This window comes from Mustela nivalis (genome assembly GCF_964662115.1).
Source record: "Mustela nivalis genome assembly, chromosome: 7".
NCBI classification, from domain to species: Eukaryota; Metazoa; Chordata; class Mammalia; order Carnivora; family Mustelidae; genus Mustela; species Mustela nivalis.
In genome coordinates, this window is record NC_139026.1 from 52,960,693 (window position 1) to 53,032,781 (window position 72,089).

Sequence of the window (72,089 nt, forward strand, 5' to 3'; positions counted from 1 at the left end):
TAGAAAAGAGGGAATGAGAGGGGGAAGATCAGAGGGAGAAGCAGACTCTGTGTTGAGCAGGGAGCCTGAAGTAGGACTCGATCCCAAGACCCTAGGATCGTGATCTGAGCAGAAGGTAGTCACTTAACCAACTGAGCCACCCAGACACACTATTCATCCCATTTTTATCAAGACTTGATACAGTTTGTTTTAAAACCGTTCTAATAGGACGGTCCTGATTCAAGACAGTGACATAGGAACCCTCTGATATCACCTTCTCCACAGAACACACAAAAATACACCCATTAATAGAACAATTCCTCTTGAAGAACTGAAGGCCGACTAAACAACTACTGAACAACCACAGATAGACAGAATGGCAATGGAACAGCAAGAAAGATGGAGACACTGTAACAGAGGGAAACTCCATGCCTGAGGCTGCAAACACTTATAGGGAGGGACAGCCTGGGAACAGATCCCTCTGTCTTTGGGTATGGAAAAAAAAAAAAAAAAAATCTCTGTTTAAAAGAACATATAAATAGAAAACACTAGAAGTCTGCCAGGTTGTGGAGTAACTGAGGGGATACTCTCCCAGTATGAGGGACTGGAGAATATACTGTTTATGTTCTCACCCCACCTTAAAAGCCTAGATCAGAGCAGGATATGGACACCATAATGGGCAGGTCTGGTTGCATCAGTGAGCTCATGGCCCACATGCCCCAGCTGAGTTGATTCCACAAGCCCTAGTTGTGCTGCAGTACAAAAAAAGAATCTGGGGTTTAAAAGGGCTAAGGAGCTATGGGAAAGCTCTCTTCTTATCATCTATCTTAAAAGCCTAGACTGGAGCAGGGTCTGAATATCAGAAGGGATGGGTTGGAATGCCATAATTAGTGGCTCTTAACGCCATAACTGCTGGGTCAGGCTGGCACAGAAATGTATGATCTCAGCCAGCCTAGCGTCCCCAAGACCATACTAGTCCTAGGTGCACTGGGACACAGAAAAACCATGCTTAGAAGGGACCAGGAACTCAAGGAACTTTTTCTCCCCTTTCTCCTTAAAGCACAGACTGGAGCAGGGTCTGTCTCAGAGCGTTTGTGGTCTCAGAGGATACAATTTCCACAAGCCCACACCAGCTATCCTGTGGTACTAGGGCATGGAAGACAAAGCGTGATATTAGTGTGGGTGTGAGTGTGTATTTTAATTTTAATTTTAATTTTTTTTAATTTTTGAAATACGTGAATGACAATTTTTTTCCAGTGTTTGTCTTATCTTTGTCTTTTATGTCCTCACACATTCTTTTTTCAAAGACAGAAGCCCTTAATTTTCATCAGCTCAAATTTTTCATTTATTTTTTATTTCATGGAACACACTTTTGGTGTTGTAAATAGGAAATCTTTGCCTAAGCCAAAATCATAAAGATGTTCTCCTTTTATTCTTCATGAAGTTTTATAGTTTTAAGTTTTATATTTAGGTCTATGTTCCACATTTTTGTTGTTCATTATTTTCTGTGGTACGAAATATGGATAAAAATCTTTTTTTTAATTTATTTTTTATTTATTTTCAGCATAACAGTATTCATTATTTTTACACCACACACAGTGCTCCATGCAATCTGTGCCCTCTATAATACCCACCACCTGGTAACCCAACCTCCCACCCCGCCCCCGCCACTTCAAACCCCTCAGATTGTTTTTCAGAGTCCATAGTCTCTCATGGTTCACCTCCCCTTCCAATTTCCCCCAACTCCCTTCTCTTTTTTCATAATAATATCCAACTTTTGAAATGAGAATGCTTTCTTCACTGAACTGCCTTTGTATCTTGGTAAAAATAATCAACTGATCAAAAATATATGGATCTATTATGGGCTTCAATATTTTTCACTGACCTGTTTAATCTAGAGCAACAATAATATCACACTGTCTTACATATGGTTGCTTTATAAGAAGTCTTAGGTAGAGTAAGTTTTCCAAGTTGTCTTTCTTTTTCAGTGTGTTTTTCAATACATTTCACTGTGTTTTGACTTGTCATTTGTTCTGTAGATGCCCATCAGGTCAAGACTACTGTATACAGTAGTAGTGATTTTTTGTCAAATCATGTGGCTCATTTCAAAGGAAGCATAGCAACCTGTTAAATTTAATTGCCTCTGTCACAGATTATTTTGTTAAAATAGTTCTCAAATGTCAAATATTTGAATGAGAGCAGGATGCAGGGGATAGGTTGAATCAGAAAGTACACAGTAGCGTCACTTAAGGATATGTTTCCAATAAAATGTCCATGTTTAAAAGTTATTCATTATGTAATAACATTTGTATTTTTACAAACCTACATTAATTATTTAAATGTAATTTGACTTTGTACAGCTTTCTATATACAGAAATAAGACATATATAAAAAATCTATGTCCATACTTCACTGCAGAAAGTAAAATATACTAATCAATGGGTTTTAAATTGAGAGAAGCGTCAATAGTAAAGAAATCAGTTGGGACAGGGCCTGAATGAAGGCAAATTATGAAATTGGAGAGAGAACCTTAATTAATAGCCATGAATACATACTACATGAACAACCACAAATAAGAAGTTATTATTATTTTCATTTTTTCAGAATAATATATGTACACATTTAAATGAAATAGTTCAGAAAAGCTTATTAGTCAATAAAAACATCTCTCCTCAAATGATTGTCTTGCTCCTTAGAGGCAATTTTTTTTCAATTCTTTGTTTTTATTTCTTATGATGATCATCTTTATATCATTAAATAGTTTATGCTACTCCATATGGATTTATCAACTTCAGAAATTATCTGTTGCCTTTCTGTTTTGATAGATGATTTAAAGCCATTGTCTCTCTTTCTTTCCCTCACCTCCTAATGTAAACCTTTACTTCTAATCTAGAAAATACTAGATCTAGATCTCTAATCTAGATCTCTAATCTAGAGATACACAGAGTGTATCTCTAATTTCTCCAGCACATAGGAGGTGTACATTGGTATTATCACCCTTCCTTCTATTTCTCCTGCCCTCCACTCTTCTCTTCTCATTTTGCTCTTTCTTAACCCCTTTCATTTGATTTTTTACTGTTATACTGCTAATACTGAAGTGTGCTTATGTTCCATAGTCATAAATATTGCATGATTTTATCATTGGTTGATTTTAAATTTTAAATTTTAAACCATTGGTTTAATTTTAAAAATGCATTTATTTACCCTATTATGCTTGGATGATGATGAATTCCATTGTAATAATTAGAAATCTCTCTCTACATCTCCAACATGCCACTCAAATCTCAGTATTCTCAGCATAAGGTTCAAATGGAATTTTCTAATTTTGCCTTATTAATTGTTCAAGTCATCCCAAACTTGCATTTGCTCCACATTTGGACATAGTTATCCTACCAAGTTATTTGTTTTTGTCTTTGGTTTTCTAATTCTTTCTTCTTTCCTTGAATTATGTATAAGATATCCTCCAGATTTTATATTCTTTGCCATATTGTACTTTCTGTGGTGTGTCCTTTCCTCTCAGAGTCATCTTTTCCTGTGTCTCCAGTCCTGATAATCCATTCTGGACTAAAATTATACAAGGGCTGTTACAATGTTCATCCTGGACATTTTGTCACTGCTCTCCTGAGTATTGTTAGCCAGGTCCTACATCTGTCAGTTTTTGGCTTTCTGTCTTCATTTGCTGAATTGTTATTATTTTTTCAGCTGGTGCTTTGTGATTTGGTCAGTGTGGGTATAAGCATTGATGAAAGGCTCTGATTCAGGGTTTCAGAATAAAGTCTTACTGGTAGTGAAACAAATCCAAGAAGTTTATGTGAATCAAGTTACTGGGATTAGCCTGGTGGGTCCAGAGATAGAGAAATGAATTAATTTCTTTTCAAATAAGATGAGGACACAGTATTTAACATATTTCTTTCCTTGGTTAGATTTAGATTTGACAAGGGATCAAGTTTGGCCCACAAGTTGAAAAGAAAGAACATATTACAAGGAAACTAGAAAAAAAGGGGAAATTCAAAAATCCTGAAAACCCTGAAATTGAAGGAGCAAATAATTCACTTCAAAAAATTATTCTGACTCATGATTTCAATAACTAAAACAGATGTAAATATTAAGGCATTAAATTAGCATATTTTTGTACAACGATTTTTTTAAATTTATTTTTTATTTATTTTCAGCATAACAGTATTCATTATTTTTGCACCACACCCAGTGCTCCATGCAATCCGTGCCCTCTATAATACCCACCACCTGGTACCCCAACCGACCCTACCACTTCAAACCCCTCAGATTGTTTTTCAGAGTCCATAGTCTTTCATGGTTCACCTTCCAATTTCCCCCAACTCAACGATATTTTTGCTGTTACTATTCTCTGTGCCAAATGACACCTTCACAGAGGCCTTCCAGGATTAATCTGTTTAACATACAAGCCTCCTCTCCTTCCTCTGCCACCCTATTTTTCCCTGCCTTTTTTTTTTTTTTAAGATTTTTATTTATTTATTTGACAGGCAGACATTACAAGTAGGCAGAGAGGCAGGCAGAGAGAGAGAGGGGGAAGCAGGCTCACTTCCAAGCAGAGAGCCCAATGTGGGGCTCGATCCCAGAATCCTGGGATCATAACCCAAGCCGAAGGCAGAGGCTTAACCCACTGAGCCACCCAGGCCCCCCTGCTTTTCCCTGCTTTATTTCTATGCATAGGACCATTGCATTGTATGCGTTACATTGTATTACTTATCCATGAATAAATAACATAAAACGTTAACATATATGTACAAACAAATATATGAATTGTAGAATGTAAACTACATAAAGGAAGAAAATGTGCCTGTCATATCCTTTGGAATAATGTATACTATATAGTTAATCCTTGATTAATTTGTTGAATAAAGAAATGAATACATAAATAAGTTAATGTTCCTGAACTTCTAAGCAAAAATATTCATTTTATTTTTCGAATAGGCAGAATCCACCTATGAAATGAATTGTACTGCACTTATATTTATGGGGACAAGGTATATTATGATCAGACTGGGGTGGGGTGAAAATAAGAACATGTGAGAAGAAATCTGAGCCTTGAAGATTTAGGAGATACATTACTACTTAAGGTTTCAGAAGGAAGATTAGAAGAGTGAATGATTCTGGCCCCCACCCCCCACCAGGGAGTTCCTTACTAATAAGAGCACGTTTATGAGGATAGAAGAAATATCTGTTACTCCAGAGCAATTAAAATCAGTGAAAATTCTGAGCTTCATGGTGGAAGTCTTTAGTCTTTCTCATCTCTTCAAGGTTTACATATCAGAACGTGGTTTTCCTAAAAAAATATGTATATTGTCTTTCTCAATACCACATTAAATATTCTTGATTTTTATCTTTGTAGTATTGTGATTTAACCCCATTTTTTCTAGACTCTGTGCCTACTGCACAATGTCTCAGTTGTTCTTAAATGTCAATAAAGGTGTTCTTATTAATAAAGTATTTAACAGGTGCTTTTCACTGAGCAATACTATGATTATTTCTGCATGAGTTAGTAACTTATGCATTTAAAGATACTGACTAAATATGTGGTACGCATTTGAAACTATGCTAGATATTCAAGATGCAGAGTATGTTCTCTATGGACTAATCTTTGCTGGACTATGACCAAGGCACTTGAGCTCCCTGAACTTTATAACTCCTCAGTCTGTAGAACAGGTTAATGCACACATACACCCTACGTTCCTCCCAAATTCAAGTTCTTAGAATTCAGATCCTATCCTGACATATACACTCTAAATAAAGAACTTCCACTTCTAAAATATATCTCCCTTCTTTTCAGGGGCTGTTCTGTGTGGAAGGTAGGGGTGAGAAGGGGAAAAAATCTCTATTTAATGTAGCTCAAATGTAGCTTTTCCTGCTCTTTCTCTGAGTATCACTCTTCGATTTTGTAATGCTCTATTAGTATATTTCCTTTTTTAAAAAAATTATTTATCTATCTTAGAGAGAAAGAGAGTTGGGGGAGGGCCAGAGGGAGAGAATCCCAAGCAGACATCCCACCCCCAACACACAACAGCTGAGCAGGAAGCCTGACACTGGGCTTGATCTCATGAAACTGACTGTGCCACCCAGGTGCCCCAGTATTCTTCTTTTAACTTCTAAAGACTTTTTTTCAATCCACAAAAATAGGAAGGAAAAAGAAAGGGAACAATATTTTGGTGAGAACTAACTCAGTTGTGGTTTTCTGGGAGTTAGTAGTGAGTTAAGTGTTTTCGATTACAACACTGTTGTCACAGGCACATGCTGATTAACAACTTTATGTACGCAGAAATGGTGATATTTTCATTTGTATTTTTTTTCCACAGGGCCTTCTTAAGTCGAGAGGTCACTGCCATTTTCCACAAATTTAAAAAAAAAATAAAAAAGAATGTTTATATTTAAAATCCACATTTTTCTCTCAGGACCATTTCTTCAACTTGGTGTTTACTGGAGGAAGTTAAGAAAAGAAAGATAAGAGATGTGTGCGGAGGTGAGAATAAAGCAATTCTGAAATTCTCAGTGGCTCAGTTCTGTTTTCTGACACTATATTTTTGCTTGGTTTTTACAAAGGTAGATCATTGAACTTAGTTACCACATGCATAGATCATGCCACAGGAGCAGCTTCTGTGAAGTTCAGTGAGACATGCACCACCCCCAGTGACCAACAGTGCTGTATTTGTTCAGTATGCCTGAAGAAGTGACTTATGCTACTCTCAAATTTCCAAATGCTTCCCAGGTGAAGACATCCCAGGAGAGCTACAGTCTCAAGAGAGCAGGTAAGAGCCTCCACGTAGGATTAGACATACCAGAAAAGAGAGCTATTTAACTACACTGGTGAGTTCTCCTCGCCTTCAACTCAAGGCTGAGGATTTTGATGACAGAGTGCCAGTCCATAGGGAAGTTGCTATGCCAGAGCTTAGTTTTGTCTGTCTTATTTAGCTTGTAAGATCATAGTTGGTGAAAAACAAAAACAAAACAAAACAAAACAAACATGGTGGTCTAAGCCGCTGGAAATCCAGATCTCTGGTGTCACGAAAATAACATTTCTTATGATTTTAGACAATTTTCAGATGATCTGACATACAAGCTATTATGGGAAGGAAAAACAGTAATAGTATGAACATAACTACCTAGGATTTTTATTTAACTGCTGAAAGATATAATATAGACATATGCTATGAGATTTAAAGGACCCTGGGATCCTAGTCAGTCATGGTGTGCTAAACATTTGCTTTTTTCTATGAAGGAGTAAGACTGAAGGTGTCTTATCTCTATATTATATCCTTCCAAGCCATATAATTCCAGTCTGCTTTTTCCAGGAATGCAATTCCTAGAAACTTAGAAGTAACAGTGAAACAGTAAAATGATGTTTTGGGGGAACATCAAAATTGTATTTATTGAAATGTTTGTATTGCTACAGGATACATGGTTTCTTGTGCCATCCCGGGGATTATGTTTTATTATTTATATTTTATTATTTATATTATTTTTATTCCTTTGTATTTGTTTTCAGTCTTTTTGATCTTACTATAAAATTATATCATCTATCTATATATATATATGTATGTGTATGTATGAAGTACATATAATACACATGGAATGTACATTCCATATATATGTGTGTGTATATGTGTACATATATATAGTACACATACATATAGACACACACACATATATATGTGTACATCTATATATGTAGGCAGAGAGGCAGGCAGAGAGAGAGGGGGAAGCAGGTTCCCCATTGCACAGAGATCCTGATGTGGGGCTCGACCCCAGGACCCTGAGATCATTACCTGAGCTGAAGGCAGAGGTTTACCCCACTGAGCCACCCAGGCATCTCAACATATGGAATTTTTACTTTATAAATTTACCCCAAAGTATTTTATATTCAAATGAGGAAGAAAAATCACTTCTAGTAACATGTCTCTGCTTATGTAATTTGAGGCATCAGGTTAGTGGATAATGTTTTAGGGACCAGTTCCCCTAAATAGGGTCCTCTTCTCTGTGTCTACAATATTGACAAAGGCATTGTATGTACTGGGGAGAAGTATTACATACTTGCCGTCCATGGGCAACTGACTTAGAGTGCTTATAAACTGGGAGATCCAATTTACATTCTGTTGTATATTCTCCAATACATGTTTCCATATAAAACGATTTAATCTTTTTTTACACAGCAGGGTAGGTTGTTTGAATTTTATTTTAGTAAAAGATCACACAGTGTCTGTCAATTAATTAATTAATTAATTATGAGAGAGGGAGGGAGAGAGAGAAAGCATGTGAGCATGGAGGTGGAAGGGAAAGGGAGAGAGAGAATCTTAAGGAGGCTCTGTGCCCAGCAAAGAGCCCCACAGGGGGATTGATCTCACCATCCTGAGATCATGACCTGAGTTGAAATCAAGAGTCCAACACTTATCCAACTGACCCACCCAGGTGCCCCAGGGTTTGTCTATTTAAAATATCTACCATCAGAATCAGCATCAGACCAGGAACACTGGTATTATCTAGATAGAGAGTAAAGAATAGAGAAAACTGACTTTTTTTAAAAAACACTTTTTTTTTTTTTTTTTTAAAGACAATCATGACGTTCCTGAAATGGAAATGGATGGTGAAACTGAAAATCGAGCAGGGGGAGTTGAGAGCATACCTGAGATGGCAGAGAGCAGAGCTGTGGCAGGTAAGCCCTACGCGAATAAATGTGGCCACTGGAGAAAGTTAAGAAGAGCATTTGGGAGACACCGGGACATAACAATTAGAGTTATTTTTAAAGATAAAGATGGAAAACTTTTGAGAAGGGAAATAAGGAGGATAAACAAAAGGTGATGAAAAGTCATATCCTTTACTTATGGGAAAACATCTTCTTTTTATTTTCTTTCTCCATCCCCAGCGTTTCTGTCTTTTTCTAGATTTTTCCTATTTTACAATATTATTTCCTTCCACTTTCCTTTTCTTTATTAAAGATTTATCTCTTTTGGAAAGAGAGAGAGAGAGAGAGAGAGAAATGTGGGACAGAGGGAGAAGGAGAGAGAAATATCAGCAGACGCCGTGCTGAAAATGGAGCCCAGTACGGGCCTTGATCTCAGGCCCCTCTGATTACTACCTGAGGCAAAATGAAGAGTAGGTTGCTTAATTGTCTGTATCATGTTGGGGCTCTGTATTTCCTCCCATTTTTCATCATTTCATCACTCTGTTCAATTTCATGGATGGTTTTCTTTTCTTTTCTTTTCTTTTCTTCTTCTTTTTTTAAATATTCTTTTATTTATTTGTCAGAGAGAGAGAGATTATGAGCAGGGAGAAAGGGTAGAGGGATAAACAGACTCCCCAGTAAACAGGGACCTTCCCTCTTCACAACCCTGCAACGTGGGACTCGATTCCAGGACGCTGGGATTATGACCTGAGCCAAAGGCAGATGCTTAACCAACTAAGCCACCCAGTTACCCTCATGGATGATTTTTTAAAATTATATTTTAATTTACGTAGTACAAACATGTTCCTCGTATCATTTCATTTTCAATGAACTCTTTTTTTTCCCCTCGAGTCTTCTAATATAACATTCCAGTTTCAGACATAGATACAAAATTGTATCTTACTTTTTTTTTAAAGATTTTATTTATTTATTTATTTGCCAGAAAGAGAGAGAGAGAAAACACACAAGCAGGCAGAGAGGCAGGCAGAGGCAGAGAGACAGGCAGGCTCCCTGCTGAGCAAGGAACCAGATGTGGCACTCGATTCCAGGATCCTTGGATCATGACCTGAGTCAAAGGCAACGGTTTAAGCCACTGAGCCACCTACACAACCCTGTATCTTACTTTTTTTTTTTTAAGATTTTATTTATTTATCTGACAGACAGAGATCACAAGTAGGCAGAGAGGCAGGCAGAGAGAGAGGAGGAAGCAAGCTCCCTGCTGAGCAGAGAGCCCGATGCAGGACTCGATCCCAAGACCCTGAGATCATGACCTGAGCCGAAGGCAGAGGCTTAACCCTCTGAGCCACGCAGGCGCCCCACTGTATCTTACTTTTGAAAAATTTCATTTCAAGTCAACTTTATTGAAGTATAACTTAAATACAAAAGAATACACCCTAAACCTTAAGTGTATAGTTTATTGTACTTAATAAATATAAACCTCTGTAACCAAAATCAAGATACACAATATTTTTGTCACCCCAAAAAGTATTTTGTGTCTTTTAATCAAAAAGACAGTACCTGCTTTCTCTAACCACCTCTCTCTTTCAACCTTCACTCCCTGTTTTTACATCATGTTTTATCCTTTGGAAAGAATAAGGCTATGATGTAGCAAATATTATCATGTTTCCTGTGTGTCTGTTGTTACAAATGTATTTGGGGATATTGGATGCGTTCATTTTCTATAATAAAATTTCTTAATCAGTATTCCCAAAAAGTAAAAACAAAATACAAAAAATTTCCCCTCTAAGTTATCTCCACCACCAATTTTAGACCGAGGTAACCACTGATCTACTTTCTGTCACCCTACATTATTATGTCTGCTCTCAGATCTTATATAAATGGATTCAAATGGCATGCAGTCTTCTATGACTGGCTTCTTTCATTAAGCATAATGTTATTAAGATGAAAAAATGTTCATCATCTCTAGCCATCAGGGAGATTCAAATTAAAACCACATTGGGATATCACATTACGCCAGTTAGAATGGCCAAAATTAGCAAGACAGGAAACAACATGTGTTGGAGGGGATGTGGAGAAAGGGGAACCCTCTTACACTGTTGGTGGGAATGCAAGTTGGTGCAGCCTCTTTGGAGAACAGTGTGGAGATTCCTCAAGAAATTAAAAATAGAACTTCCTATGACCCTGCCATTGCACTACTGGGTATTTACCCCAAAGATACAGATGTAGTGAAAAGAAGGGCCATCTCTACCCCAATGTTTATAGCAGCAATGGCCACGGTCGCCAAACTGTGGAAAGAACCAAGATGCCCTTCAACAGGCCAAGGGATAAGGAAGATGTGGTCCATATATACTATGGAGTATTATGCTTCCATCAGAAAGGATGAATACCCAACTTTTGTAGCAACATGTATGGGACTGGAAGAGATTTTGCTGAGTGAAATAAGTCAAGCAGAGAGAGTCAATTATCATATGGTTTCACTTATTTGTGGAGCATAACAAATAGCATGGAGGACATGGGGAGTTAGAGAGGAGAAGGGAGTTGGTGGAAATTGGAAGGGGAGGTGAACCATGAGAGACTATGGACTCTGATAAACAATCTGAGGGGTTTGAAGTGGCGGGGGGTGGGGCGTGGGAGGTTGGGGGAACCAGGTGGTGGGTATTAGAGAGGGCATGGATTACATGGAGCACTGGGTGTGGTGCAAAAATAATGAATACTGTTATACTGAAAATAAATAAAAAATAAATTAAAACAACAACAACAACAACAACAACAACAAAAGATTAATTCATATTGTATGTTTTCAATAGTTAATTCCTTTTCATTGCTGAGTAGTATTCCATACTATGAATACACAAAATGTTTATCCATTCACTTGTAGATGGACATTTCAGTGGCTTCCTGATTGGCACTAGTGTAAATAAATCTGCTATGGTGTACATGTCTTTGTGTAGACATATTTTTTAAAAATCTTATTGGGTCGGGGTGCCTGGATGGCTCAGTCGGTTGAATGTCCAACTCCTTATCTGAGCTCAGGTCTTGGTCCCAGGGTTGTGTGGAACCTACTTTAAAATAAAAAAAAAATCTTTTTTTTGTTTGTTTTAAATATTTTATTTATTTATTTGACACAGAAAGAGAGATTGCAAGGAGGTAGAGGCAGGCAGAGAGAGAGGGGGGAAGCAGGTTCCCTGCTAGGCAGAAAGCCCAATTTAGGGCTTAATTGTAGGACCCTGAGATCATGACCTGAGTCGAAGGCAGAGGCTTAACCCACTGAGCTACCCAGGCACCCCTAAAATAAAAAAAATCTTATCAGGTTAATACATAGGAGTAGAATTCTGGGTTAGATGGGTATGTTTACTTTATAAGAAACTGAAAATTATTTTCCATTTTTACATTTCCAGTAGAAATGTAAAAGATCTTAGTTTATTTACAGAACTTTTTAAGTGTTCTCACTGCTTTCATTTTGTCTTTTTTTTTTTTTTTTTTTTTCTCAGTCTTTCATGTTGGCAGCTTTCTTCGAATATCTGGTGATATTTGGTTGCTTGTAATCATTTAAGAGTGAGATGCCAAAGGTACCTGGGTGGCTTAGTCAGTTAAACATCTGTCTTCCGCTCAGGTCATGATCTCAGGGACCAAGGATCAAGCCCCATATTGGGGTCCCTGTTCAGCAGGGAGCCTGTCTTTCCCTCTTCCACCTCCCCTACTTGTAATCTCTCTCTCTGTCAAATAAATAAATAATATATATATATATATGTATATATACATATATATATATATATATATATTTTAAAAAAGAGTATGATGAGAGGGGTCTCGTTTTTATATGAGAGTGTATGTGTAGGCTTAATGTACTTGGGTGATTCTCTGAGAAACCCAATTGTCAATATTTGTATGTGTTTGTTTGTTTGAATTTCCCCTCTTAGGTCAGTTGGTTGCTCTGGAGAGGATTCCTCCAATACTCTGTCCCAGACAGTTTTCTCTCAGAATGACTATGAGAGGGTATTAAGGGAAACCTCAGTTTCCACTTGTTGTAGGAAAAAAGAAAAAAAAAAATTTCTTCTCTACCGTGAGATTTTTCCCTACAATTTCTCCTTTACTATTCACACAGAACAGTTCATTTTTGATACTTATGTCATCAAATGCATGGAAATTTTTCCCACATCAAGCAATTCTCTGTGACAGCAGCTGCCATGTCCTACAATTCAGCTCAGTTTTATTACTATCTACCTGGAGATAATGTCAAGTTCTATAGGGTAAAATCTCAGTCTCAAAAGACTGCTCCCACCCTACTTATTTTCTTAAAAGATTTTATTTGATTTTTTTGACAGACAGAGATCACAAGCAGGCAGAGAGGCAGGCATAGAGGGTGGGGGGGAAGCAGGCTCCCCACTGAGCAGAGAACCTGCTGGGGGCTCAATCCCAGGACCCTGGGATTATGAACCTGAGCCAAAAGCAGAAGACTCAACCCACTGAGCCACCCAGGTGCCCCACCCCCTACTTAAAATGACAATTGCAAGAAGTAGGTCACCAGATTACCCACAACTTCATTCAGATTTGGCTATAAAACAGAGTTTTCCATAATCCCCTCTTGAGGTACACTTAATTTGCCCCAGCAGGTCATAAAACTCAGAGAACCATTTAACATTTAAAGACTTTATTAAAGAATATGATAAAGGATAGAGATAAGCAGCCAGATAAAGGATACATAAGGTGAGATTTGGGAGGGTCCTAAGCAGGGGTGGGTCACCCTCCTGATATTATGTTCACCAGCCTGGAAGCTCTCTGAACCTCATACTTTTGGGATTTTTATGGAAGTTTCCTTACATAGGCATGATTGATGGAGTTAATGACTCCATTTTCAGACTTTTTCCCTGCTCAAGAGAAGTGGGGGTTGGGGGACTGAAAATTCCAAGCTTCCTGTCATGGCTTGGTCTTTCCTGTGACCACCTCTCCTCCAGGAGCCCATCCACATGCCCACTCAGACTCACTTCATTAGAACAAAAGATGCTCCTGGGGCCCTGGGTGGCTCAGTTGCTGCAGTGTCTGACTCTTGGTTTCAGCTCAGGTCATGATTTCAGGGTCCTAGAATGAAGCCCCTTCCCAGGATCTTCCCTCAGTGGGGAGTCTGCTTAAAGATTCTCTCTCTCTACCCCTCCCACCACTCGTGTGTGCGTTCTCTTTCTCTCTCTCATAAATAAATAAATCTTAAAAAAAATAATAATAAGAGCAAAGATTCTCCTTATCACTTAGGATTGTATAAGGGTTTAGGATCATTGTGTGAGGAGCAGGGTCAAGGATCAAATATTAGAAGAAGAGATGCTCCTAGTGTTCTTACCACTTAAGAAAATGTCAAGGTTTTAGAAGCTCTGTGACAGGAAGCCGAGCAGATAGATATTCATATAGATACAGATACAGTATAGATATATATCCTATTATCTCACAGAGGGTAACTCATTGTAACTCATTGTAGGGGGGGGAGAAAATATGGGGTTAGGAGTCCATCTGAATCATATGTAAACTTTCAGATACTTTCTCAGTTTTCAGGCTTCCCTACACCTCCACTTGAGATGATAAAGTAGGAGGTTATCACCAACTTACAGAACTTCTGAGTTTTTTTTTTTTTTTTTTACTTATTTGAGAGACAGAATATTTTTGTTGGTTAACTGAGCATAATAAAAAACAAATGAAATGAGTGAAACATTAAAAAAAAGATTTTATTTATTTATTCAAGAGACAGAGTGAGCAAGTACAAGAGAGAGAGTGTGCAAGTAGAAGAAGAGGGAGAAGGAGAAAAGACTCCATCCACACTGAGCAAAAGCCCAATGCAGGACTTGATCCCAGGACCCTGAGATCATGACCTTAGCTGAAGGTAAATGCTTAACTAACTGAGCCACCAAAATGCAACTTTTGGGATTCTTAAATGAGAATTTTGACTTTGGTTCACTTTTCCAAGGTCCACGAGGTTACTAGCAACTTTTGTTCTCTACCTTCCAAATGCCATTATGTAGTTTCGTTTCTCATTATTTTGAATCTTGAATCTATGCATTTTTTATTCTCTATTTCTATTTTATCAGAATTTTTAGGGAGAAAAAAGGTAAAGGAATGAGCTCTATCTCTAAGATTAATTCCAGGCTGATTTTTAATCAACATTTCAGTCAGCCCAAATGCAATTTTATTCTGCCTTCCTTCCCATTTCCTACCAGTAAGTGCCTCTCCTAAAAGAAACTAGAAGAGATAGGAAAGACATAGGAAGTATGTCTATACCAAAATTCTTATGGGGTTCCAATGAAGGGAAGAGGTGATGCACTTGTTTGCCTCCATGTTACTTAAGAATGTGGAAATTCACAGGGAAAAAAAAGAATAAGAATTGCTTAGGAGAAGATTTAAGCCTCTTTCATCCTTGGAAAGGTCCTAGTCTCTTGAGATTATTGAACTCCATAGCAGAAATATTATACCAACCTTCTTGTGTGGTCTTACAAGGATTTGCTTGCTTATCTTTCTGGTCTTAGACCATTCATTTGCAAACTTAACAGACAGGCAAAAAAGGTCTTCCGTAATTCTAAATCAAAGAAAGTACTAGACTTTATATTCAAGAAGACACTGGACCAAGTTTGTCCCATTTTATGGAACATAGAATTAATTAACAGCTTGTCACCTGGCATGCCATTGACATATGATGGAAGAAACAACTGTGCTTTCCATTAAACATAGGTGTGATGCTTCTCAAAGTATTCCAAATCTTGATCTCAAACACCAGAGTAAATAAAACTAAGGGAAAACAAAAATAGCTGTTGATTTTAGGGGATCCGGAGGCCAAAGGAGAAAAAAACCAAAAGTCCCAAATAGGTAACTGTCAGTAATATTGAATGCCTAAAAGGGACAGATAACCAAATTAAACAACCAGCATAATAAGATTTTTTTAAGACATTAAATTATGGAATCAAAAAATTTTTAATTGAAACATGACTTTGACAGCAATAACTTCAGCAGATGAGTTAAAAGAAAGAGCAAAGATCATTAAGACCCAACAGGATATTCTGGAAGATCAGACAGAAGAAATTATTCAAAGTTATAAAGGTAATAAAAATCATAATAGGCTTGGATAAGATATCCAAGTAATCTAATATGTAAAAAATATTTTATAAAGAGGAAAAGGGACAGATATAAAAAAGGATATAAATTATGAATAATTATATATCCTCTAGAACTGGATATATATGGAGGGGAAAAAACTGCTATTCTCCCATCTTTAATTCAGAAAAGATATAAATCATCCATCCCAACAAAATAAAAATTTACCATGTACTCTTTCTAAGAAAAATACTCAAGAAAATTTCCAGACATACAAGGAATTAATCAGACCTCAGTGTAAGGGAAAATTTAGAGGTGAGTCAAAAAGTAATAGCTGATGATGGAATAAATATAATGGTAATTGTGATAATGAAAGTGCTAAATCATTTTTGCTATAAAATAGATACACTGCAAGAGAAAGTCATTAATAGTCTAGGACAAATTTTACTAAACTGTCACAGTAAAACCCAGCATTAAGAGAGAGGAGGAAAGGGAATAAAAGTACTATATTATTCACAATAAAACTGGGGGAAGGAAGAGAGATTTTTCCACACACTTCCTGCCCCCCCAACATGCACAGCTTCTCCCATTATCAACATCCTCCACCAGAATGGTACATTTAATTAAGACTTTTTATTATTCACAATAAAACTGGGGGAAGGAACAGAGATTTTCCACACACTTCCTGCCCCCCCCCCAACATGCACAGCTTCTCCCATTAGGGAATAAAAGTACTATAAAAGTCTAGGTTGGAGAGTCTAAATTTAGCTATTCCAAAATTACAGATATTAAGAATATAATGCAAAGGAAAACATTTCCTTTTGGAAACAGCTAAAACTTTCATCCCAGGGGCGCCTGGGTGGCTCAGTGGGTTAAAGCCTCTGCTTTCAGCTCAGGTCATGATCCCAGGGTTCTGGGATCAAGCCCTGCATTGGGTTCTCTGCTCAGCAGGGAGCCTACTTCCTCCTCTCTCTGTCTCTGCTTATCTCTGCCTACTTGTCTGTCAAATAAGTAAATAAAATCTTTAAAAAAAAATTTTCTTCCCAATTTTTCATAGTCAAAGGAGAAAGAATATAATAACCCATCTTAATATAAAAATAATAAAATCACAAAAGAATTTAAGAGAATTGATAAATTTAAAAGCTTAAATCAATAAATAGGAAGGTTTTGAAGAGAAAAGTTAATCTGAGACTGGTTTTATTTTTAAAAAAATCTAATAGTCACAAATGGCAAGATTTTATTTCTTTTGATGGATGGAACTAGAGCGTATCATGCTTAGCGAAATAAGTCAAGCAGAGAAAGACAACTATCATATGATCTCCCTAATATGAGGAAGTGGTGATGCAACATGGAGGCTTAAGTGGGTAGGAGAAGAATAAATGAAACAAGATGGGATTGGGAGGGAGACAAACCATAAGTGACTCTTAATCTCACAAAACAAACTGAGGGTTGCTGGGGGGAGGGGGTTTGGGAGAAGGGGGTGGGATTATGGACATTGGGGAGGGTGTGTGCTTTGGTGAGTGCTGTGAAGTGTGTAAACCTGATGATTCACAGACCTGTACCCCTGGGGATAAAAATATATGTTTATAAAAAATAAAAAATTATAAAAAAAAAAATCTAATAGTCAAATTAAGGAAAAATGGAAAAAGCAAAAGTATCAGATATCAAGTTAGGGACACCTGGTTGGCTCAGTTGGTTAAGTGTCTGACTCTTGGTTTCAGCTCAGATTGTGATCTCAGGGTCCTAGTTCAAGTCTCATGTTGGGCTCCCCACTCAGTGGGGAGTCTGCTTGTGATTCTTTCTCTCTCTGTCTCCCTCTGTCTCCCTTTCCCCATGTTCTCTCTCTGCTCTAAAATAATAAATAAATCTTTTTTAAAAAGGAATATGCTTAAATAAGTAACTAAAATGGGAAAGAATAGGGGAAGCTGGGTAGCTCAGTGGGTTAAGGCCTCTGTCTTTGGCTCAGGTCATGATCCCAGGACCCTGGAATCTAGCCCCACATCAGGCCCTTTGCTCAGCAGGGAGCCTGATCCCACCCCCAACACCTCCCCCACCCCCCCACCGCCTGCAACTCTCCTTACTTGTGATGTCTGTCAAATAAATAAATAAAATCTTTATAAAAAAAAATGAAGCACACCCCAGAAATCCCATATCCACTTCCACTCATTTAATAAATGAATAAATAAATAAATAAAATGGGAGAGAATAAATATGTGTAAAGCTCCAACCTCTGTAACTTCATGGCAATAAATTTGATAGTCTAAAGGAAGTAGATGATTTCCTAATAATATATCCAAGAGAAAACCTGAAAGGGCAATCATCAGAATGGATTGTAAATCATATTAAATAATAGATCTCAATATTAGCCTAGAAAACTTAGGAAAGAACATCTATCAGGTGGCCAACACTGATTTCCTGGAGATGGGAAGAATGAGGAAACAGCAAGATGGGGAAGGTGGGAGGGAAAAAACAATGCTAAAAAATGAACAAGAGAGTGTCAATGAAAGTATCCAAAATATGTCCTATGATCACATTTACTTAGAACTATTTGCTTTCAGTGTTAATTGTGAATGTAAAGATGTAGTTAATGAGGACTTTGCTTGATTTTGCAAGCAATTATTTTCATTAAAAAAATTCCAATAGTCCTATACATAAGGGGCAGGTGTGTTGGACAAGGTTATGGAAAAAGGAAACAACATAAAACGTATTGCTTCATGTCATTTTTCTAAATTGGTGCTTCTTCACAGGACATAGCACTCAGTCAAAAGTGTGGTGCACTGTTGCTTTCATTTCGTTGACTGTGAACCTGGTGATGCTGGCTGGACTGGGGACACTGGGCCTGAGGTGTAAGTTTCCACTTTTCTCTGAGCCTGTGGATTGCAAATAAATCCAAGTCCCAAGAAATATCCATATAATGTTTCCAGATTAATAGAGGAGAAAATGTGTCATTACTGTAGGACCATATCATATTCATCATTGTCTCGAGGATATTTTAATGACAAATTCCTTCAGTGACAACTAAGGCTAAGGAGTGTAAAGTAAATCCATTTTTCTAGAAATTATGAAATCAATACAACAAAAATACAATTAATTATAGCCTGAGAGTTTTCATGATGATTTCATATGTTTAAAGCAAATTCTCCATTCTTCATGTATTTTCTTCTTGTCTAATTCATTCTAATTGCAAACATACTTCAAAATGGTATTATCATACTTGATGTTTTTCTCTAATTCCTCCATTAATAGCCAGTTATTTTGTCCTAGGAATCACACCAATTTCAGGTGAGTATGAGCTGGTTTCATGGTGCTGTCTTTTGAAAGATAATTTCTCCCAGATGATTATTTTTTTCCTAAAACTTCTATAACTGTTCTTGACAATAGCACAATAATTGGTGGGCAGGGTTTTTTCTTCCAATATAATGCAGGCTTCATAAGAGCACAGATTATGGTTTATTCATCCTTGGTATTCTTTGAATGAATATATTAAATGAATAAATGTGTGAATTCAGGAACAAATAGGTGAATAAAAAGAAACGAGTAGGCCTTTGAATATCAAAGCTGAAGTATCTTTATAAGAAAAGGAAAACTCTCAATCTACCCTTATTAGCAATTTATTCCACAAATAAGAAAAAAGAAAATTGCAAGTGCTTAAAAATATATTTTCTCAACAAAGATCTAATGCATATAAATTGCCAAAACCTCAAAATACAGAGAAAGAGAAGAAACTAAAAGCAATTGGTATCTGTCAACAGGAGTTGAAGGCTATTAAAATATAAAAACAGCGTTAATATCTCTGGAGTCATAGAGTAGATATCATTTATATCAATATTTTATTTAATAATTTAAATACTCTTATTATATTACTTATCATTTTTGAGTACTAATGTTTTCCCAAGCTCTTCACTTATAAATTATGGTTATATCTGTCCAAGAAACTCAAATTGCAACACATAGGGTCATGATCTCATTCAGTCTTTACCCAAATCATGTCCTATAATCATGTTTACACTCAATTTCCAGGTCAGAGAGCCCAAAATACTTCTGCAATTCCGTATGGTCTGTAAGTGATCAGAGGGAGTATTTGATTATTTGACTATACATCTATCATTTCATTTTATACTTTATGGTTTTGATTTTATTTTTTAATTAATTATTTTTATTAACCTTTAATGTATTATTTGTCCCAGGGGTACAGGTCCATGAATCATCAGGCTTACACATTTCCTCCCCAATGTCCATAACCCACCACACTTTCCCTACCTCTGCAACCCCCAGCAACCCTCAGTTTGTTTTATGAGATTAAGAGCTTCTTATGGTTCATCTCCATCTTAATCCCATCTTGTCTCATTTTTACCTTCCCTACCCTCCAAGCCCCTACCCTGCCTCTCAAATTCCTTATATCAGAGAGATCATATGATAATTGTATTTCTCTGATTGACTTATTTCACTCAGCATGATACCTTCTACTTCCATATGCATTATTGCAAATGGCAAGATTTCATTTCTTTTGATGGCTGCATAGTATTCCATTTATACTTTATGGTTTTAATGGCCCTTTGCCTTATGTCTTTATGTTTCTCTGCTTTGCTACATTGGTTGTGTCTTCTATTCTACTGCATTTACCAGGCCCTATAATGATTTTTTTCTTTAAATATCAATTACTTATTTGATAATTAAAAGACTCTTTTAAGAACTCCATATTTTGGGAGCATCTTTTCTCAATCCTGGATGCTAGTGGGTGATTCTCTTCCCCCTTCTCTTCCCTCCTACAACAGTGAGTACAAAGGCATTCTGAGGAAATAGAAGGAATATTAAAATTGTTAACTTTTCTTGAGCACCCATCCTTTATGATTTTATCTAATTTAATTCTCATCAAACTTAAACTAAAAATTAAATATTCTATTAAGTTGCAGGGTTCTCAGGTAAACTAACATCAACCTATTTTTAAAAAACCCAAAATATGTTTTAACAATCCACAAAATAAAGCAGTTATGAAGTTTTCTGAGTCTCCTGATGTTCTTAGAGACATGATCCCCATGTTCTGAGTTTTTTTTTTTTTTTTTTAAATCCTGAGGTTGCCATTTACCAATTGCCCATCCTTAAATTATGGTTATATCTGTCCAAGAAACTAAAAAATTACAACACATAGGCTCACCAGTATGTTATAGTACCTCCTGACTTCACATGTGTGAATTTTCTATAAACTAACTACTGAACTGCATCATCTTTTATTTTGAGATACCTGCTTCACATGGATGTTTCTGTTGTTTTTTTTTTTTAAATTTTTAAACATTTTGGGGTATTTTCTTCAACAAGAAACTAGTTCTCTATTGTGTAACATACCTTTTTATCTCAAATAAATTTCAATCTTTAAAGTACATACAGTTAGTATTTTATACATATGTAAGTATCATTTTTTAGCAATTTTTTTTGATTTTTTAATTTTTTATAAACATATATTTTTGTCCCCAGGGGTACAGGTTTGTGAATCACCAGGTTTACACACTTCACAGCACTCACCAAGGCACATACCCTCCCCAATGTCCATAATCCCACCCCCTTCTCCCAACCTCCCTCCCCCCAGCAACCCTCAGCTTGTTTTGTGAGATTAAGAGTCACTTATGGTTTGTCTCCCTCCCAATTCCATCTTGTTTCATTGGTGATGCAACGTGTAAGTATCATTTTAATATGAGTATTCCATTAAATTATTAAGTAATAATTGTGATATTAATATAATTTATTGGAAAACTTTGACTATGTTAAAGTCATTAATCTCCTAATATGAATTATAGATTATTGGAAACTCATCTTCAACAACAGAACAACAAATGATATTGAACAAAGCAATATACAACAGTTGGAAGAAAATTTAATGCTATGCATGAATATGTATAATAATGTCTCAAATGAGCTTATCATTTTTGAAAATATGACACAAAACATATTAAAAGAGCTGACAAACTTTACCTCAGAATACTGTGAAGAGTTAATGAAGAAGGAAAAAGGTGAGTGAAATGGTCGCTTATTTCATCTAGTCTCATCCCTGACCAGATTCTCCATTTTTTCCTAGACTTTTTACTGGGTTTGACATTTTAAAATATATATGAAATAAAGAAAACATGGAAATACAAATTCTTGTATTAAAAAAGCACTTTTGTCTTTTTTTGACTGAGTTTCTTTATGTTATGTTTTAAATATTATTTTATCAAACTAATCTCTCTCTCTTTTTTCCTCTATCTTTCCTCAGTTAGATTCAGGTTTGTTTTTGTTTTTTTTTTCCCAGTAGTCCAAAATTCATTGTTTATGCAGCACACCCAGTGCTCCATGTAATACGTGCCCTCCATAATGCCCATCACTAGGCTCACTCAACCCCCCACAACCCTCCCCTCCAAAACCTTGTTTGTTTCTCAGTCCACTGTCTCTCATGGTTTGTCTCCCCCTCCAATTTCCCCCAACCCACTTCTCCTCTCCATCTCCCAATGTCTTCTGTGTTATTCCTTATGCTCCACAAGTTAAGTGAAAGCATATGACTTATTTCACTGAGCATAATCTCTTCCAGTCCCCTTCCATGTTGATACAAAAGTTGGGTATTCATCCTTTCTGATGGAAGCATAATACTCCATTGTATGTATGAACCTTATCTTCTTTATCCATTCGACCATTGAAGGGCATCTTGGTTCTTTCCACAGTTTGACAACTGTGGCCATTGCTGCTGTGAACATTGGGGTGAATATGGCCCTTATTTTCACTCCATCTGTATCTTTGGGGTAAATACCCAGTGGTGCAATTGCAGTGTCATAGGGTAGCTCTCTCTATTTTTAATTTCCAAAGGAATATCCACATTGTTTTCCAATTTGCATCAATTTGCCTTCCCACCAACAGTGTAAGAGTGTTCCCCTTTCTCCACATCCACTCCAACACTTGTTGTTCATCATCATTAGCCATTAAGAAGGTTCAAATCAAAACCTCATTGAGATACCACCTTACATCAGTTTGTTTTTTAATTCCTTCTTTCTTCTTTTACACTCACATTTTATACTCTCATTTTAATGAAGTTCACCTATAATGGAGTTTTGCTGAGTATGTGGGAGATAAATGTTCTGTCTTCTTGCATGTGTAAAGAGGTCTTTCTTTTGGCTAGGTATAAATTCAAAGGTTAAAAATTAATTTCTTAGCAAGTATTGAGAGTTCTCTCACTGTTTCTAGCAAACAATGTTGTTAAGAAGTCTGTTTCCAGGGTGATTCCATCCCATAAAAATGATCTGAGTTTAGCTTTTTTTTTTTTAGAGTTTTTTTTTTTTTTTTTTTTTTTTTTTTTTTTTTTTTTTATTGGGGCGCCTGGGTGGCTCAGTGGGTTAAAGCCTCTGCCTTCAGCTCAGGCCATGATCCTGTGTCATCGAGCCTCACATCGGGCTTTTTGCTGAGCAAAGAGCCTGCTTCCCCTCTCTCTTTGCCTGCCCCTCTGCCTACTTGTGATCTCTGTCAAATAAATAAATAAAATCTTTAAAAAATATATGTTTTTTATTTATTCAAGAAAGAGAGCAAAGAGAGAGCACAGAGGAGGTGGGGAGGGGCAGAGGAATAAGGAAAAGTAGACTCCTCACTAAGCAGGAAGCCCAATAAGGGGCTCAATCCTAGGACCCTGGGATGATGACCTGAGCAGAAGGCAGACATTTAATGAACTGAGGCACCCAGGACACTGGATTTCAGCTTTTAAGATATTTTATTCATTTGTGGGAGCTGAAATATTAGGATATTCTGGGTATAAGTACTTTTTAATTGCTGTGCACTCTGTAGCCTTGCCAGTCTAAAAGTTTATGTCTTTCAAATTTAGGAAAAATACACTCTATTATTTCTCAGTTCTATTTCCTGTTCTTTCCATGACTTCCCTTCAAATGTTAAAATTTGCAGATTGTCTCTTTTCTCTGTATTTTCTTTTTTTTTAAAGACTCTTTTTAATTTTCCTACTGATTATTATTCCAACAATCATATTTTTAATCTAATAAAACCTTACACGATTCTTGAGAGTGTTTGTAGCATCCTGTTTTAACCTTATATATATATAATATCTTTTAGAGTCACATAGTATAGTCACATAGTATAGACACATAGTCACATAGTATAGTAATTAGAGGGGTATTTTAAAATATCACTCTCCTCTTTCCTAAATTCATTTTTGAGGATGAAAGGGGAGTTTTTTCCTTTCCTTTCTATCTCTTTCTTCTTCTTCTTTTTAAAATATTTTTCTTAAAAATTCTCTTTCATGCAAGGGTGCTCTTATATTTACTATGATCCTTACTAAAAGAATAGTTGTTGTGGGTTGGCTCCATTGTTATTCAAAGAGATAGTTTTTTTCTTTCGTTAGATTTCTTTGAAAGTGACAAATCTGTCTGGATAGTTTAAGGGTGGAAGACCAAGATGGAGTGTATGAATATGCAACTTTCCTTTGTAAATGAGACTGGATATAAATGATAATCACAAGAATCACAGTGGAAACCTAGGCTTTGAGAGACAGTTCATCCAATTTCTTCAGAGAGGAACCATGTCCTTTCCCCTCCCGAAAATCCTATAGCTTCTCAATCATTTTTCTTCCCTCTTTTCTTCACTTTTTCCTTTCTTATCTTCTTACATAAGAAAGAAAGAGGGGGGGAGAGAGATAAAAGGAAGAAAGAAAGAAAGAAAGAAAGAAAGAAAGAAAGAAAGAAAGAAAGAAAGAAGAAAGAAAGAAAGAAAAGCAGAAAGAAAGAAAGTCACTTCACACTATGTGTCAACACTTGGGAGACCTTCAAGAATATTAAGTCTTATGCATAACAATAATAACTATCCCTTGCCTTAAGTTATTCATGGCATGATAGAAGAAGCAGACAAGTAAACAGAAAATTACAATTTAGTGTAATGAGTGCTCATAAACATAAATATGTAATGTAAGAAACAATAGTTGAAAGAAAGAGTTGAGATTGGGTGGGGGTATAACATTCAATGCTGGGACTGGAAGCATATTGTAATAAAATTGGTGAAGGGTAGCATGGGGTGCTCAGAAATTTCAAGGTATTCAAAATGAATGGCTGACAGGAACCTAAACAAACTAATAGATAAGATTGGAGTGTCACTAGTGTTCCCATAGATAATGGGGAGGGTTTGAATTTTTCCCTACAAAAAAAAATTAGACCACTTAAAGCAGAGTCTGATAGAAAAATCAAATCACTGGAAACAGGGTGGTGCTAAGGTTTCTGTAAAAAAAAAAAATATATATATATATATACACACACACACACACACACACACACACACACACACACAGGCTAGAGATGGACTACAGTCTTGCTGTAGCAATCCAAACGTTGTAGTTTTCTTTGAGTGCTTTTAGTAAGCCCTTTATCACTTTTCTTCCTCTCTATGATTTTCCTTCTTTCTTCAGATTATTCTAGATCCAAATCCCATACCATTTCAGATCTCATTCTCTTCCTTCTCTCATATTATAAGCAGTCATCTCACTCAATATGTAACTTTGGTTAATCATTTCAATAGGCAATGCAAATGGTTGTAAATTCTGATACATATGCTAATTCATAGTATATCTGTTCATACATATTATGCTAATGTATATATCAGAATCATATCTTAATAACCTTTCCTCATGTGTTTTTCAGATGTTCAATTTCACTCATGTTTGGAATCATGGATGTGGTATGGAAATGGAAGCCAAGGTCATGCCCAGATGAATATGGACAGTAAGAAAAATTGCAATAATACCCAGGTCTGTGTGATGATCTACAGAAAGTTTTTGGTATTGTTAAGATATAGGTCAGGAGAATCTGGATAACAACTTCAGTCCTTGGCTATTCCTAATAAATGGCCTCCAAGCCCTTTACCTTTTGAGTAGTTATTGGAGAATTCTGCTATCACAGGTTCAAATGCCAAGTATATACAATTATTACACTGATCTGTCCATGAGACCTGTCACAAAACGTAAGCTATAGAACTTTATTTCCTCGGGATTTCTTATTCCCTGTGTGTTCTGGTTCTTGTAGAATCAGAAAGGAGAGAGCAACGATTTATTCCAGGTGTGAGGAATATTTTAATTGGCCATTGATACAAATTAAATCATGGGATTCTCTTCTACCTTAGAGTTGTCCTGTGATGAAAAATTATACTCTCAGTCATAATGTACGTGGCACAATCCTGCATATGACCTCTTATCATCACACATCATTACCTTAATTAATGTTATTAGTTAAAATACAAAGAAACAAATCAGGTAAACTTACTGCAATGCTCATGATTATTTTGTTGTTGTTTTTCTTAATATTTGAGTGTAGAAAAAAAAATTTCCAAATGTAGAATGCTAAAACCCTTACAATCCAGCACAGTATGTTTGTTTAATGTATATATAGCATGCTCCAACCAACCAGATTTTATCAACATTTCTTGAATGTGGTTCATGCCTCTGTGATTTTTCCCTTTATAGTTTTATTAGCTGAGTTATTCTGTCCCTTTCGAACTCAACTAATCCAATTCACTTCTCAAGTTTCAGCCTCATTGCTTCTTTAAAATTTTGCTTCTAAACAAGCTCAATTAATGTCTTTCTCTTTCATATTCCCCACAGCATTACATTTTTAGTTAACAGCTATGAGTGCATCTGTTCTGTTAGAGTTTTAACTCTCTGAAGGTAGAAAACATGTCTTGCCCATTATTGTATATCCACTTATGATACTGGAAACACCTTAAGTTTGGCTGAAGTACCAGTATTTCTCAATATCTTGATTCTTTTTAAATTGTTTTTTCTTTTCTGTAGGCAAAGAGCATACTTAGAATGTCATAGAAGATATTTTTTATTATTTTAGTGTATTATTTTGCTAATTTACATTTTTAAGAGAAGAGACATCTGAATCAAGAGAAACAATTAACAGTTAAGAAATTAAGAAAAAATAAAGTTGTTTCATGCCACAACCTAATTGAAAATGAGGTATGAAGGAAAAAGCAGACTATGAGAATTTTAAGATTTTGTCTTGAAATTTTTCACAAGGAAAAACGATCAGTCATATATATGGTATTTTTGTGTTTGAGACTGATATTGAGTGTAAATTTTAACAGGTCAAATTTATGGTGCTTGTGAGAATGACATGGACATAAAATGCTTTTGGGGTTGGAGCTGAATGGGAGATGACTGTATTGAAGATTTTAAAAATTTGCCCTCCCATACTTTTATTAAACAGTCATTATCAAATATTTACTAATGATTACTATGTACTTCTACTATGTACAAGGTGAATTTAAGCCTGGTAAGTTTTGATCAATAAAAATAAAACCTATAGATTAGGTGATAATATCTAAAATAAATTAGTAGATTAAGAAAAGAAGAAGCCAAAGGATAGAATCCTAAATATCCACACTATAAATGGGGCAGGAAATTAGGAGAACTATCACAAGTGTTTAAGAATACCTGATTAAAGAAGGAAGGGGAACGAAGAAGGTGTAATACCAGGGAACTGATGGAGAGAAGTGTTTCAAGAATAATGTAATTTGAGATGCTTGGTCAGCTCAGTCGTTAAGTGTCTGCCTTCAGCTCAGATCATGATCCCAGGGTTCTGGGACTGAGCCCCACATCTGGCTCCCTGCTTGGTAGGAAGCCTGCTCCTCCTTCTCCTACTCCCCCTACTTATGTTCCCTCTCTTGTTGTCTCTCTCTCTCTCTGTTAAATAAATAAATAAATAAATAAAATCTTAAAAAAAAAAAAAAAAGAATGATGTAATTAACAGTGAAAACACTTCCAAGAGGCTAAACAGTACATACAAGTAATGACAAATACTATTCATTACATGCCTACTATAAGTCACAAACTGAAAAAGATGCTTTATTTAGGCACAAAACAATCTGTAGTATCAGTTCCATTATATCTAAATTTCAGGTTAGGAAACAAGTTCATAGAGGATAAGTAAATTTCTTAAGGTCACATGAATAATTAGCAGACCAAAGACTCAAAGCCTAGTTTGCCTATCTTCAAAGCCCAAGATAGGTTTAAAAGTAAAGAGTCAGTTGACAACTAAAAAATGACCCTGTCACGAGTATTACAAATGAAGTAATATGGGGTACATGCTGATAACATTATTATTTAAAAAAATATTTCTTAAGTTTTTACTTAAGTCTACAGCATGGAGTATATACTGAGGATATAACAAAAATCTATACCCTTATAAATCTTAAAGAAGCTTATAGTCTAAGGTGAATCAAGACAATAAATCAGTAATTAGCAAGTTATTAAACTGCAATGATTCTGTTACATATACCAAAAAAAAAAAAAAAAAATGAAAAGACAGTGCTCAAAGGAGATAGTTAGAAATGGCTTGAAATCCAAAGGACAAAGAAATGATAAAATCAATTTTAAACTCCAGATTTTCTCTTAAGCATCTTGAATGTTAATGGAAGATAAGCTATCTTTGATATCTTAAGAAAAAATTTACAGAACCAGGAAGGGTTTTCAAGACATTATTACTCACTTCAGGGCAGTGCCCAAAGAAGAGGGAAAGATTTAAAGAGTAGGTTAGAAATAGGTAAATTGGAAAAGAGTGGAGGGCCTCATTGGAAAGGTTAGTCCCAAATGAATGGGAGTCCACTCACAGTCAATGCAGAACCTCTGTCAGTACAGCCATGGTGGTGTCTGGAGGAATGGGGATTTAGCTCATCTGATGGCTTCTCTTTTTACCTATCATCTGCTCAGTGTTAGAGTGGGATGGTGTTAAGAGAAAGCTTGAGAAGAATAAAGATTTTAAAATTTTTGAGGGAAAGGGGACAAGGAAGCAAGAAATGAAAGGATTATTGAATGGAATTTTGATGATACTAATCTGCTTCTGTGGCACTTGAATTAGCTCTCAGTGGAACAAAGGAGCAATAACTGATTTTGTTGTTGTTGATGTTTATAGGTATTCTTTCGATGTTTTCCATTACCTATCCCCTGGGTGGATCTGGATTCTCCTTTCAAGAAGACAAATTGGGAAGAAGGAAGGGTTTTAAAATTTTGCATTGTGACCTGTGAGTTAACTTGCCACTTGCTTATTGTCAATACTAAAGGAAACCTAGTTTGTTAATTTTGAAGATGTCTCTCTGATAGCCACCCTCCATATGTGGTCAAAATGTGTCAAGATAGATAAAAAAAAAAATTCTGGGAGCCTTTTCCTGAAGCTCAGGCAATATTTTTTTCAGCAAAAAATCTGTTCTATATAGAAGGAGTTCATAGAATTAAGAACATGGAAGATAGAAATTCAGAAACTGTTACGCTTCCCTGTCCTTCTTTATACACCCCTATGCTTTCCTAAGCCCCTAAGGAATGGACAGAAGTTACAAAGACAAAGTCAAATCAAAGTCAAGGATAATATCTTGTGGAATATAAAATAGAATGGGAATCAGGGTAACCATATGATTTATTGACCAAACCTGAACATTTTAAGAATTAAAGGAGTCAATATCAATAATTGCACTACAACACCAAGCATGAATCTAAAGTGCCCTGGGCATACCCAGATTTTTCAATGGCTTCTTGGGTGAAATTGTCAATGAAAGACCCAGAGGTAGCTTTGGGCCATAGACAATTGAATACTTTTTATTTATTTATTTATTTAAAGATTTTATTTATTCATTCAACAGACAGAGATCACAAGTAGGCAGAGAGGCAAGCAGAGACAGAGAGCAGGAAGCAGGCTCCCTGCTGAGCAGAGAGCCTGATACGGGGCTCGATCCCAGGATCCTGGAATCATGATCCTGGAATCAAGGCAGGGGTTTTAACCCACTGAGCCACCCAGGTGCCCCTAGACAGTTGAATTCTATTAAATTCTTGCAGTAGTGTAAAAAATCACCATAGTTATTATCACTTTGGTCTTATTTAACTAAAATAACCTGACAAGAAAATAATAAACTTTGGCAATAATAGATTAGATTCATGAGGTAACGTTATGTTTCAAACTAAAACACATAATTTTTTTTTTTTTTCTGGTCACAGATTTGACACTTGCTGAAAACAGCAAAGTAAAAAACACAACAATGGGACACACACCAAATACAACTCAACTCCTGGAAACAAGCAGGGTTACAGAAAGTAACCAGAGGTCCAGAGATGGGGACAGGGTCATTCATGATGGGCATTAAGGAGGGCGTATGATGTGATGAACACTGGGTATTTTACACAAGTGATGAATCATTGAATATTATATCAAAAACTAATAATGTACTATATGTTGGCTAATTGAATTTAAATAAAAAAACAGTGAAGTATATGACATTCAAAAGAAATGACATGATTGGAAAATTTAATACCTTTAGTAGTTATCATATTTGTGAAAATAAAGTAGCTATATCAAATTTTCAATTGTAGCTAAATGCAAACATTCCTAGTTTATGTATTAGTGTGCAAGATAAAGGTGACCATGTAAGCTGAAACTTTGGAAAATCGATCTCAGAATCCAAGAGAAAATTTTTTGATTGTTTTGTGACTTTAAAAACTTTTTTTGTCAAAACATTAAAAATGTCTTACTATTGGTTATAAATGTGTAGAGAAGTGGAAAAAAGTAAAATAATACTACTTAATATGTTGTAATTCCAAATATTAGAAACATTGAATATTAAATTGGTTTCTCCCATTTATCAAGAGAAGCAAGAGGAATGGTATAATCCTTTTTGTGATACAGCTTACTCTACAGATTGAACATTTTATCCATTCCTTGGCAATTTGCTATATTCCTTTCTTTCTTTTTTTAAAAATTAAAAAAAAATTTAATAAATATATAATGTATTATTAGCCCCAGGTGTACAGGTCTATAAGTCACCAGATTTACACACTTCACAGCATTCACCATAGCACATAAGTCATTTTCCTTTCTAGGTTAGGATCAGCTTTTAACATTTTAGCTTTTGTGATGTCAAGACATGAAAGATTTCCAACAGTTCCTTTAATGTGAAGTTTCCTGTAGGCAGCTTCACCTCCTCCAGCATATCTCCCTTCCTCATTTTTGCCAAGAAATTATCTTCAGCAAGCTCTTCCATTCTTCAGGAATTTCAAAGTCCTCCGAGACTCTGAAATGATGGCAGTATCAATATTCTCACAGTCAGCTATTTCTTCTTTCTTATTATTACCCATTAAATAATGGGTAAATATTTTTTTGTTGTTATTGAAGTATCATTGACAGTTGTTTTGTCTTTAACTCTGTTTTTTATTTAAATCACATTCTGCAAAGTCATTCACATGGTGTGGAAAAAGATCTTGTCTCTTATAAGAATATTCTGTTACCTTCTGACAAGATGTTTGAATATTTTCAGCTGCATGCTTTTTATACTATTTCTTCTAAAACTCGGCTAAAGAAATTGCATGAGCTCCAGTTACAGAGTCAATAGTCTGCAAGGGTTTAAAAGCTTAAACAACTCCTTAGATTAATGAAGCTGTATTGCTGATAGAAAGCAAATTTTCATTTTTTCCCAAGATCTTATATAAATCAGGTTGATCTAGAGTATTATGTAACAGTAGAAGTGCTTTGAAAAAATAATCTTCCTAAAATATCTCTACAACTGAGAAGCAAAGAGGGAAAACAACTGTATGCTTTTCTATCAATATATAAATGAAATAAGAGATTCTCGGTGACCAATCATGGACAGACCTTGAAGGAATTGACAAGAGTGGTCATTTATCATAATGATCATCTATTACTTATGTAGCAGGGTGTTGTACTTTATGCAATTACTCACCATATATTGTAATAAATGAAAACTGAACTGTATTGTTGGGGAATGAGTGTTAATTGAATGAATTGTGACCACTGATATCTGTATATGGGAACCATGTAAAGCAAGAACTGTGTTTCCAATACAATCTGTTACTGCATGATTTGAATACCTCCATTGACTCCTGTATATTATAGCAATTTTTAAATTCAATTAACGTCTACCTTAATCTCACTATAATATTTGTATGGAATACCGGATATAGAAGTAATGACTTTGTATTTTCCCACAAGCTGCTCAGTATACACCTATAAGATATTAATTAAAAAATAATAATTTCTTATTTACTTTTAACTCAGATATTATGCAACTCAGTTAAAAATGATTCAGTGTTTGTTTAAAAACTGATTTCTCTTGTCTTCCTTTTATTAATATTCATTCTTTGTGCTACTGCAAACTTCATATAAATTTCAGAAATTCATGTTCCTAGGAACTTAGGCAAACAATTCATGACACTGGGGACTTCTAACATTTACTACATAATCATACTTCATATCCCTGTCTTTTTGTACAAGCACCTATTCATTTCCTAAGTGTGTCTTTCTGAATAATTATATCTGCTATCTTCATGGATAAGGAAAAAAATTGATAAACTTAAATAACTACTTCTGATTTAAGAAAAAGCAAGAAAAGGTGGTGGAAGAAGAGGAAAAGGAAAAAATTCTAAGTGAATTAGAATGGTAGACTATTTCCTTAATATGCTAATGATCATATATTTAAAATTGTCACCAGTATGAAACAAAATAGTGATTCTTATGTATTTTGTAATAATCAAAATGAGTTTATCACCATTATTACCTAACATTGCCCTGGAAGTCTAGTAAGTGAAAAAGAGAAAAATTAAGAGTAGTCACAACTGATTATAAATGATCAAATATTAATTGTGGATTCATAGAAAATGTGTTATTAAAAAAATAGCTGAATGTTATGACATAAAATTATTGAATTGGCCACTCTCATGACAAACGTCTAAGACATATTCTTTATTACATATAAATAAAAAGTTGTCAGAATAGCAAATTGTTCTAATAAGAGAAAAGGCATTGACCAACATAATAACAAATATATAACACTCATGAAAAAATTAATAGTGAATATGAAATGATAAAGATTTAAAACTGTGGTAAAAGAAACAAGATGACTTGAACAAAAAGATGTAATATAACTTATTCTTGGACAGAAATTTCAAATTTCTAAATGAATTACTCCTCTCAGATTCATCAACAAATGAAGTGCAATCAAAATATATATTCTGGAAAACATCCATAAAATTAATATTACTTTTTCAGTTTTTTGCTGGAGAACATGATTAAGAATCCACTATGATGGGAAACATTTCATTCTTAAAAAAATTTTTTTTTCTCTTCTTCCTCTTACTGGTAGTTCTGAATATTGGATTTTATTTTCCCCCCATGGGGTCAAAAGCTACCTAAGTATATGATTGCAAGAGGAAATATAGTGGACAGAAATCAGGTATTGGCAGTTTTTCCATTTTCATTTGTGTGTGAATTTTTAATATAAATGTGGGAACATAAAGAGTTAATGCAAGTCAAAATGTTTCAGTGAATACGTTTCAGCAGTTCAACTTTATAACAATTATAAATAAACCTGTTAAATTTTTCTGGACAATGCCAGCATTGGGAATTTTTTTAAAAAACAAGTAATTTTTTATGGGCAGCAACTAAATGGTGTTTGAGACGTTTTTATCATGCAGTAGATTCCAACCATTCAGTATACTTTTCTAACTGACTTGTCCTACATGCAAGTACATGTTTTTAATAGTGTCTATCTCCGGTGCTGTTCCTGTAAGTTTGCTATTAAAATACATTAAACTATTAAAAAAAAAAAAAAAGCTAAGAAAATTGAATTCTTTTCGGATGTAATTTCAAACTGATTCTGGTTAGGAAGCAGACTAGTTTCATCAACATCACATGTATATCGTACAGTTTTCTAGAGTAAACACGTGCTATTTCTGGTATTTAAAAATAAGTTCAAATAATAAATAAAAGTCGACATCTAAAATGTGCTCTGTTCTGTAATCATGTCATCCTCTTTCTCCAGACCATTACATATTTCCATCAATGAGAAATCTATGAAGGTTTTCTCAAAATAATAAGGTTGATACTTAAGGAATTCATGATCTAGCCCTAATCCTATTTCTTATTACTCTTATGGTGAAAATATCCTCACTCATTCACTAAAATTGAGTTTTCCATATGAAAAAATTCAGTCACACATTTAATAAGAAAAAATGTATGTAACAAATATTTTGAGTGTGGCAAATATTCCACTGGTGAGATTGCGGTGTAACAGGGAACTCATGCATAGCTAGAGGAACTGAAAGATGATGAAATCGCTAGTGAGAATTTAGTACAATGACATATGAATTTACTCTTTGAGCCTGAAATTCTACTTTTAGGATACTATACTCAAGTAGAATGACAAACAGAAAAAAAAAATAATAATAAAGAGAGAGAGAGAGAGAAAGAGACGGAAAGAGAGAGAAAGAGACTATATGCATAAGGCTGTTCCTAAGAGTGTTGTTGGACTACTGGGTATTTACCCCAAAGATACAGATGTAGTGAAAAGAAGGGCCATCTGTACCCCAATGTTTATAGCAGCAATGGCCACAGTCGCCAAACTGTGGAAAGAACCAAGATGCCCTTCAACAGACCAATGGATAAGGAAGATGTGGTCCATATACACCATGGAGTATTATGCCTCCATCAGAAAGGATAAATACCCAACTTTTGTAGCAACATGGACAGGACTGGAAGAGATTATGCTGAGTGAAATAAGTCAAGCAGAGAGAGTCAATTATCATATGGTTTCACTTATTTGTGGAGCATAACAAATAACATGGAGGACATGGAGAGATGGAGAGGAGAAGGGAGTTGAGGGAAATCGGAAGGGGAGGTGAACCGTGAGAGACTAAGGACTCTGAAAAACAAGATTAAGGGTCTTGAAGGGGCAGGGGGTGGGAGGTTTGTGGAACAAGGTGGTAGGTATTTAAAAGGGCACGTATTGCATGGAGCACTGGGTGTGATGCAAAAACAATGAATACTGTTACGCTGAAAAGAAATTTTTTAAAAAAGAGAGCATTGTTGGTTCTTTGCAATAAGAAAAGTAGCAATTGTCATATGGTTTCACTTGTGGAGCATAAGGAATAATGCAGAGGACATTGAGAGATGGAGAGGAGAAGTGAGTGGGGGGAAATCAGAGGGGAAAACAAACCATGAGAGACTGTGGACTCTGGGAAACAGAGGGTTTTGAAAGGGAGGGGTATGGGGTGGGGTGAGCCTGGTGGTGGGTATTAAGGAGGGCATATATTGCATGGAGCACTGGGTATGGTGCATAAACAATGAATCTTGGAACACTGAAAAAAATTACAATAAATAAAAAACATATATATATAAATAAATATATATAAATATATATATATATAAAATAAAAGTAGCAGTAACTCTACATTATAAATTCATACAATGAAGTAATATGCCACTTAAAAGCAATGAGGAAAAGCCCTTTGCTTACATGGTTCTAGGTTACCATCAAGAGATATCATTAAATGAAAGCAGCAAGAAGGAGAACGATGTTTATAGTGTGCAACCTTTTGCTTAGGAAAATGTGGGGAGGACTACAACTTAAATACAGACATACATATACACATACATATGGGCACATTCTTAGATTTTCTTAAAAGAAATAATTATAGGATAAACCAAAACTAATAAAAATGAAGGAAAGGATAACAGAATATCATGAAAGCTAGATTTGCATTATAGTTTTGATTTTAGACCTATAAATGTTTTATATGTCAAAATTAAAAAGACAATTCCTAAAAAAAGGACCAAATTGAAGTAAATAATCTTAAACATATACCAGTTTTGCAGTGTAAGCACCCAGACAAGAATTTAAGTTTTATTAAAATAGAGTATTTGACTGTAATGCCCTGGTGAGATAAATCATAAGGAAAAAATGAGAAAATTGTGAATTTACTGAATATTTACCAATGAAAGGTAAGATGAGAAAAGCCCAGATATATTTTGATTTATCTGGCAAATTGGCATGTTTGGATTTTCTCGGTATTTTAGGGGAATCGGAACTTGAAAGTTAAATTATAGAAAGATGTTTTCATACATTTCATTTTTTTTTCTCATAAAAATTTGATTCTGCTGCATTTGCAAATGTAATCCTTCAGAATCATAAAAGACTAAGATAATATTACCACATGTGCTTCCTTCTAGTCCTGCTAGGATAATTTCTTAATAGGAAATATGTTCATAGAAATGATTCTACTAAGACTTGGGATAGAATAAAACACTTTATTATCTTCAGAACTACTGAAGTGTTCTTCAGAATAGCAATAACCATAAAAAAAATACAACATATTCATTGCAATTGTGCTCACCAATTATAATGTGGTGGGGTTTTCCCCATACCACCAAGTGATTGGACACCAGGTGGATGTCCTACGACCCAACTCAATTCTGACACCTTGTGCGCGAGATACTGTCAGATCCCACAAGTTAAGGGCTCAGTCCCATAAGGTTGTCTCCACTCCAGATGTTAATCACAGGCCTGGGTTGTTACCTAAGCTTCTCATTGACATACTGTAAATCAAAGGTTACCTTGATCCCCTTCTTGGTTTCCATTAACTGGTTAGAGTGGTTCACAGAACTCAGGAAATCAGTTTACTTACATGATACCGATTTATGACAAAGGATGTTAAAGGATACAGGTCAACAGCCAGATGAAGAGATACATACGGCAAGGTCCGGAATAAATCAGCTTCTATTCCTGTGGCATTTGGTGTTTAGGGCCAGGCATAGTGCCAGGTGGAAGCTTTCTAATTTACCAACCCAGAAGTTCTGGAACTCCTTCCTTTTGAGTTTTCACAGAGACTTCACTGCTTATACATGCTTAATTAAATCATTGACCATAGGTAGATTCCACCTCCAGCCTGTCACCCGCCCCGGAAATCATGGGGTGGGACTGAAAGTTCTGACCCGAATTTCATCAGTTGGTTACCCTGGCAACCTCCGCCCACCCCCAACCCCAGCCTGGGGGATTTCCAAAACTCCCTTCAATAACATAAATTCTGTCTTGCAAGTCCCAGTTGAAAGAAACTTGTTAGGAATAACAAACACCTATTTCACCTTTCGTCTCTGAGGTCACTTGATTTCAGGAAGTGGGAACAAGAGACCATAAGTTTTAACAAAAAGATGTTCCCATTGCATTTATCACTTAAGAAATTCCAAGGAATTTAGGAGCTGTAAACCAGAAACTACAGATGGAAGACCAAAATATATATTTATTTATAAACCACAGTATCACATTTGAAAATAATATTCATGAAAGATATATTTAAAAAAAAACTTAACGTTTAGGGGCACCTGGGTGGCTCAGTCAGTTAAGTGTCTGCCTTTGCTGGGGTCATGATCTTAGGGTCCTGGGATCAAGTCCCGCGTCTAACTCCCTGCTCCACCAGGGGCCTGCTTCTCCCTCTGCAGCTGCTCTCCCTGCTTGTGCTCTTCTCTCTCTCTCTCTCTCTCTCTCTCTCTGATAAATAAATAAATAAAATCTTAAAAAACAAAAAGCAAAACTGGGGCAAAAATAGCCAAACAACATATATTAAAAATAAATTAATTAAAAACTAAAAAACTGAAAGTTTCTAAGGATACTTTCAGTTTCTAGTAATAACTGGCTGCTCTAGTCATAAAAATCTGAAATATATTAAAAGCTAACTAAAAGTTGTAAAGTTCTTTAAAGTAACAGTAAGGGAACTTTAGCCCTACTTAAGATCACCATTGGTCATAAAATTGCCAATGAAGCAAGCAATTTTCAGTCCTAGAGCATTTCACACTTAGATAACAACAGATAACTCATGCCCCTTTGAAATTCTCATTTGTAACCTCACTCATGGTAGGCATATTACTTTACTCACTACTTTTTTCTCTTTGAACTTCTCTCTCTCTCTCTCTCCAGTCTTTCCTTGAAGTTCTATTTAGAAGTTTTCTTTTTACAAATGCTATTTTCTTAATATGCCTAGTATATAAACATTTATTTAAATGCGGATAAAGCTCATATCATTATCTCAAGCAGTCCTCTCTCCTAACATCCAAAGCAAGCTTTTTATTTACCCAATTAAATGATTTATCTGATTAATCCAAAGGAACACGAAACCAAATAAAGACAAGTTTATTATACCAACTCCTATTTTTTCAGTGTAAAAATATGAGAAGTCCTACCTCACTTTTACCTCCTCTTGTAGCAAGCCAAATACTATCTAATTTAGGAACTTTATTCTATCTTTGTGCATCTTATCACATTCTCCACTTTAGCTTATTCTAAGTCCTAATCATCTCTTGCCATTAATAATGCAGCTTTTCATGTCTCCTCCATCCTAACTCCCATTTATTAGATTTATCCTTTTTTAAAAAATCAGAAAATTTAAAATCCCTAATTGAAGTATTTCATTAGACATAGCTTAATTTTTAGCAATTTTTATAAGAAGTGCACGTTCTGCATATCTGGCATATAAAGCTTTCAAGCATATGGGAAAGAAACAAAGCCCCAGTGTTTTTATGTATCACACTGCTTCATAAAGTAAGTTCCTATCATGCTTACTTTCCTAAAGCCCACCAAATAGATATTTCACCTCCAAGCCTTTGCCTGTGCTGCTCCTTGCAACTTTAATAATGTATATTTGCCTGATTAATTCTTTTTTTTTTTAAAGACTTTATTTATTTATTTGACAGGCAGAGATCAGAAGTAGGCAGAGAGAGAGAGAGAGGAGGAAGCAGGCTCTCCGCGGAGCGGACAGCCCGATGCGGGGCTCGATCATGACCTGAGCCGAAGGCAGAGGCTTTAACCCACTGAGCCACCCAGGCGCCCCTACCTGATTAATTCTTAGTCATCCTTCCAAATCTAGTGAAGGTGATTTAATATTAGTGGAACATGTCAAAATCATGTGGCCAATCAAAATAAACAAGTCACATCATTAATTAATGCTTGAGAAAAGATACAGAATGATGATCTCTTGCAACAGCAACAGAAAGAAAAAAAAAACTTTACTTCATTTTTAATTTTAAATAAAGAAGACTTTTAAAATATTTTAATTTTACATATCTACCTTCCAACCATCCCAATTCAGGCAAGCTCTTTGTTGATTACAAACAAATATATAGATACAATTTTGTTGTTATTACTTTAATTCTTAAGAATGGGAAAAATAGAACATGCATTTAAGTTCAGTATGTATTGCTGTATGTTTGCCTTAGTCAGATCTAGTAGAGTCCTTTAGAAATACTTGTTTCTCTTGTTTCTCAAAGAGTGGTTTTGAAGACAGAAGACAGACACTGACTCAAGGTATTATGAAATTTGAAATTAGCACAGAGGATGTCTTTGATGACTCAATCTTTTTCTCACAACAAATACCTTCATTTTGTCTGAGGAAATTCCCTTACAGTTTTCATACAATTTAGAATAAGCTGAGAGAAGAATGAATATTTGAGGCTAAAGGGGAATATGAAAATAAATTTTTGCAAATGAAATTATACTGTTTTCAAGTAAATTAAGTAAACAAATAAATTTTCTTTGGAGTATTAAAAATGCAAGATTTTAATAAAAAAGATGGAAAAGAACAGGTGTTGTTTTTACAGATTAGAATTATTATTAAGTTTTCTATTTAACATATTCTCAGTAGGTCAAATATTTTACCAAAGATATATTTCAAAGAAAACTTTCCCACAGCTGTTCTTTAAAAGCTAAAATCTTCACCTCTTCCTTTACAACTATTGCAATTCATACATTTTACTCTACATTTCTTAAATAGCATCTTCTGCTGTACACTCTTTTGTCCTATATTAAGAGTCATGGGCTTCACATAGATATAAAATCTAAGGAAAGAAAGGTACCTTTTTCTTCTTTATTATCACTCTTTACTGGTTTTCTTTCATTTCAATTATTTTGTATTCTCCTCTTTTGGCCTTTCAAATGGTGTGCCTCCGAGTTTTAACATATTCTTTGCATGCTTTATTACACATTTTCTCTTGAAGTCCTTATCTTTGTATATGACTTTAAATACAAAATTCAGACAACACTCAAATCTTTATTTTTTAGCCAAAAATAAATAGGCCAGAGTAACAGACCCAGAAGAGGAATACATTGCTTCCAAAATACAAAGAAGCCCACTAGGCCTTCTGCCTCTTTTTTGATTGTAGGAAAGGCCATACGCAATGATTAATCTTGGCTCAAAAGAGATATTTTAATATATCCTACACCAATGGACCCCTAAAGATTTCACTGGAGAAGGCCCCCGAATTTTTGTCAAATTTTTTCTGAAATTTGTCAAACTCTCTGACACACAAATGTCTTACCAACAAATCAAGAGTAATTGCTACTTCTTGCTCATTAGGTCCAGTCCGCATAATGTCATCAATGTAATAGACCATATAGAAAGAAAAGGTAATCAATATAACTGCAGACTAAATTTTAACATGGGCCTTGAGAATTGATATGCCCCTGAGGTAGAAGAATGAAAATGTATTACTGGCTTTGCCAGTTGAAAGTGGATTGCTTGTGATTGGTCTTATTCATAGGAATGGAGAAAAAACATTTGCCAGATCAATAGCTGCATACCAGGTACCAGGAGATGTACTGAGCTTGCTGAAGCAATGAAAACAACAGCTAATACAGCACCTTCAATTGGAATACTCATCACCAGATGGTTACAATAACCTACAGTCATTCTCTAGGATCCATCCATCTTCTTCACAGGCAAACAATAGGAAGAATGAGATGGGAATGACCCAACAAACTTGGCCTGACCAAAATTCATGTTCCTTTCACCTAATGGTGAAATCCCACATCCTTATATTCATTCCCACACATGCTCCCCAGATTTCTGTCCGTATAAATCAGAAAACTCAAGTAGTTCTTTTGAAGTAGAGCTCACCTCTTCATGGGTCACATTTTGTACATCTACCTTTTGGGGCCTTCTCCGACTTGAGTCTTATTATAAGTTTAGAAGGAAAGGGGAACAAAAGGGAGGTCCTGAGGATATACAGAATTGCCTTGCCTGAGCAAGACAGGGAGTCTGTGCAGTTTCCTCAGCATTGCAGTGTTAATTTCCTCAGAAGGGGATAGAAGGGCTACTTCCACTGGGATCAAAGGCTTCTTCTTTTGGGAATGGGGAGATCCCTTCCAGTGTCAAAAAAGACTCATCAGAATTTAGAGTCTCAATATCCCCAGCTTCATCAGGATCTTCCCACATGTCCCTACTCCAACTTTTGGAGTCAATTGCTTCCTTCCCAGTCAATTGCTCCCACTTTAATAGTAGGTATTCTGAGACTGGCAGTTCAATTTCTGTAGTAATTCAAATGATCATAGGTTTGATTATCAGCCATCCCAACCCTATAGCTAGGGAATATTAGGGTGTCTTTCATGACATACATAAAGTTTTTTTTTAAAGACTTTATTTATTTATTTGTCAGGCAGAGACCACAAGTAGGCAGAGAAAGAGAGGGGAAAGCAGGCTCCTCACCAAGCAGAGAGCCTGAAGTGGGGCTTGATCCCAGGACCCCAGGACCATGACCTAAGCCAAAGGCAAAGGATTAACCCACTGAGCCCAATACATAAAGTTTTTAGATTATTTATTCAGCACTTGAACTGGGAGTTCAAATCCTTGAGCTCATTCTTTTCTTTCCCAACTTTGTCCAGTAGAAACAACCAGCCAGTGTCATTGTTATCTGTTAGTTTCCCGATAATGTTTGAAAGTAATCACCCAGCTTCTTGGTTTTTTTTTTTTCTTTCAAGATTTTATTTAAATTTTAGTTAGTTAACATATAGTGTAGTATAGTTTCCAGGGTAGAATGTAGTGATTCATCACTTGCATATAACACCCAATGCTCATTACTTCACGCGCCTCCTTAATGCCCCAATCAGTTATCCCATCTGCCCACTCTCTCCAGCAATCCTGGGTTTGTTCTCTATTGTTAAAAGTCTCTTATGGTTCTTGCTTTTTTAAGTGGTTGATTATGAGTATACAGGGGTGAAGTTTTGCATAGCTATTGCCATATCACATCATGGATCATCAATGTTCTCCTTACTACTACTTGGTTGAGCCTGACACCTGGGTTTATGACAGTGGCTGGAGCCTGGATCTATAGAAGTAGGTCAGAATTCTGCATCCATGGAAGGCTGCATTGGAATGGAGCCAGCCTGACACCAGTGTTCATCACAAAGCTAGACGCTCTCCCCTCCCTTTCCTCCATGGAAGAGCTCCCAAGTAAAGGGGGTCTCTCTGGGTATACACTTCCTGGGCATGGAGAGAGCTGATATGTACAAAGTGAGAATGTCCTTCTTACTCCCATCAGTGCACCATTTCTTATTTCCATGTTTCCCCCAGTTGCTGTAATCTCTCACCTGGATTCTTTAATTTTTGTGAAGGTGTTTTTTATATGTGAATAGTGCTCAAATTAGTGTTTCTGTGAAGGGACAAAAAACCTCCTATTCTCCCATCCTGCTGATGTCTCTTCTTCAATTAAATCCTTTTCTTAGAGGGGCAGAGAGAGAAAATCTTCAAGCAGACCAGCATGCTGAGCACAGAGCCCAACACAAGGCTTGATCCCATGACCCATGAGATCATCACCTGAGTCAAAACCAAGAGCTGGATGTTCAACCTACTGAGCTCTCCAGGTTCCCTCTCAATTAAATTCTTAACCAAAGATTTTTTTCTAAAATATTTTAAGTTCATGAGTCTTGTGGTTTAGGTACCTCTCATAGATTACCCAGTACTGACATGAAGCTGAAACTAAAAATTGCTTGCTGTTTCTCTTTCTTTTGTTCCTTATCTCAAATAAGGATGTTTCATTTATGCATCAAATCTACTAGGTGCCAAATGGGTTTAAAAAGAAATATTCATGAGCTCTGAGAACATCTTTTTCTTCTTTTTTTTGAAATACAAGTATATAATGAAATTAGTGATTGACTCACAAGCTGCTGTAGTGATATTTTATAAATGTACTGGAATTCTCTGGTGAATGACACATTTTTTCAATATCCTGTTTCCTTTCTTAGTAGAAGGCCCACTTTCAGCTATTAAAGATTGATCCTATGTTATAAATGCTAGCCTTCTTTTTTTTTTTTAAGATTTATTTATTCATTTGAAAGAGAGAAAGAAAGCACTCACAAGTGGGGAAGGGTCAGAACTGAACATGGAGTTCTATGAGAGGCTCAGTCCCAAACCCTGAGATCATGACCTGAGCTAAAATCAAGAGGTGGATCCTTAGCCAAATGAGCCAGCCAGGCACCGCAAGAGCGTATGTTTTTAAGTGAGGCTTCTTGGATTTTATTTCCAATGCTGACACGTATTATCAGTATAGGCAAGTTAGTTAATTTCTCTCTGCCTCATTTCCATCCTTATGAAGTTGGGATACCAATAACTTGTAGAGTTATTGTGAGAAAAAATAAATCAATATGTGTAAAGGTTCTGAAATATTTGATTGGAACAAAGTGAGTGAAAAAATGTTAGCTGTTACAACGAAGAGTCATATTCTTTGTTGACTACACACACAACTTTAAAGTGATTTGAGTTAACCAAAGAAGGAAAGAATAGGGGGCAATTATGGGTGTTTGATAACATTTTTTCTCCATCCCCCTAAAGATGCACTAATATATGTTGTTAATTCAAGTCCCAAAACTCAACATGTTTTTAGGTGGAGAGGTTTTATGTTTGTTTGTTTTTTGTTTTATTTGGGTTTTTTTGTATGTTTCTTATATTTTGATATGATATGGTAATAGTACTTCCAGAAGTTTTCATTTACAGGTAAGTTCCTACTGTGGATTCTATTTACAAATGACAATATAAATTATTTAACTAAAAACATTTGAAAGTGTATGTTGACCAAAACTCAACATAAGACAGTCTAAGACTACTTTCCATGGCAGTGATTTTAGCACATTTCACAAATTAAATTGTGTGCTGAGGGAAAAAAACCACTGACACTGTTAACAACATTTAGCCCTTAGCTCAATACTAAGCCCAGAGTCTACTTGAATAAGTCATTACTGAAATCAGTTGAATAAAATAAGTACTAAATAAAATAATATAATAAATATATTATAAATACAATAAAATAATATAAATACTAAAATGAGTTGAATAAGATAAAATAAAATGAATAAAATAAAATAAAATAAAATAAGTTGAATCAAAATATCATAATCCAAATCTCTCTTTGCAATTAAGTGAATTTCCCCATTTCTGTAACTTTAAGGAGAAATCCGAAAGAGGCAGATAATTTTGAAGGGGGGGTGTGTGTGTGTTAATTCTAAGGGGAATAGAAATTGTCTGTTTTTATAGCTAATATGTGGCGAAGTCAAAATGCTATTCTGCTAAACAGGCAGTGTCTTAACCTTGCTTGAATGATTTGCAAGCATGTACAATGCACGTATGCCTGCTCTCGGGCCCACATGATGATATAACCCAGAACATTCTGCAGTAGCTGTACTTTTCTGTTGCATCACAATATCTGGGGATGCGGTCTCCACAACACTGAAGTTTCTCTAAATCTGTCAAGTTCTAAACTATGTGAAAGGCTGACACTGCCTGCAGAAGTAAGAACAATGGGTAGTGGAAGAGAGGATATGGAAACCAAGACGATTTTGATGCAATAGGTGATTTGGGCCTAACTCCTAAGAAGATCTTGATTAGAGGAGAGAATGGGGAAATGAATCCTTGAACAAGGGAGACTGTGAACAAATTGAGAGTGATAGGAAAGTGCAAGATGACGCAGGCAACAGGAGTGATGGGAGGGCATGTAGTTTGTGCAGAGACATGGGGCAGGGAAGAGCAAGTGGGGATGAGGACAGGAGCTCCTGGGGTTCAGGGAAGATAAGCAAAGGGTAAGACATGAAATTGTTCTAAGGTTTGATGCAGGGCCAGTAGACAGCCTCAGTAAATCATTCCAACATCCTTACTCTTGTCCATGTTGACCTCTCAGTCCACAATGTCCTACTTCACGTTCTTTCCAGCGGTGGAGAGGGGGAAATGGAATCGAGGGATAATCTTCAGGTGGTCCTCATGGCCATTCCTTATCCTTCTGTTCATTTCTTATCCCCTCTGCAATGTCCTCCACCTTATGGTGAGAAAGGGACAGGCAGGCTTGGTAGGAAAATAGAGGTAGGGGGCTCTGTTAGGCTCACAGAAATCCCCAAAACATGGAAGTGTAAGAACCAAAAATAAGGGAACACTCCAGACCACCCTGCCCTAGTTGTCCCAGGATGAAGGACGGAGGACAAGGACAAAGTCTTATTTATGACAGTCTCCTGTGGTCAACAGAAAATAACCAGACTCTAAAAAGAAAGAAGCCATTAAAGATGCATCACTAGTCCTGCTTACACAAAAGTGCGTCAGTAGAGAAGTCAAAAAGATTTTAGTTCTCTGGTAGCTTTCTATAAAAGGCCAGGTGGTGGGTATTATGGAGGGCATGTATTGCATGGAGCACTGGGTATCGTGTATAAACAATGAATTCTGTTACACTGAAAAGGAAAAAAAAAAAGTCCATCCCTAAAAGCCCTCAGTGGCAACCGTGTCAGGACCCCTCTCACTCCTGAGAGCTTTTTCTGTATCCTTGCTTAATAAGCCTCTGTTGCTTTGCTCTCCTTTGTCTGCAAGATTCAGTCTTTGACTCAGGGAGACAAGAACCTAGCTCTCCAGCTTCAACAGGTTTGTGACCGCCTTCTCTGCTGATCTTGGCTGGTGCTGCTCATTATGTAGATGGCTCCAGATTAACCTATACAGTTAAAACTTCTCTAAGGGACGACTGGGTGGCTTAGTTGATTAAGAGTCTGCCTCGGGCTTAGGTCATGATCTTGGGGTCCTGGGATTGAGCCCTGCCTCAGCCCCCCAACTCAGTGGGGAGTCTACCTCTCCATTTCCCTCTACCCTTACCAACCCCTACTTATGCTCTTTCTCTCTCTCAAATAAATAAATAAAATCTTTTTAAAAAGTTAAACTTCCCTAAGAAATAAAATATTGCAAATTTTTAAAAAAAGATCATTGCTGGCTGCTAAAGCCCTGGCCCCCCTGAAGACAGGAGATGTATCTTGTATTTTGAAATGAAGATTTCCAGTAATCAGAAGCTTATCCAAAAAACAAATTTTACCCCAACTTCAGTAAACTTTTCAGTGCATGCCCAAGAGCTTATCCCAGCAGTTAGAAATCAATAGATACACTCGTCAGAACTGGAGACTTAAAATAAAGGATACACCAACTAGGACCCCAGCCCTTCTCTGACCAGGCAGTCCAGCATTCTCCCAGCACTGCCCTTGTGGGGAATATGCACATTTTCTTAGGTTAGGACTTGGAATAAGGTAGACACCTTCTTCCCAAGCCTCTTGTGACCAGGCTTCTCCTGACCTTTGCCTGTTACAGGTCCCTGGCTAAGCTAAAGTTGCAGCATGAGTACATGCATTAGGTACCCATTTAGTAGCCCTTGGGCAGCCTTGATGTGGTAGGCCATGGAGCTAACCACCAGCCCAAACAACAGCACAGCCTCCAGTGTGCCTGAGACTCCATCCCACTCATGTCCACCTGAATATCACTCTAGGCAGCAGCTGCCAACTGGTGACAGACTCAGTTTGGACTTTCTGCCTGATGGGATTCCTGGGCTTCACTAGCAACCAGAGCTCCCAGATACCTCTTTTTCTTGTTCCCTTCTTTCCTTCCTTCTCTCTCCCTTTTTCTCTCTTTCTTTTCCTTCCTTTCTTTTTCTTTCTTTCTTTCTTTCTTTCTTTCTTTCTTTCTTTCTATTTTCTTTCTTTCTCTTTCTTTCTCTCCATTTTATTTTCTTTCTTTCTTGTCTTTCATTTTCTTTCTTTCTTGTTTTTTTTCTTTCATTCTTTCTTGTTTTCTTTCTTTCTTTTCTTGAAAGATGAAATAAAATGGAGTCATTTACGTCAAGGGGTTTTAAAATTGAAGTGCGAGACCATGAAGGAGGTAGGCCTTAGGCATGTCATCACTGTTCTCGTCAAGTGGAACCATGAACTTTTGAACTGGGCCGAGCCGCAGAGACTCCAAAGACTCTGTGCAAACATCTACAGCTAGCAACAATAATGGACTTTTGTTCAGTGAAAGCCTTAGTTACCAATTAATGTTTAGTCAATGTTAGTTTTCTGCTGCCAACACTAATGAAAATTCTTTTTGAACAATGTATACAAGCATTCCTTTTTTGCCTTTAAAAACCCCCGACTTTTGTTTCCTAGTGGACACTCTTTGGGTTGCTACCCAAACCCGTGTACTCTGAATTACAATTATTTGATCCCAAATAAATACTTACTTACTGCCTTCTGACAATTTCAGGTTGACAGGTGGTTATCCAGTCATCCCATTTGGCCTCTCTTTGGCAAAAGAATTGGGTAAACTAGCACTCAGCCTTCAGGAGGAACATTCCCCACTGGGTAGGTGAGGACGTGGACTAGGGATGTCCCTCATCCCTCAAGAGCTCTCTCCTGTAACCCAGTCTCTCCTAATCGTTGTCCTATTCCAGGGCTCTGGCTACACTGAAGGGCACTACACAGTGGGTATGGGAGCACTGGTACCCCTTCAGTAGGCCTTGGGTAGCAGTGGGTCTGCAGATCTGCACATCTAGAAACCATCCACAACCACCAGCATAGCCTCCAGGGTAGTGGCAGCCCATCCCCTGACTGTCATTCACAGGAGGCAGCTACAAATGGGCAAAAATCCGTCACCATCGGGACTTGCCACCTGATGGGATCGTGTGCTCCTCTAGCAAGCAGGGCTCTGTGGTGTTCCTCACTGGAGAATCCCCCAGCCCACGCCAACCTCTACTCTGGCAGGCATACAGCATCTCTGGCTCTGCCTTCAGAGGTGTGTGCGCATTTGTGTAGTAAAGGGCTTAGAATAAAGCAGATGCCCTGTTCTCCCAAGATCTTGCCTTTCCTGCTTCTCCTGACCCTTACTCTGCTCAAGGTCCCTGGAGAAAGAAGAGGAGGAGGAGGAGGAGTGGAGGCACAGAGACAAAGAAATAAGACCTTATTAAAAGTGACATACTTTAAAGGGACACAAACTTCTTGGGAACTTCCAGCCTCACAAAATTTGCTCTAGGTGGTAAAAAACAAACAAACAAATAAAAACTTATATACATAATTTTAGGAAGAAGCTAAGTATACAAGTACTATTTTCAACTGTGTGGGGTGTGTGTTTGTGTGTGTATGGTAATTTTGAGCCAGTTGTATCATATATATTATATAGATATAATTTGTCTTGTTTGGGTCACATGTCTACCCCTCAAACTAACCATGTTTTACCAAAACATAAAGTTCAGATCTGGATCTGTGATTGTCTCTGTTGCTATAAGGGAAGGGATTCAGGGTGCCTGGAGAATAGAGAAACCGAGAACCTCAAAGACAAGAGGACATAATTTCCAAGAAAAAATAGCAAGGAGGAACTCAAACCTAGATGCTGAGAGGATATAATCAATCAATACTTCTCCGTTAGGTTGTTTCTCTATTCAAACACAAACTAAGCTAAAAAAAAAAAATGGAAAAATAATGCAGCAAAGCACATTTATATGTAAAAATTAGGTATTTGTTTAAGGTTGAGGTAAAATCAATATTTAAACACTTAGAATTCTGAGGAACAGATGTCAAAATTTGTCTACAGTTTTTCTTTAATAAAAAGAATTTTTAAGGGCACCTGGGTGGCTCAATGGGTTAAGCCTCTGCCTTTGTCTCAGGTTATGATCTCAGGGTCCTGGGATTGAGCCCCACATCAGGCTCTCGCTCAGCAGAGAGGCTGCTTTCCCCCCACCCCCGCCTGCCTGCTTGTGAACTCTTCTCTCTGTCAAATAAATAAATTAAATCCTTTTTAAAAAAAGATTTTTAAAAAATTTCTTTTATTTCTAAAAAAGAATCTTATTTTAACATAATTTTCAGTTATTGCTACAATTGTTGCAGGGTTCCTGAGTTCTTGACTCACAGAGGTCAAGAACAAATCTCAGGGACATAAAAGTGTGAAGTGAAGTGAAAGTTTATTAAGCAAAGGTGAGAACAGAAAAGAAAGAGAAAAGCTCTCTAGAGGGATAGGGATCCTGAATGGGTTACCACTGAGTGTAGCTGGTAGTCTTTTATTGAGAACTGACTGGAAAGATTGTGGCCTTGAAATTCTTGTGCCCTCTTGGTTTGAGGAAGGACTATTGATGACATCCTTAATGGCTTACTTCTCCGAGGTTTGGTCGTTTTCTGTGATTACCACATAGCTGCATCCCAAAAAATAATAAAAATGGAAATAAAATACTCCCTAACATCTTAGGCCAGGTGTTCCCTTATCTCTGGTTTTGTACACCTCAGCATTTCTCCACATTTGGGATTTGTGTGAGCCTGTTCTAGGGAGCCAGGGCCTCCTATCTCTCCCTGCCCTTAAGACCTTAACCCTTTCCTTACTCACAGTTATTTCTTAGAAATGAACAAAATAAAACTTTGTGGCATTTGCAAATGATCAACCAAGTTTGTAAATTGAGTTCATGAATTAAAATATTTTTAAATTCTGTTTTTCTGAATTAAAATAGTAAAATATCACGGAAGAATTGAGTCAAAAATATGAGCCTAATCTCACAAAACAAACTGAGGGTTGCTGGGGGGAGGGTGTTTGGGAGAAGGGGGTGGGATTATGGACATTGGGGAGGGTATATGCTTTGGTGAGTGCTGTGAAGTGTGTAAACCTGGTGATTCACAGACCTGTACCCCTGGGGATAAAAATCTATGCTTATAAAAAAAAAAAAAGTAAAGATCAATGATGTTTAATGAAAAAAAAATTATAGTACAAAATACAAAACAATTTTAGAGCTCAAATTGTGTAAGGAGTAGTTTCTGGTATTTTAGATATTAAGGAAAATATCAAATGTGGAAAATGATGTTGACAATATTACTGAAAAAATGTAAATATATAAAATACATTACATTTGAATGTTAAAAAAAATATATGAGCCTATGTTTTCAAAGGAGTTATTGGCCCCCTTTGAAAGTACCTACATTTTTTTTGTATTTATGGAGAATTATCTGATTTAGTGAGCATAGGTTATTTTGACTATTCCACTATAAAGTACTTGATTGAATGATGAAGCCAATCGTTTAGGGAAAAAATCAAACTTGAAATACTATTCCTCTAATAAAAACGATTATAAAAGACTTGAGAATCTAGGCAATAGACCAGAAACTCATGACTTGTCATCATTACCAAATAAACCTAATAAGAATTTAGAAGTTCCTTTTATCATACCAATATAAATTACCTTTGCTCAGTATTATGCAAGTTCAGGGGCGAAGATTAAGAGCAGTCCATAATGTCTACAAGTTTTTCTCCTGACTCTTAGTCTAACAGTCCACAGGTGGCTGTTTTTGCTATAACCTTGATTTATGCTTTCTCTGATTATGAGGTAATTCATTAAAAGTGGAGCAAACATCCAGAATATCAAACCACAAAATTTTCAAATTCCTTAGCTTGTGCGCACCTGCTAGTCTCACTGGTAGTCGACAGCCTCCTGCCCATGAAGCCTAGAAGCCTCCTCCGGTCTTTCATGACTTCTATTTCTCCACTACTTCTCCACCTAAAAACCCAGCACCAACCCGGGCAATGAATAATCACAGAGGCTCGGGATGGAAAACCGCCAAGACAGCTGCCTCCCCAAGCTAGAAATAGAACACATTCTTTCCAGGTGTGGCTTTTTAAAAATAGATGTTTGGCCTCCCAGAAACTACTTGTTTTGGCCCTTAAAACAGAGATTTACCTTGTCAGCTTGCTGCTCTATTAAGGGACACCTTCCCATTCCAGGACCTGGGGAGAGAAACTGGGAGATTATGTTCAGCTCTGCTGTGGACTGTTCTATTACCCAATTCTGTGCCAAAACTGGGACATTAAACTTAATCTTCCCATCCTCTCTCAGAATGTGTCCTGTGTTTTTTTACAGATGGCCTTTTCGTCAAGTATTTGAATTTTTAAGTTGTTTATTATTATTATTATTATTATATCACAATTGGTTTCATAGTCACCTCCATAATTTTTTAGGAATTTTAAGAAAGTGTTGGTCATCCCAACAGATCTGGTAAGCATGAACATTAGCTACAGACCATATTTTATTATTCATACAGATTTGATTTATACCCATAAATGAAGTTACATTTGCATATGCAAATAGAAAATGCATCCCAATCTGAAGAAATAGTGAGAACATAAAGAAAACACAGGGCAGCTTTTGGGTGAATACACCCAAATCTACATTATCTATCCTTCTTCAGTATTTCCACATACAGCACTCACCAGATACCTCTAATATTATGCCTATGACAGTGTCTATGAACACACACCACTCTCACCTCTAACAGTGAACCTGAATGTTGAGAAAATAATTTCTCTATCTCCATGTTACAGACAGAGACTAGAGGAAAACTCCCTAGAGAAATACCAAGTTCTTCCGGTCATCAATATAGTAAAAAATATCCTTTCATGTCAAATTTTCTCTTGAGTCCTTGGGTAATCTCAAAACAAGTATTAATTTAGGAATGGCTATTTTATTTAGCCCTATTGCTTCAAGATCCTTAGGCTCCAGGACTATGAAAACTGAAAGAAGATCATAGGTTATTTACACAGAATAAAGTTAGGAATGATCTGCTGGGCCATTGAAAATGGCTTAATGTGTAAACCAGTGTGTATCAACCCTAATGTGTTCTACTTTTAACCCTCATCTTTCTAGACTATTGAAAATCTTGCCAAGATATATTTTTGAGAGTACTCGGGGGAAATGTACTTTATCACATTTATATTTTATATATCTTGAAAGAGAGAGAGAAAAAAACAAGTTATTACTTTAAGGTACTCAAGCAGCAGGCTAACATGCCTGGGGAATGAAGCGTTACATTTGCTTCAGAATCACCTCGCTAAATATGACTCCCTCTTCAGTCCTCTGCTTCACAATGAATTCTCAATTTTGAAAGTTAATTGTGTCCTCCTCCTGTCCAATTTTACTACCATCATACCTGCCCTGAGGAAAACAGCATTACTAAGACGTCCTTCACGTCTTTCTCCACATATAAGTGAATGTATACAAGCATGCTTACACATAAACTGCTCAGCACGAGGCTTCGATTATACCCTCGACCCTAGCTTCAGATAATAGTCACTATGCCCGCTGTCTCAATGCCATGGGAATCCTCCCCAAGGGAACTAGCTCACTTCTTCCTTTAGTATACGATGGAGGGTTGGTTATTTTACCAACACAGTAGCCCCGCACCAACATAACGGTCACTAGAATGATCTCACTCCAGTGGTTTCCAAACTTAGCTGAAAATTATAAACATAAAAGTAGCTTAAGTTTTTTTTCCAATAACCTAGCCACACTGTTGATCAATTCAGTCAGTCTTCAGAGGTGGGATAATCTCAGGCATTAGCATGTCTTCAACACTCCTTAGTATAATTCCAGTGTACAGCTGATTGGAAAACTATTTCCACAAAGCCAGATGTGTCAGATTGCAAAGCACCTGTCTACCATGACCATCTCCTCATTAAGGAGTTGTTGGACAAAGATAGGAAAATGAAATAGCTGAGCTTTGTAATTACTTTTGTCCCAATTTTGACCTCCCCTGACCTAATCTGGCCTACACACGACAAACTAATTTTGTTGATGTTGCAGGAAGAGCCATTCACTGAGATGATGGATGTGTTGACTAAATTTGTTGTGGACATCATTTCACAATACATACACATATCAAATCATTGTGTTTTACATCTTAAACGTATACAGTGTTATATGTCAATTATAACTCAATGAAGCTGGAAAAAAATAAATAAATAAATAAATAAATAATTTTAAAGGCAGAAAAGAAAGAACCTCTGATTTGAGGATGATTTCACCATCTTTGCCTCTGAATATACTTGCTTAAGGAAGCTAGTATTGAGGTCTTTTATCCAAACGTTGTTAAATACCCAGGCGGAGTTAAGAGTCACCAGAGGAATTTGTGAAACTCGCAGTTTTTGTGGTCCTGCCCTCCAGTCATTGAGTCCACAGATCTGACATGTGGCCCCGGAATCTGTCTTTTTAAGGGGGACTATCTGTATAAATCTTACATGAAGACAAGTTTGGAAACCACATAAGTCTTCAATGAGGGAAGGATAGTTATCCAAAATAAATACAAAACATGGCCTTTCCCCAGGAATTTTGACAGTACATTTGTGCATGTGTGTGAGGTAGGGAGGTGGATATCTCCCAGGAATTTTGTGTAAGAGGGAGAGAATAAGAGAGAAATTCTTGTCATTTGCCATGTCTTATAAGCCAAGGTACCAGAAAGCAATAAGGGATAACTTATTCAGGCAAAGAGGATGGTGAATTCTCAAGAAGACCTTTGGGTTTACTCCTCCACGGAAAGGCTGCTAGGGATGACATCATGGTGGCAAGAAAGCAGGGAGATTCTATGAGCAATGGGATCTGATCCAATCCCAGAGCCACTCTGAGGTCAGAAATAGAAATGTTCTCTTTATTGAGTGTGAAAGTCAGAGTGTGCATGAGAGAAGAATGAAGAAACACAAGATACCAGGGGCGGTGGCGGGGCAGCATGTAACCTCTTTATAAAAACAAAATAACCAACAAAGATATTTTAATTACTAAGAGCAGATCTTTCTATGGTTAGAAATAGAGGAATAAAAGAAGAAATGATCTTTCCCACGGGAATAAGGAAAAACCGATATGTGTGGGAATGAGGTGCAGAGCTGTTGACCTTTAATGAATAGTTTTATCTTTGTGAGAAAGACAGTGGCAGCAAGCTACTAAAGAAATGAAAGACTAAAGTTTCTTTTTAAATCTGTGTGTACGTAACTTATATTTCAATCCTGTAACGATAATTAGTAAAGTCTGTTCACTTGAACTATGATGAAATAATTATCTGTTTTAAAATTTGTGCTTAAATACATTTTGCTTATAGTTACCACCAAATTTTCACATTACACTTTAATTGCTTTGTTCTAGACTTTCTGTCAGTGCATATATAAATTGTCCATTAGCTCACAATTTTAAATCTTTAGAGTGTAACAGGCTGCTAGATGTCCGTATGGCGATGTTCTTTTAAAGAACTCTCAAAATATTCTGAAATGCACTTAGCTCAGAACTCGGATCCCAATAAATTCTAGATCTCTGATTTAGATGAAATCAGTATTGCAGGTTGGTTTACTGTTTTCTTTAGCCTATACATAGCTATGTAACTACATGAGGAGCAAGTGAATACTATCTCCTTCACTGTTATTCTTAAACCAGTAATTTTGTCCTAGAAAATCTCTTGAACTCCAAATTTACAAGGTTTGGCATCTAAAGTGCAGGGACACTGACCAACTATGTTAAAGGGAAGTTCTTGAAAGTAAAATATAATGGCTCTACTCTCTTCAAATAATTTTTTAGAATTTATTTAAAGGAAATAACATTTATGGAAAGATTATAATCTCCCATTAATAATATCCATATTACCAAACAATAACCTCAAAATGACTTAGTCTAAATAAATGAGAATGCAAATATTAAATGATATGTTACTTCACCTGTATTACAAAGCTGGTACACGGGTGCAAATAAACCATTTGTTAAGATACTAGGACATTCCTCTCAATCACTTAGCACAGTGAGCTGTGCTAGAGCTGCTGCTCTAGCCACCAGGATCCCTACCCCGGAAGCCCCCAGACCACATTAGGGTCTCCCAAATGTCATTCCAGAGCTGCATCTTGTGTCAGTTCTGCTTGTTAAACATTTGCATATCCTCCCTTTGCACTTGTGCATATGTAATAACAAAGCAGGAAAAGAATCTTTTATTCGAGAGAGAGAATTCAGTGAAATGATGCTGAGATAGACTAATAGGGCCAGAGAAGGGCTATAACCCATGGTCCCCAGCAATAACCAGAACATCAGAGCAGAAGGCATTAGATGATAAGTGGAGAATGTTCTGTGAAGTTTATTTGCCTGAGAGTTTAAATACACAGTCATTTTTTTCATGTTTTTGGCTCTAGTGGGTAGCTTTCTCTTTCTTCACATGAATTTAACCCCAAGTCCCTTATATCTCGGTGAATTTGGAAGAAGCATATTAATCCAAGTCTTCAATCTTCACTAACGCAGCCATCTTCTCACAAATCCAGGAAATTTCAGCACTGCAGCGGGAAATATAAATATTTCCTTTTTGAAAATAGGCACATCCTTTGGATCCATTGATCTGGGCATACTCTTTAGTGCTGAATCTGAAAATTAATCCACTTAAAATTAATTACAAATTTCATATTTCAAATTCGCTCACAACTCAATGATCTCAGTTACCAGTTATCTGAACTTTGAGAGACTTCTGTTTGCATAGCCTATCAAAGTTCTTAAAGCTGGCAAATCTGAGTATTTCATTTCAAGTTAATCATAATCCCAGGTAGAATTATTTAAGAAGAATACTTAAATCTGGGTTGAGAATTCGTCTCCTCTCCATTACCATGGTAAGAAGTACCCAGTACAGATTATATCAGAAGTACCAGAATTTCTTTGGTTTGTAACTTTATGAAGAAAAACAGACAAATGAAATCATATTCTGGGTAAAAAGTTATAACATTTCATTATGAACAAATATAATTCTGTGCATACATAACTTTATATGGAAGGTGAAGAGAGAGTAAGAGGGATTCAGACAGAATGTGAACAATGATGTAGATGGGACTCTGATATCGATCCCTAGTTCCTCTGCTAAGGAGTTATTGATAACGCTTCAATAATATCATTACAGAGGCGCCTGGGTGGCTTTCGTTGGTTAAGCCACCACCTCTTGATTTCAGTTCAGGTCAAGATCTCAGGGTGATGGGATCAAGTCCTGCCTTGGGCTCAGGCTCCGCGGGAAGTCTGCTTGAGATTCTCTCTCTCCTGTTTCTCTGCCCCTTCCCATGCTTGCTGTGTGCTTTCTTGCTCTCAAATAAATAAATAGATATCTTTTTTTTTAATGTATAAAATTATGCTCATCAGACCTAAATCTCCGATGTGCCTTTTTACTCAAATGAGTAAAAATGTGCTACACTGGTATCTTTGCTTTGGTGTTGGGCTTACTAAACTCTCCCCTTGGCATATGCCCTTGCTGAGAGCAGCCTTGCTCAGTAGGAAATGTGATTCTGAAGCTCATTTCCACCTGAGTGTGACAGCCACAGCCTCAGAGCGTCCTTGTCCACAGACTCCAAACCTCATCACAGGGGACCCCCTCCTCCATATTTTCACTAGGAGTGAGTGGAGGGATCCTGGGATGATGAAAACTCCTTTGGGAGAGGGGACCCATCTTCCTAAAGTCCAAAGGGGAAACAGCTGCATTTACAGGGTATGCTGGTCCTGTTCTGTAAAGCCTCAGTCTAGCAGCAATACCCCAGGTTATTTGGTAATCATCTCGTGCCGAGTATTGCTCCGTTAAAAAGAAGTAACTGTCGTTTTTGTTCCGGTGTTTATTACTTTGCACATGCTTGTCACCATGATTATTTGAGTGAAACCAGAATCAGTGACTTAATATGACCAGTAGTGGACATTAGAGAGTGAGAAATTGGCATGAGTAGAAAAAACCGTGATATCATTGTGGGAAATGGGTGAAGATAAAGTATATCCAGGGAGAATAGTATAGACATATCACTGTCTAAGCTGGCAGTCATAGCTGAAACCCAGTAACTTTGATGGAAATGAGTGATTATAATTCAGCTTAAGGAAACTTTGACAGTAAGCATTAAGGAGTAAGTGAAGGAGTAAGTAAGGTGTAAGTGAACAGGTGAATAATTTAATGTGAAGGGAGGTGGAGGAAAAATCTATCACACCCAGAAAGGTACCAGTGCTCTTATATTTCACGTAATACACAAATGTCATATATTACATTAAAAGTACAAATATCATACATCATTTTAATATAGTTGGGATAATATAGTTAGGAACACAGCTATGTTCCGCAAAATATTTGTTCTGTAGCTGCTAAGAGACTTTTATAAGACTATGTGTTCCTTTCTGTATTTTTAATATAACACCTATTTTTATAACTTTAAATAGTTGTAAAAACTGTAATTTTCAAAGTATCATATATCCTGTACATATATTAAATATTTCTTCAAAACCTTGAAGTGGCAGACTTAGCTCATTTTAAGACATGTAAAACATTTGCCACGAAATCTAATTGGCCAATCTCTATCACAAAACCAAACTAATCTATCAATTCAGACTTACTTGCTGCTAGAAAATGGCTGACAATTATTGAATTTAAATAAATGAGTTAATGTATATTCTTATGATAAACGCCACCCTCGGGATTTTAAGTGTTGGAGCCAGGGGAGCTGAGAGGCCAAGCTCATGGTCACAGAAGCACTCAGTCCTGACTTTGGCACTCAGGCAGTAGTGACCTTGGGCAAGTTATTTAATCTCTCTACATAATTGTTTCATCCATAAAATAGGAATATAACAGTGCTTTTATCAGAGAACTAATATTTACATACCCCTTTGAACAAAGTAAGTGTAATATTATTTGTTAAGTCAAAAAAATAAACTTTAATAGATAAACTTCAGTGTCTTCCCATAAGTTTGTCACATACACAAAATTAGGTACTCTGGCTTTCATTATTTCTTACTGACGCTTTCTTTTCCGTGTGTGTTGTACTCTTTTTTTGTATCTAGATTTATAATTCTTAAAATTAGCCTTGATTTTCTTAGCATTCGGTTTTTCAGTATTCTTAGCTTACTTTTCCTCCCCCCTCCCCCAACAGTTAGAGACTTACAAGGATGGAGAGGGACCAGAGCCATCCTCCCATACCCAGCTCCTTCCAGATGGGTCCCATGACAAGCCCAACCAGAAGAAAGAGAATGTGGGTAATGGCTGCGACTTCAGAAAATCCTAAGAAGAAGAACAGGGACAATGTCATGTGTGAACCACATTCCAGAGTGCAGAAGTAAGATGTTAATTCTCATTCAAAATCCATTGAATTCCTACTCTACACTTGTTTTGCTATCCACTTTTCTTATCCACTTGTTTTGCTTTCTATGATATGAATAATTTCTCTAACCAGGGAAGGAGAGTCAACCGACCTTTTCCTCCAAGCTATCTATCTTCACCAAGGTGGAGTTCCTATCCATGCAGTTTTTCCTACTGTTAGTCCAGGTCCTCTCCTCATTTGTTGCAAAATAATAGCAGCTGTTTTGGTACCATTGCCACATCTTAGGACAAGGATTACACTTGTGGTCTGAAAAAGAACTTACACCCATTAGTACAAATAATTAATGCTGGGGGGACCGGGGAAGGTTTTAGAAACTAAGCAATTGAACTTGACGACAGCATCTGAGACCCAGCGTTCTGGAATCATACCACTTTAGGAGCCTGTGGAAATGAAGTCCCTCCCCATTATGGGCTGGAGCAACAGGGATTGAAATTCTCACTTCAGAGATCAGTTTCCTGGCCTTAGAATTACAAGCTCTACTTTTAACTTCTTAAAACATCAAAATCACCTAAAAATAGTTCACAATATAAGAAGCTGAAGTATCCAGGTTGGTATCATTCCAAGACGCTTCCCAAATTCACCTCTGTGATTTCAAAAATATTAAATACATTGATATCTCCCCTTGTTTTCTATAAATTTAGTGTGATATCAATAGAGGTCACCAAAGAACATACCTTTCTCATTCTATGAGGGCATGCATGTGATCAATGCCAACAGATTGGACCCAACTGCCCAGTAGGTCCCAATTACCTGAAGTGTGAATGATTAGCTCCTGGCAGAGTTTGATGGCCATTTGTCCCTGTCTCTTCAAAAGACTGGAGATCTGTGATTTGAGGAACTCCTCCTGGGTGGGAATGTTCCTGTAGCTGTTCAGCTGCTCGGATAAGTTATCCTGCTGTTGGTGGATGATTTTTTGAAGTTGACTTAATTTCTCTGAATCTGAATTAATTTCATTAGATGTCTGCAAAACTCCAAGACATAAAAGGAGCTAAGTTCGTATATCCTCCCATTCTCATCATTGCCATCGATAATTCTTAACACAGAACTATTTCTCACGTTACTTAATATTTTCCAGTAGCTCCCAATAATAGAGGTATCACAGAAGAAACACACCAGATGCCTTTCTAGTCCACATTGTTTGGAGCTCATCCTCACAATTTTATGGAAATTTTAAATATGATTATACTTGTATTAAAATAATGAATTAATAATTTTATATCTTTGACATTTCATCTAAAGCAGTGCCAAGCATTTTTCCATTCATTTAATGGAATACTTTTCTTCTTCCTGTTTGGAGTTGGTTCATGCAATTATTGTTTTAACAGGAACAGAATCCTTTAAGGCAATAGTTACCTTAAGGTATAGTATACAGATCACTTTTATCAGAATCACCTACATATTTGGTTTTGTCTTAAATGCAGATTTTAATTCTATACTAGACCATTTCTGGCTCTGGATCCATAAAATCTGCTTTTTTTTAAAAAAAAAAGGTTTTATTCATTTATTGGAAAGAGAGAGAGCTTAAGCAGGATAGTGGCAGAGGGAGAGGGATGGATAGAATCTCAAGCAGACTCAAAGCTGAACATAGAGTTGGATATGGGGCTGGACCTCATGAGTCTGAGATCATGACCTGAGCCAAAACCAAGAGTCAGAAGCTTCAATGACTGAGCCACCCAGGCATCCCAAAATCTACCTTTTTAATTAACAGTTCAGGTGATTCATGGTCACAATAAATTAAGAATCATTTCACTGAAAACACTACACTTCAGAAAAAAAAAAAAAAACTTTACTTCTATGGTGAACCAATGAATATGTATCATTGCATCTTCATTTTTTAAAATATTGTATTTATTTATTTTGAGAGAGAGAGAGAAAGCATGAGTGGGGGGAAGGGCAGAGGGAGAAGCAGACTCAAAGTAGGGACTCTGCTGAGCAGGGAGTCCAGTGATGTGGGGCTCAATCTCGGGAACCTGGGATCCTGACCTGAGTCAAAGGCAGAGGCTTAACCAGCTGAGCCACCCAGGTACCCTTCATCTTCATTTTAAAAATATGCATCATTATAGAAGATCAACTGCTAATCCTCATAACGATCAGCTATTGAATATTAGTAACTGCTGCTAGAACCCTGTATTTCTTTCCAAAAGAGCAAGCTACATCATTAGGCCCTATTTATGTGTCCAAATTGGTATGTCTAAATTTTAAGTATCTTTGAAGTCCTACATATGTAAAAATAAATGAAAGTAGCAGGGAAGATACTAGTGTCATTCACAGAATAAACTTTCTTGACAGCAAGTCCCCCCAAAAGGGAATACTGTGCCACTCACTACTCTGTCTATCATATGGTTAACAATATCCTACAGAGTATGGATTCTCGAGACATTCTTCCATTTATTGTTAGTTCAGGACTCCCTGCCCTGTTCAACCCTGATGGCTCAATGATAGGTCAGAACCAAAAGAATATTCTTCTTTAGGTATTGTGCTTGGGAATGAAGCTTCCATTGTTACATGGAGGTGGTTCAACTTTCTGCTTAGAGGGTAATGTATCTCAAGCAAATATTCCTCCTTGATTGTATCTCTTTTTCCATTATAGCAGGCAAGCTATTTCTACACTAGAATGGTCTTGAGTGAGAGGGGTAAGTCAGTCTTGTACTAAGTCTTCAGGGTGAATGAAACGGCGTGTTCTTCCTTGAGTCCAACTCCCTTGGCTCCCATTTCTTACCACTGGGATAATAAGTAGATGTGTGTCTATGCGGAAAAGAAACTCCTTATTCTAACCAATAATGAAAACTGTAAAAGTTGTCTTCATAATTCAGTCTGGTTTATCAAAAGAAAAAAATGGATTCAGGGCAAAATCCTCATAATAATTAAGTCTGTCCCTTGCTTGTTTATGTTAGAGACTTGGAGAATGAAGGAGCTATGATTACATAATATAATCAAACGGAATTTACATAGTTTATAAATGTATTTCCTGGGACGCCTGGGTGGCTCAGTTGGTTAAGCAGCTGCCTTCGGCTCAGGTCATGATCCCAGCGTCCTGGGATCGAGTCCCACATCGGGCTCCTTGCTCCGCAGGGAGCCTGCTTCTCCCTCTGCCTCTGCCTTTCACTCTGTCTGCCTGTGCTCGCTCTCGCTCTCTCTCTCTCTCTCTGACAAATAAATAAATAAAATCTTTAAAAAAAATGTATTTCCTAATCACTTTTCTTGGGTTTGATGAAATATACTTACACATAATCCCCAAGGTTACCAGCCCAATCAGCAGCATCAGACACAGAGTTAGCAGACTGAGGGCAGCCTGACGCCAGGTGGGGGAAGGAGCTGGGTACCCTGAAAAAAGCCAACAGAGGAATTAAGGTTACAAATGAATTTTTTATTTCTCTCTTATTCCTTTAATGCTCCACCTAGAAAATACCTAAAATGATGTTCGGTAAGGGCCCCACCATCAGTTCTCTTCCACTTCCCTTCCCTACCGTTCTCCTTTCCTTTAAGAGTGTCTCCTAGGGATGCCTGGGCGGCTCAGTGGGTTAAGCCTCTGCCTTCAGCTCAGGTCATGATCCCAGGGGCCTGGTATCGAGGCCTGCATCGAGCCCTGCATCGAGCCCTGCATCGAGCCCTGGCATCAGGCTCTCTGCTCAGCAGGGAGCCTGCTTCCCTCTCTCTCTGCCTGCCTCTCTGTCTACTTGTGATCTGTCTGTCAAATAAATAAATCTTTAAAAAAAATAAAAGTGTCTCCTAATTTCCAGGTTTTTGTTTTACAGCATCACACACCCTTCTTCTTTAAGTTTACTAAATGCCCGTACGAGACCTTGTGGAAACTGCTTCTCTGGATGATCCTGACAATAGGAGAGACATCAAGTTTTTGAGATGAGAAATCATCACAAGGCAAATGTTATAGTGCATTTTATTCTTATCTATTATTCAGGCTCTTTATCGCCTCATAGATAACGAATGAGTATGGAATGAAAGACAAAACAAATGTGCACTCTAATCTACAATGTTTCTTTTTTTTTAATGTTCTTTTTTAAAAATTTTATTTTATTTTTTCAGTGTTTCAATAACCTACAATATTTCTTAATTCAGAATCTAACAGCAGCTAGCCCAGTACCTCAGACAGATGGATTGCAAATTTCCAGGTGTGCTATCATACACATCACACCCACGACTCCTTTTCTCTCAAAGGATTACAGCTATAATTTAAACAAACAAATAAAAATGTATAACCACTGTTATTAGACCCACGACAAGCCTAATCCCATTCTCTTTGTATATCACCCCAAACTACACACACACACACACACACACACACACACACACGCATGCATACACACACACACACACACACACAAAGTAAAAATAAATTCAAGAGAAGAAGAAAGTAGTTCCCATATTTTAGACGATTTAGGGCAACAATCTGAACTGTCAACAGATTCTTGAAAATAAGGGATACAGTCTGCTATACTAAACTGAATTCCTGACCACAGAGATTAATATTTCTTCCAACAGGGGATAAGGGAATGAGCCAAAAACTAGCACTGAGTTTGGGCTTTTACCAGTTGTGGGAACATGGTTAAATCATTTGATTTTCTTCAGACTCAGTTTTACCAATATTATTCCATTTACTTCACAAATACTTTGATAAAAATATGATATAATGCATATACAGTACTATATGGATATTGTTATTATTGATCCAACGCTATTAATTATACTAGGAATTTCCACTCCGCCCCAAAATTTTAAACTACTTACAAAATGGAAACTCTCTCTTGTCTTATTTCTGACTCTCTTGTTCTCCCATTTCTCTCTTCAGTTTTTTATGACTTTGAAAAGAAAAATTTTCTTGACTTTCTCTATTTTAGTGACCTCCAATCTGGCTACTAAAAAAATATTTGCCTGGCATCTCTGACAAAATATAAATATTAAGGACTTCATTTGTAAAAATAATTCTGTTAATCCCCAATTTCAATTTCTCTCATGTCAAATGTTTCACTATAACACAAATACATAATGATATCACACAATTTAAAGAGATCTTGGAAGCCACATGTTTTCTGGCCAAAACTGGGAACACTCATTCTACTAGTGCATTTCACAACTCTGTCTCCATTTTGGAGATTGCACAACACACCTCTCTTTCGCATCAGAACCAAAGCATTTATCACCTGTGCATTTCCCAAGGTCACATCATACTGTCCCTGACCTCCTACCTCTTTTCCTTAGGTTATTTCTATCCCGGTTATTTCTCTCTCCAACAGAATCCTGAAATGTGAGTGTCGCATAAGTCACTTCTTCAGACATTGTAGAAGAAGGCACTACTATAAATTATGTAATTAATGTTTCAATATCTTCAGGCCCAGGAACAGGACGTTCTTCTCAAGGCTGGGAGCTTTTATAAACACCCTCAACTGACCTAGGACACACCCCATCACCCCTCTGTAAAGAAAGAATGATAGTCAGGGTTTTTTGTTTGTTTGTTTTTGTCTTGTTTCGTTTTTGCAAAGAAAGCAAGGCAAGTCAAATAATTCTTTTTAGAAATCAGAATATCATAGATCTCAATCTGTCTGCTCTTTGCAGCATTGTTTCTTGTGAAGCGAAAGGGATACTTGGTAGCAGAGCGGAAATGGTGCTTTCTGGGGGAATCCCCATGATCTCCAGGGTAGAGGCTGTTCTGAATTATTCAATAAAGGCTCAGCTTGTCATTTTTGCATGTGTCAAAGGCCAGCTAATCCTGTATGAAAACACTGGATCTGGTTTACACTTACACATGTCAGAGAGATATGCACATGACAGAAAAAGCTGTGTAAAGACCACCCAACCTGCCTACTGTTTTAAAAATACAAGTGTGTGTGTGTGTGTGTGTGTGTGTGTGTGTGTGTGTGTGACAGAGTAGCAGGAAGGAAGGGAAAGAAGCAGTGGTAATGGGGCATAGAGAAGAAATTAATAACTGTTAAAACTGGGCATGGATGGGCGCTCCCTCTGGCAGGGCTAAACCCCACAGAATAATCCCCCTGAAAATAACAACTAGCATGTAGTATGGTACCTTTTTTTTTTTTTTTTAATTTGTTGGTTGAGTTGGTTTTTAACCTGAAGGCAGCCAACAGTCATTTTGTGCAGTTAAAATTCCTATAAAAAGTATGCAGTCTTTTGGGTTCAAAAAATCAGAAGATGGAGTTTGGGGCAACGGTAAAAACAGTGCTGGATACTCACATGGATCCCTGGATAAGGGAATCCTTAGAGCACCTTTGTGCCTTGAAGTCTCTTTGAGCTACAAGTTATACACATTTCATTAAAAAAAAAAAAATAAATAAATAAAATAAAAATAATATGGGGTGAGTCACCTGGGTGGCTCAGTTGGTTAAGCGTCAGACACTTGGTTTCAGCTCAGATCATGATCTCAGGGTCCTGGGATTGAATCCGTCATCGGGCTTCCTCCTTAGTGAGGAGTCTTCTTGTCCTTCTCCCTCTGCTCCTCTCCAGGCTCACACATGCACACTCTCTCTATAAAATAAATAAATCTTAAACAAATTTTAAAAAATTATAAAATAATATATCTGTTTTTTTCCTTTCTTAGGACAAAAAAAAAAAAAAAATCCTGAAAAGGTGTTTCCAATAAAACTGAATTGCAGCCACTTTGGAAAACGGTGTGGAGATTCCTCAAAACATTAAAAATAGAGCTACCTTATGACCCTGCAATTGCACTCCTGGGTATTTACCCCAAAGATACAGATGTAGTTAAAAGAAGGGCCATCTGTACCCCAATGTTCATAGCAGCAATGGCCACGGTCACCGAACTGTGGAAAGAGCCAAGATGCCCTTCAACGGACAAATGGATAAAGAGGATGTGGTCCACATATACTATGAAATATTTCTCAGTCATTAGAAAGGATGAATACCCAGTTTTTGCATCAACATGGATGGGACTGGAGGAGATTATGCTGAGTGAAAACAAGTCAAGCAGAGAAATTCAATTATCATATGGTTTCACATTCTTGTGGAACATAAGGAATAGCATGGAGGACATCAGAAGGGGAAAATGAAGGGAGGGAAATCAGATGGAGAGATGAACCATGAGAGACTGTGGACTCTGGGAAACAAACTGAGGGTTTTAGAAGGGTGGGGTGTAGGGGGATGGGCGAGCCTGGTGGCGGGTATCAAGGAGGGCATGTACCGCATGGAGCACTGGGTGTTATAGGTAAACAGTGAATCCTGGAACATTGCATCAAGAACTAATGATGTACAATAAGGTGACTAATGTAACACAATAAAAAAAAAATCTGAAGTAAACACTGCAGAAGGATTTAACTGTGATACTTTGTTTCAACAACATCACATGAGCAGTAAAAAGCAGACGGTTTATATAGAAAGCGTTCTAGCTATTATTTGGAGGAACATGAGAGAAAAACAGCTCATCACACGTGTAGTTGGTCATTTAGTCAGTTGGTGTCAGACTCTTAAAGGATTGTATTTACTTCTAATGCCAGCATCACTTGTAAAATTTACTAGCTTCTATAATAAAATTCATTGTTGTTGAGAACTTGTGGAAGGCAGAATAACAGGGCCTTAAATCTGTGCCTGTTCTTATCCCCAGAATCTCTCAGTCTGGTAGTTCATATGGCGAAAGGTATTGCAGATGGGAAGAAGATTGCAGACCTTGGGATGAAGAAATTATCCTGCATTACCTGGTGGTCCCAGTTTAGTTACGAGTCCCTCAAAGTGGAGAACCTTTCCTAGATTCAGTCAGAGAGCTACAGCTTTATTGGCTGAAGGTGAAGGAAGAGGGTCGGGAACCAAGGAATGTGGGCTGGAAGATGCACAGGTAGGGACTGGGCACTCCCACAGAGCACCAAAAAGGAACACAAACCACCTCTCCCCGCCACAGCCTTGATATACCTCTGTGAGATCAAACTTCTAACCCACAGAACTTTGAGACCATAAATTAAGTTATTTAAACTGCTGTATTTGTGGAATTTGCTAAAGCAGCAACAGAAAACTAACACAGAACTCTGCTATACGTGAGCAGAAGAACTAAGGAATCTTTTTCCTTTGGGGTAAGAAGGCTATTGCATAACTACACTGGGGGATGATTTGATGTAGGTTTTTGTTTTCAGGTAGCAGAAGGACGGATCCGAAACTTCCAAAGATCTTCCTGTATGGGAGGATTATCTTCGTTGAAGTTCTCCAGAATAAATTGCACCTTGTCTTAGAGGTATGAATGAATATACAATAGGTGGCAGAAAAACAATGTAAAAATAGTAATTCTTCAATAATATTTATGTATGATTTCTAAATACATAAATACACATTTATTTCTCATTTCTATTTTTTCCCAAACTGATGCATGTTCAATTAAAAAAAAAAAAAGTGGAGGTTCTGAGTCATACTCAATTAAACTCCCCTGCCAAAGATGTAGAAATAATTAACAAATCTATGTTGATATTCATTATTCTACATAACTTAGGTAAAAGCAGAGACCATCAACATGAGGAAAAGTTAAATTGAATACGTAATTATGAAAATGAGAACTCAGAACTTTTTTGTCTCATTTTTCACTTTCACCAAATTTTGCAAAGACTGAGTTTTCATTTTCATTGCCCTAATTCTTTCACCTTCAAGCTCCCTAAGAAAGCATTTAACCTCTTACAGTCTTATCCAAAGCATATATGGGTAAAACAGTAATGAGGAATCTCACCTAGTTGCTAATAATTTCTGTAAGAAAAAGGACTGGTCGCACTTTCTATGCACTTCCTGTTACCATGATTCGAAAAGTCTTTTTATATATTCTTAGCTTATAATTTTATTAATTTAGAAATCACTGCTTATATTTGCCTCCCTTAAAAATTTCCAGCATCTCTGTAGCTCACTTTAGCAGGTTATGTTATCAAATATCATACCTTGTTGTAGTCGTCTACCAAATTCTAGGACATTTCTCCTAAACCACCATTAATCTCCTCATTAACACATCCGAGGCTCTTTCTCCAAATTCATTTTACTCATCCTATAAGCATCTAATATAACTGATTATTTATTTTAACTTAAAATTCTTCTCCAAAATACCCTGTTCTATAGGACACCATTATCTTGTTTTTCTTCCTACTTCACAATCTAATCCTCCCTCAGATTTGCTGGCTTTCTTTATCAGGCTCCAAAATGCTGTTGTGACCCAGAGTTGAGTTCCTGGTCCTCTGTCCTGTTTGTACTCATCCCTGGATGAGCTCTTTCAGATCCATGGCTTGGAGCAACAGCCATGTATAAGGGATCTCCAAATATATATATATTCATGCCAGGGTTTGATTACCAGACCCAAATATCTAACTGAAGATTTGGCATACTTATTTGCATATGTTATAGGGTTTTTAAATGTAACACATCAAAAAATAAATTAATAAGCAACTCTGTCCCCTTGGTTTCCCTCTATGCCTCTCCGTTTCAATGAAAACTTCGCACATTTCGTAAACCCCAAACTCAAATAAGCTTTGAATTTTTATGCTGCTCTCATATCAGATCCCCCAGAAAATCCTGTTCATTGTGAAAAATAAGGGAAGCAGGTATTAAATATGGAGCTATTGTTGGTCCTAGATACATTAAAAGAAATACTGAGTTTACACAATAAGAAGTTACCCTCTAACTCCCTTCTTCAGTGATCATTCCATATTACATGCCTATTCCAGAGAATACTTTCAAAGTACTTTCAAAATATCTAGCGACTGGGCAGAATGGAAATTAATTCACAAAAAAGAATGGAGAAAATGAAGGTTAAATCCAGAAGGATGAAAGACCTAAAAATAAACGCAGAAAGAAAAAAAAAAAAAACGACCACAAGGTGGAGATGGAGGATTAAACACATGATAGAATTTATTGGGGGTATTTCTTGTTTGGGGGCTTTTTTTTTCTAGGACTTATTTTGAAGTGTGTATTCATCCAATCAGGAAAATCAAATATCCCGATTAAAACAAAAGGTCATGCATATATATTGATTACCTTAAATCTCAGATCAACATATTTACTTGTCCAGGGAAGTGAACAAAACCTGGGTCTGCCCCAAGCTTCTCCAGTAAAGATTTATTATTCCATTTTTCTTCATAATACTTAACCTGATCTGAAACTATGTTGCTTTTTTCTTCCTTTGCTTTTTTCCTGTCTATGTTCACCAACCTCCATTAGAATATAAGCTCAATAAGAGCACAGATTTGTATGTTTTATTCACCATGTTATCCCAGGAAATAGAATAGTGCTTGAAACACAAAAAGTAATCAAGAAATGTTTGTTCAAATAATGGATTAATTCATGGTCCCTGCAATGTACATTTTATAGTGATTTTAACAGGAGACTTTACTTTTTTATTTATTTTTGTTTTGTTATGTTAGTCACCATGCACCTTTAGTTTTTGGTGTGGTGTTACAAGATTCTTTGTTAATGAATACTTTATATCCCAATATATTGTAACATGAATCTGCAGTTCAAATATGATTGATCACTTTACTTTCCTTGATCACACCACACTCGTTGGTACATCCACAGCTTTGTTCAGACGTTTGCCCTGACTGATAAAAAAAAATTATTCCTTTCTTGTCTCTCTTCTTCTGTAATCTTTGCCTTTCCATCAAATCTTAATTCAAGGCTTATATATTCTGTTTGATTATTATTTAACTTTACAGATATTTTGTATGAACGTGTATGAAAAACTTCTCAGTGTGGTAGATGCTGTCTGACACATTTTCCCCTTTATTTTTTCTACTCTGTAACAAAACATTCTGCCACAGATTATATCTGATAGTTATTCATTGTTTAGCTCCTGAAGTTTTAATAAAACATGACACTTTTCAGTCCACATGTTTAAGCTTTCCAGAAATGAAAGAGAAAATATGAATTATGCTTTTTTTCATGACAGGAAATTCTAGGTTTTTTCAAAGATAAACAATGTTTGGTATGTGTGTAGAAGGCTAATAAGTCAGAGGTGAACCAACAATATTAATGCAGAGGATTGAGAAGGAACAGAACATCACTGATAATTACAACTAAGGATTAGCATAAAGGTGATGTGCCTTAAAAAATCTGATACTCTTGGGGCGCCTGGGTGGCTCAGTCGGTTAAGTGGCTGCCTTCAGCTCGGGTCATGATCTCGGGGTCCTGGGATCGAGCTCCACATTGGGCTCCCTGCTCAGCGGGAAGCCTGCTTCTTCCTCTTCCTCTGCCCGCCTCTCTGCCTACTTGTACTCTCTATCTCTGTGTCAAATAAATTAAAAAAAAAAATCTGATACTCTTAACTGTAGGAAACAAACTGAGGGATTTAGATGGAAGATGGGGAGGTGGTCAGAAGGATGGGGTAACTGGATAATGGGCATTAACGAGGGCACTTGACGAAACGAGCTCTGGGTGTTATACGCTATGGATAAATCACTGAATTCTACCTCTGAAACTTAAGAAAAGAAAAAAAAAAAGAAAATGAAAGTTTGTATAAAAAAATCACCAGTTACAAAACTCTCCTTTCCTTTATGTATTTTTTTCAGTTAAGAGAAGTTATTATAGCATCCATAATAGTCAATATCATTTTTCTTTGGTCTTTCTCTTTTCCACATCCACTAGCCCTCATTATGTATTGAACAGTTTTATCCACAGTGTTATGAATTCCACTGATTTCTTATTGAATCTCTACCCTGTCATTGTGAGTCTTGTGTTTACTCATTCTTCAGCTATAAACATAGATAATAGAGTCTGGACAATCCTCAAATTTGAAAGACTTTATAAAGTACTTGAAAGAACTTGGAAACTAGGTAGATGGTACTGCTTTTTACAAGCACTTTGATCGTAGAGATGTCTCCACATTTCTAAACCTTCCCTTCCTACGTGTGTAATATCAGGATGACAATGCCCTCACTTACAAATCTACCGGATGGTTATTGTATGTTGGACACTAATTTAGACCATGGAATATATTCTTTGGGGATACATGACAAAAATACCTGTGTGTGTGTGTGTGAGAGAGAGAGAGAGAGAGACAGACAGACAGAAAGGGAGAGAGAGAGAATTAAGTGTAATGGGAAAAGAGTGAAACAAGAAAGAGGAACAGGAGTGGTGCATGGGTGGCTCAGTGGCTTAAGCCTTGGACTCTTGATTTTGGTGGCTCAGGTCATGACCTCAGGGTCATGTGATCAAGCCCCAGGTGTGGATCTGTCCTCAGTGCAGTCTGCTAGGACACTCTTTCCTTCTCCCTTCCCCTCTGTCCCTTTCCCTGCTTCTGTGCAACGGCTCTCATAAATAAATAAATAAGGACAGGAATGTGGGCTGGCATATGGTAGGATTTGGGAAGTCATTCTGAATACAAACAAATCAAGATTAGATAGCTAAAATCCAAGACTGTCCCATAAAGAAAAGTATCATGACTTTCTCCATGAATATTCACTGCCAATTTCAGTATCTGAAATTGTTAAAATATATTTTCTTTAAAATTAAAGCGATGGCTTTATTAAAGTGCCTTTTAATCTCTAAAATACTAAACAAAGATTTTTATTCCGAATTCAAACTCATCAGAATATTTGCAATAAGGACTTTTTCTGTTATACTTTATTAAGCCAAGAAAAGAGGGGCAATAAAATATACAAACATACCAATGACAGACCTTGTAGGGTGAGTAAGAGATACCTAACAAAGTAGCACCAAGGCGGCCAGTTGGTACAGCATATAACTCTTGATCTTGGGGTTGTGAGTTTGAGCCCCATTTTGGTGGAAGAGCTTTCTTAAGGAAAAAAAAAAAAAAAGTGGTATCTAGCAAAGCCTCTGGATTTTGGAAAAGGAAAAAGAAAAGTTTGTAATCTCTCTCTCTTTTTCCTGCAGTTCTCTGCTTAATTTTTGCTGAGTAACTCAGCTTGTTATTTATAGCATATGTAGAGGAAGAAAACAGAACGAAGACTAGTGTTATCAGGGACTCCTTTGACCCTGAGGGACTCTTACTCACCCAGCATATTTCCTAACACCTCCAAGCCGAGTTGGGGGGTTACAAATAAAGGCAAATATATTTTTGTGGAAGATAGATCTGGACATAAGACCCTCAGCCTGCAACCAGTGCTATCAAATATCCAAAACCCAGTGATGCATTGCAATCATTAAAAGGAAACAACAAAAACAAAAACAAAACAAAACAAAACAAAAAGTCCCGAGGCTGAGCTATAGGTAGGAAAGGAATATCATCTGAGGCTTAGGTTTCTTAAATGTACAATTTCAAGTATTCACGAATCAAGTAAGTCCAGCATATTCCTTGCTATTTGCAAGAAGAATAAGTGGGATATTTTATTACTCATCCAATTGTCGAAGACCTAGAAAATGTGGAAACAACAAATCAAGCTGTTGTGTTTCTTACCTCCTGAAAGTATCTGCTAATTGAGCATGAAAATGTTTACAATAATTATAAAGGCTTCCAAATGTCCATGGATCTTGCAGTTACATATTTAATTTAATTTGACTATAAATTTTCAGAAGTTACATATTTGGTTACTAGGAGAAATGAGTAAGGGTTGATTGAAAAACTAACTTGAACTAAATCCTTTCCATTCTATATTGTCACTAAGTCACAATTATTTTTTCAGGATTTCTGTATATTTTAGTGGGGAAAAAAAGCTGATGTAAGATAGGGATGGGAAGAACATGGAACAGAGGAGTAAAGGTAGGAAAAAAAGCCTCAGGACTTGGTGTATGAATCAAGGCGGCCAGAAAGGGAGGGGTAGAATAATTCCCAGGCTGTGCTGAGAGATGGGGGTTAGCATGCACTGCTAGGAAGAGCTAACAGTCCTCTTAGATTGAATGAGAAATTATGCAGATGGAAGCAGAGGTAGATGAATGATCAACTAAAGATTTGAATTTACCCTGCTTATGACTGGGAAACACCGAATATTTTACCTGAGCTACAAAACCCAGTGAAAAAAAATGGCTGTGGGGCTTAAGAAATTTGATTATTCAATTTTCAGTACTTTAATTAGATTTGACATTTATTAAAAGTGGGGTTTTTGAACAATGATTGGTTTTTAGTGAAAATATTTGTATCATGCTAAGTTTAGGTTCCTTAAATCAGGCAATATCTTTCATGTTTGTTTGTTTACCTCACCTTTAAAATTATTTGAGTTGTGTAGGGAAAGAAATTTTAAGATGAAATATTATTTTAAGTGAATTGACAAAGAATTCAGAGTGAAGGAGATAACAGAAAGGAAGGACAAATATGTACAAGATGTACCAAAGGAAACATTAGTAATCAAAATACCTGCTGTGAGATCTTATGTAATTTCTATACAAAAAAGTCTAAGACACTACTAACTAAAGAAAACATAAAAATAAGATTATTTATAAGAAAAATGCCTAGAAGTTACTTAGAAGAAGGGAAGTCTTCTGGCCATAAAGGTTTAACAAAATTTTTTTTTTTAAAAATCTGCTCTAAAACTATATAAATCTACCCAATGACAAAATAGACAGCACCCTCACTAATATCCTTACATTAGTACAGCAGCTAGCCTTCTCTAGCTACTCTTCTAATTCCTTTCAATGTGAGCTGCAGTAACAATTTGAAAACCCATTTTATAGTTAAATGTGTTTAACTGTAGTTATAGTTAC

At 36.6% G+C, this 72,089-nt stretch overlaps 2 protein-coding genes across 9 annotated transcripts; one reads left to right on the forward strand and one right to left on the reverse strand.

Moving 5' to 3' along the window:
- The first annotated feature begins 3,179 nt into the window (after nucleotides 1-3,179).
- LOC309868459 (C-type lectin domain family 12 member B-like) lies at nucleotides 3,180-31,472 on the forward strand. 8 transcript variants are annotated; one of them, XM_082738351.1, is made up of 8 exons: nucleotides 3,184-6,475; nucleotides 6,556-6,761; nucleotides 8,561-8,662; nucleotides 18,448-18,546; nucleotides 21,493-21,705; nucleotides 25,351-25,457; nucleotides 28,621-28,729; nucleotides 29,694-31,472. In XM_082738351.1, the coding sequence occupies exons 2-8, from the start codon at nucleotides 6,671-6,673 to the stop codon at nucleotides 29,837-29,839; spliced, it is 867 nt and encodes a 288-aa protein (XP_082594477.1). In that variant the 5' UTR covers nucleotides 3,184-6,475; nucleotides 6,556-6,670; the 3' UTR covers nucleotides 29,840-31,472. The 8 variants fall into 8 exon arrangements, with proteins under 8 accessions (XP_082594481.1, XP_082594483.1, XP_082594480.1 ...); XM_082738352.1 differs by having other exon boundaries at nucleotides 6,560-6,761; XM_082738353.1 differs by having other exon boundaries at nucleotides 6,722-6,761.
- A 22,971-nt stretch (nucleotides 31,473-54,443) lies between these two features.
- Nucleotides 54,444-62,896, reverse strand: CLEC12B (C-type lectin domain family 12 member B). The gene is made up of 6 exons (XM_082738222.1): nucleotides 62,702-62,896; nucleotides 60,723-60,821; nucleotides 58,248-58,466; nucleotides 57,589-57,743; nucleotides 57,282-57,397; nucleotides 54,444-54,755 (listed from the first exon to the last, which is right to left on the reverse strand). Exons 1-6 carry the CDS (start codon nucleotides 62,790-62,792, stop codon nucleotides 54,605-54,607), a joined length of 831 nt encoding a protein of 276 aa, XP_082594348.1. The 5' UTR covers nucleotides 62,793-62,896; the 3' UTR covers nucleotides 54,444-54,604.
- Between the last annotated feature and the right edge of the window lie 9,193 nt (nucleotides 62,897-72,089).

What these genes read in the sequence shown, in the direction of transcription:
- CLEC12B (XM_082738222.1), bottom strand. Translation starts at nt 62,792, where the DNA reads ATGTCTGAAGAAGTGACTTATGCGACACTCACATTTCAGGATTCTGTT. An exon ending in GGTAACCTTGGGGATTATGT is followed by an intron (nt 58,467 to 60,722) that starts GTAAGTATATTT and finishes TATGTCTTGGAG; the next exon opens with TTTTGCAGACATCTAATGAA. An exon ending in TCTGGTCCCTCTCCATCCTT is followed by an intron (nt 54,756 to 57,281) that starts GTAAGTCTCTAA and finishes ATTAATTTTCAG; the next exon opens with ATTCAGCACTAAAGAGTATG.
- LOC309868459 (XM_082738350.1), top strand. Translation starts at nt 6,671, where the DNA reads ATGCCTGAAGAAGTGACTTATGCTACTCTCAAATTTCCAAATGCTTCC. An exon ending in CTACAGTCTCAAGAGAGCAG is followed by an intron (nt 6,762 to 8,560) that starts GTAAGAGCCTCC and finishes TTTTTTTTAAAG; the next exon opens with ACAATCATGACGTTCCTGAA. An exon ending in AAAATTGCAATAATACCCAG is followed by an intron (nt 25,458 to 28,620) that starts GTCTGTGTGATG and finishes TGATGTTTATAG; the next exon opens with GTATTCTTTCGATGTTTTCC.